Here is a 72,089-nt window from a genome sequence, read left to right on the forward strand (position 1 = left end):
TTATACATTAATTAAAATATATTAATTTTATAAATATTATTTATAATTTATGATATAAAAAATATTAATAATAAAAAAAATGTAAACTCTATAAGAATATATTTATAAAATAAATTATAACATTAATTCAAATATATATTTAGACATTAGACCTTCTTTTAGGGGTTTTAGGTTTGATTCTCCACAAAGTTATATTTATTTTTCTTAATTTTCATAAGAAAGTGATTATATATTTTATCATTTTATTGAATGGTACTAATCTATTTAAAGAATAGTAGCTAATGAAATAATCGAAATGAAAGCGACTTCAATGTTTAGTGATTTTAATATAATTTTTAAAATCTTAATGGCCAAAATGCGTGCTCTCTAAAAGTTCAGAGACCCTGTAATTTATGTGGTAAGGAATGACGTTGGCCCCGTTCTTTAATATGCGGACACGTGGTAGTAGAATCGACGGACTAGATTTGTGATTATCTTATTTTAGATTTTGATTGACAAAGACCTTAAAACCAAGTATTATCCACATCAAGAGAGAATATCTCAGGAAAGGCGGGTTAATATACGACTAATATACAACATTATCAGATACATTAAAATGTATTTAATAAATTCGGTTTAGCGGTACCTATTATGTTGACAACTAATAATGTTTTAGGTAGAAAATATGAAAAACTATTAAAAAATTTGGTAACCGGTAAACTTTGGTTATCGGTAAGTATCTATCCTTTTTATAAAAGTGTCCATACTTTTAACATATCAAGTAAATTTTACCGGTTTTGTCATAATGAATCTGGTTTTGTCATATTTTTACCTGTTATATTGTAAATTATCTATCCTTTTTATAAAAGTGTTCATACTTATTTCACTATGAAAATATATTTATTATTATCTTTAGTTAATATTGTTAAATTTAAAATCTAAATAATATTTTATAAAATATCAAAACAATCAAATAATTTTTTGTGTAAATGAAATTATTAAATTAATATTGTAGGTAGAAAACATGAAACACTATTAAAAAAATTGAAACATAAATTACATAACTTTCAAAAAAGTATATATCATTTTTATAAAAGTGTCCATACTTATTTCACTGTTGAAAACATATTTATTATTATATTTGGTTAATATTGTTAAATTTAAATTCTAAATAATATTTTATAAAATATCAAAACAATCAAATAAAATTTTGTGTAAATTAAATTATTAAATTAATATTGTAGGTGGAAAACATGAAACACTATTAAATAAATTGAAACATAAATTACATAACTTTAAAAGCAGTTTTAAATCCTAAAAAGTGTCGATACTTTTAAAAAATATATCTATCCAAAACGATATACCAGGTAAAAATATGATAAAACCGGTAACAAAAAGATAAAACCGGTAAATTTAAAAGTGTCGATACGTTATATAAGGATCGACACTTTGTGAATTTAAAAGAGAAGCAGTTATAGCGCCTATAATGTGTCGATACTTTAAAAAAATATCGATCCACAACGATATAACATGTAAAAATATGATAAAACCGGTATCAAAATGATAAAACCGGTAAAATGATACCAGATATATTGAAAGTGTCGATACTTTCGTAAGTACGTGTAATAAATTATCGACACTTTCAAAGAAATAGGTAATTATCCTTTCGAAAGTATCGACACCTGACATAAAAGTATCGACACTTTTGTATTTGTATCGATTAAATATAAATAACATATCCGATGAAAATATAAAGGCCATAGCTAAATATCCTCTGAAAAAAGATAGAACGGACGAGTTTTTGAAATCGAAGAGTAATTGTTGCTGCATTTCAGAAGGCGTTTCTAAAGCGAAGTTTGTTTGTTTGTTGCTGCAGTCGAATCGAAAAGTATGTTGTCGAAACCCTAATTTTTTATTATTACAGTAATCGCGATAGGGTTTTTATGTGTTGTTTGGGGTTTTGGAGTAAGGAAGCATTTGGGACCGATTGCAGGTAGAAATAGATATTCAAGGAAAAATATAAATGTCGATACTTTTATTAAATATTATAGGTAGAAAATGATATTATAGGTTGTATAAATGTGCCGACACATTTTGGTGTGGCCATTCAAATTCTTTGAAGAAAACCGTTTTACCACAAGAGTAGTTATCTATATTTGTATATTGAAAAGTGTATGTAACAAAATAATTTGATTTGCGTAAACTGATATATGAAGGAAAAATGGAGTCAATGGGTTGGAAAATTGTTGGTGGAGCAGATGACTTTGAAATTGAGGCCGAGACTCGAAAGCAACCAAAGGGTGGATATATGTACTTCTAGTAAGTATCAATGTCTTTTTGTTATTATTGTTGAAATGGTAATTGGATTAAAGTATCGATAAACTTTAAATTGATTACAAATTTTAAATGTTAACAGTATGGCCGAATGCAAAAGGATGAAGGGAGATGGCACACAGAGCGGTTCGGTATGTAAAATGAAATTGACATTGAGTAGTATTAGTATTTAGTGTTAATGTATTGATTAAGAAACGTTTATGTTTAATATTAGGTGAAAAAAGATGTGAGGTCCAAATGGAATTCAATGAGTGATGCTGAAAAGGAACCTTACATCACACAGTCAAGGAATGATAGTAAAGAATACAAAGAACGGAGGAAAGCACATGAAAATAAGGTATTCATTAAACTTGTAAATACGTTGATACAAAATATATAAAAACTATAACATTATATATTGTTAAAAAATGTAGGAAGTGTCGACAAGATGCAGCATTAAAAGGGTGAATTTATTAATTAAACACCTTAAGGAGAAGGGTCAGTTGAATGTGCTGGGAGAAATAGGTTTTGGATCGTTGATCGAAGTAAGGGATCGACCTATTCGGAGGGAATTGTGTCGATCCTTGATGGCACAATTTGACGTCAGTCAATGTATGGCTAAGTATGGTGATTATTCATTCCCTCTGGGGGTATCGACTGCTGCAGCCGTATTGGGGGTACAAAACAAAGGCAAAAGTGTTATAGAAGTCTGTAGGAGTAAGAACTGGAAAGCACTTGCCTCCAAATATGGTTTGAATCATAAGGTGACATATGCTGAAGTTGAAGAGGATATCAAAAGTGGATCTTATTGGGGGGATGAGCTAAAGGCCCGAGTTCTATTGTACCTTGTCGGGATATTTCTTTGTCCAACGGGTGATACGTCAACGAACAAGGAATATATGAAGCTCATTTGCGATGAAGGCTTGAAGGGTGAATTCAATTGGGCTGAATATATCCATTCGAGATTGATTGAATCAATAATCACCTTTAAAAAGGGCAGCCAGAGATACCTCAAAGGGTGCATAGCAATCTTAGAGGTAAATGAGTTGAATCACTTTTTTGTGTTTTTATATAAAAATATAAATTTTATTATAAATGCAAGTTGCACTGTTCGATTTTTGGTCGGGCTGTGAGGCAGTGCCGGCTTATGAAAGAACCGGAGTGGCACGCATCCGTGCATGGGGGAAGGAAGAGGTGGTTAGAGTGATGGTGAAGTTGAAGTTGGATAGAGGGAAGAAGCAAGAAATGGTAATAAATGTAATTAAATAATATTAAGAATATAATCAATGTCTTAATATTGTAATTTAATTTTGAAGGTTATTGGCAAGGATGTAGAGGAGGCAGTGGAGGCAGAGGAGAAGAAAGGAGGGATGGTTGTATTGGGGGATGACGGTGAGTGGGACGACGGTGAAGCAAAACAGAGTAACTTCGACATTTTGATGTCTGAATTGGCTGATATCAAAAAATTCCAATTTGAAATCATGCAAAGACAATCAAGAGTCGAAGAGAAACTTGATCAAGTCGTAGAGAAACTCGAGAGAGTCGAAGATACACTCGAGAGGCATAAGGGGGTAGTGGAAGGAAAAATTGATGGAGTGGTGAAAGAAGTAGAGGTGTTGAGGGGTGAAGTGGTGAAAGAAGTTGGGGTGTTAAGGGGTGATATTAAGATGGTGACGGGAGAAAAATTTGAGGGAGTGGTGAATGAGGTTGTGGATTTGAGGAGTGAACTTACGGGGGTGAAGGGGGTGGTTGATAAATACTCGGATGAAGGAGCTCAATTGAAGGGTGAAATAAAAGAGATGAAGAGCTATGTAGAAAAAAAGTACGATGAACTGAAAAAATATGAAGAAGAAAAGAGGGAGGAGGAAGAAGAAGAGATGGAAGAAATAAGGAGGAAGGAAGTCGATGTCATTTATACACCGGAGAGTGTTATAGCAGCAGTTTTGGATTCGGAATGTCCTGCACCCCAGAAGAAGAAGCAGAAGGTAAGTTTAATAAAAGAATACTTAATTTGATTTTTATTATGTTGTTGTGACAAAAATTTGTATGCAAAATTGTAGGTTGAAAAAGCGGATATTCCAAGCGGAATTGATGACATCGAAGCTGCAATTTGTGATTATTTATGGAATAGCGAGTTAGAATCGGGGTAAGTGAAATATATTGTTTCGTGAGTGATATTTAAATATTTCATGACAACATATTAATCCTAATGATTCATACAGATATTCTCTAATCTCAATGGGAAATCAATTCGCTACTGTATACGACGTTGCAATGTTGAAGCCTACGGAATGGGTTGGCGGTGTGGTAAGTAGAAAGTAGAAAATGTTAAAACTTATTGAATATGTTCTGATTGTGTAATTAATTTTGTTAGGTTATCGATTTGCTCGCCTGGACCATATGCTACGATTCTCAAAAGTCACTCCGGAGGATTGGCTACCTTCCATACCTCTTAGTGGTGAGTTAAATTAATAAATATTGAAAAGTAGTGTTATAGACGGTAAATTAATAATGTTTGTTGCGTAATTACAGCAACAGGCGTTGGAAGCCAACAACAAAGAAAGTGTTGAGAGTATTTCTACCTTCTGGGGTGTCATATTGGATAACTATGTGAAATTCACCGACTGTGAGAAGGTAAGACACCATACCAATTGCAAATGATGTTTTCGGATATAGAATGTTGAATTTTGTCAAATTGGGTGTGAAATTTGTTCCAGATCATGATCACAATAAACTACCATAATTCACATTGGTATCTGTTGGTGTTGGATATGGTAGATCATGTTGTAACAATATATGATAGTATGTTTACAACTGAAGCAGCTAAACAGAGAGTGAATGATGCTAAGAGATTGGTATGTATGTATGTATGAAATGACATTATGTAAATTATAATGCATAATTTTTTTGGTGCATAACTTCTTCTATTTTAATGCAGATTAAAATATTAGATTCTTATAATAAGAAACGCATTTGGGTTGAGTCCTGTAGATCTCTAGGAAAGTATCCCTTGAAAAATTTCAAATTTGTGGAGCATAAGAAGAATAAGCAATTGAATGGGTATAAGATGTTATCACAAATAGAAAGCTTAATTTATGCAGTATTCATCATAATTGACATGTGTGGTTTTCAAATTTTGTAACAGATATGATTGCGACATGTATGTGATGATGTGGATGGAATCGATCGGTTCTACAGGGGCAACTGGTGATTTTGTAAGTGGATAGAAAAAATCGTTTGTAGTAAAATTGTTAAAAGTCGTAGATTGAATGTTGTAGTTGACAATACTTAACGTTCTGACAATTTGAATATAGGTTGTTGGAGACTGGGATCGATCGCGAGTATTAAACGATCTCGTAAGCCACAATCAAAATGAACGAAGACAGGAGATAACAAAAGCTGCAATATTACATAAGAATAACAAAAGGATGCAATGATGTAAATGTAGGGTTAATTTTGTATAAGATTTATAATTTTGTATACGATTTATATTTTTGTATGTGAATATAATTATGAATGAGATGAGAAAAGTTAGCAGTATGTTGTTGTACATGTTTCTTATACACATTAAGGGTCATGTTGATACTTGGAAGTAAAAGGCAAATTTACAATATGGCCAACAGGGTGCACCCATAAAGTGTCGATCCATATATAAAAAAGTGTCAATCCCAAAAACATCGAAAACCAAAAGTATAATGTAATATGTAATTTTTCAATCTAACCGGTACAATTATACCGGTTTTATGAGAGAATATGTCTAAATAATGTGTCGACACTAATATAGTTTGTGTCGATACTTTTTTTCCAGAATGAATGGAAAACAGGGTGCACCCATAAAGTGTCGATCCATATATAAAAAGTGTCGATCCCAAAATCATCGAACCCAAAAGTATAATGTAATATGTAATTTTTCAATCTAACCGGTACAATTATACCGGTTTTATGAGAGAATATGTATAAATAATGTGTCGACACTAATATAGTTTGTGTTGATATTTTTTTCCAGAATGAATGGAAAACAGGGTGCACCCATAAAGTGTCGATCCATATATAAAAAGTGTCGATCCCAAAATCATCGAACCCAAAAGTATAATGTAATATGTAATTTTTCAATCTAACCGGTACAATTATACCGGTTTTATGAGAGAATATGTCTAAATAATGTGTCGACACTAATATAGTTTGTGTCGATATTTTTTTTCCAGAATGAATGGAAAACAGGGTGCACCCATAAAGTGTCGATCCATATATAAAAAGTGTCGATCCCAAAATCATCGAACCCAAAAGTATAATGTAATATGTAATTTTTCAATCTAACCGGTACAATTATACCGGTTTTATGAGAGAATATGTCTAAATAATGTGTCGACACTAATATAGTTTGTGTCGATATTTTTTTTCCAGAATGAAAGGAAAACAGGGTGCACCCATAAAGTGTCAATCCATATATAAAAAGTGTCGATCCCAAAATCATCGAACCCAAAAGTATAATGTAATATGTAATTTTTCAATCTAACCGGTACAATTATACCGGTTTTATGAGAGAATATGTCTAAATAATGTGTCGACACTAATATAGTTTGTGTCGATATTTTTTTCCAGAATGAATGGAAAACAGGGTGCACCCATAAAGTGTCGATCCATATATAAAAGTGTCGATCCCAAAATCATCGAACCCAAAAGTATAATGTAATATGTAATTTTTCAATCTAACCGGTACAATTATACCGGTTTTATGAGAGAATATGTCTAAATAATGTGTCGACACTAATATAGTTTGTGTCGATATTTTTTTTCCAGAATGAATGGAAAACAGGGTGCACCCATAAAGTGTCGATCCATATATAAAAAGTGTCGATCCCAAAATCATCGAACCCAAAAGTATAATGTAATATGTAATTTTTCAATCTAACCGGTACAATTATACCGGTTTTATGAGAGAATATGTCTAAATAATGTGTCGACACTAATATAGTTTGTGTCGATACTAATTTAAATATCAAGTGTTTTCCACCGTTTACGATATATAGTACTCTTAATCGAGAAACCCTAAACATAAAGGCAAGCAGACAGATCTTCCTCTTTCTTCTACCGTTATCATAAGTGACGATCAGATATTCAGGTAAATTTATCGATATTTTATGGGTTTGATTGATTTCTATATTGGAGTTTTTATCCTGAATGTGTTTGTGTTCCATTGTAATAGGGGTAGCATCCAACCAAAATGGCTCCAAAACGTCAGCGTCAGAAGCGAGGTCTTTCTCAAAGCTCTTCTCAACCCAGTTCTTCTCAACCACCTCCTTCTGTAACAAACGATTCTTCTGAGGAAATCAGGTCCTTCGAAACTCTGAACTTTAGATCCGACATGGAGAAACAAAGATGGCAGACGAGTTTTAAAGTAAGGAAGATTCGTCCCGAACGTGTCATTGACCTGGGTTTCTTGTTTGATGATAAATATGCATTTAGTTTTAAATCCACATTTACATCTTGGGGTTGGCTTGAATTCCTTGGTGTAGAACCAAGATATTATCCCAACCTAGTTAGAGTCTTCTACAACAATGCTTCCTTACAGCACGAGCCTAATAAGACTAATATAATAGGAATTAATACACATGTCATGGGGAAGGATATATATATATCTCCAGAAACTATTGCGGAGGGTTTAGGTGTAGCGAATACAGGGGATTCAGATGAAAATGGTGTAGATTGGTCTACAATTAAACGGGTTACTAGAAATAGCCCAATTCACCTCGATGTAGAGTCGAGAGTGTTTCACAAAATGCTCACATGGTATATCCGGCCTAGTGGGGGAAAACATTCAACGCTTCGAGACAGCGATTATTGGTGGATAGCAAAGTATAAATCCAAAACGGCTCCAAACATTGCAAAACTCATATTTAATACAATTGTATATATGGTCACAAAGGGAGCAACAATTTCAACTACACTACCATATGGATGTGTCATCACCCATCTGTTGAAGAAGAAGGAAGTTGATTTTTCGCATGACGCCCCTGTTCGATTAACCCGCAAGATTGACATGGTATTTATTAAAAAAGCAGGATATGATTTTGTTGAAAAACTCGGTTGGAAGCGTGTCAAGGAGGTCGGATTAGATCAAGAGATGGAGGAAATGGACCCCGTTGGCCATGAAGAAGAGCAACCAAGTGGAGACGCAATGATGGAAGAAGCTCCAGTTGCAGAGGATGTCACAATTAAGACCGTGATGGAATACATGGTCAATTTTCGGGAGCATATTGATTCCCTTGTGAGTGGAATGCGATCCGATATTTCATCATTGCAACGTGAAGTCTCCATGTTGCGTAACGAATTACGTCAACGACATCAAACGAGTTAGGTAATTCATTATCTATGTTTCTTAACATTTACACGTTCTGAACTTTATTTTATTTTCTTTTAACAGATGTGGACAACCAAGCGGTCGCAGAAGATGAAGCTGACGATGAAGATGATGATGATGATGACGATGAAGCTGGCGATGAAGATGATGACGATGATGATGATGATGATGAAGATGATGATCCAAACAAGTATATCGTGTCTGCAACGCCGCCTTCAAGAAAACTTTTAATTTTTGATCTCAATGGTGTCCTTGCCTACATCCCAAGACTGCCGGCATGTTTTAATTCTATTCTTTTGTATCCATTATTTTAACATATAAGCGTAGAACTTTAATCTCATTTTCTTCATGTTGTAGATGTTGTCCTCAGAAGAGGATTATTTGAATTTATGCAATTTTGTGTCGACAATTTTGTTGTTGCCCTTTGGTCTTCAAAGATGAGGTTAGAACATGTTTGAGGCAATTGAATTACTGTAGTCAAAATCGTTAATATACATTTGAATGTTAACATTCAAACTTGATTACAATCTCAGGCATAACGTCGACCGTGTACTTGAGAAACTACCTGTATTTTCCGAGCATTTTCTATTCGTGTGGGTAAGATGAATGTCATTACAGTTTGCTGACTTTTCGTTGTCTATGATTCCTACATATTTATGTTCGACTGTTTGTGAACAGGATCAAAAAAAATGCAAAACATACGATTCTGTTACCTACTGTAAAGATCTCAATGATGTTTGGAACGCGTGTCCAGATTTTAACGAGCTAAATACACTTTTGGTCGATGATTCAGCGGAAAAAATGATTTATAATCCGGTAAGTTGCATTTATGCAATATGTTTTTCCAGTTGAACAGGTGTTCAGACATTGATTATTTTAACAACTTATGTGTTTATATAGAAATACAATTACATATGTCCACATACCTTTGACGCTGCATCCCTTTCGAACGACAAAGCTCTAGGTATGACACAAATTTATTCATGCTTATGCGAATTTAATTTATTGTTAGTAAAATTGCACCTCATTAGTTTGATAATTGAAATTATTTATGTATGTCCTCAGAAAAAGGCGGAAACATACGAGAGTATTTGGAAAATTTGTTGAAGGCCTCTAATGTTCCGGACTTCGTTAGAAACAACCCTTTTTCATCGGATTAATTTTGTTTGTCGGTACATTATTTGAACATTCTTGTGTATTTATATTTTGGTGTGATTATATTGTGTGTATATTTTCATTAATTATTCCATATTTGCTTCTATGTGTACATATACATTTGAGTGTCTATACTTTTTTAATATATTGTAAAGTATCTATCCTTTTTATAAAAGTGTCTATACTTTTTCCACTGTGGAAAACATTAATTTAAGGTTATCTTTTGAGTGAGTTTTAAGATATTAATTTAGTAATTATAGGCGTCTAATGATTTATTTTTTACGTTACGGTATATATTATTATTAAATTAAAATTCTTAATATTATTTTATAAAATATCAAAACAATCAACTAATTTTTTGTGCAAATGAAATTATTAAATTAATATTGTAGGTGGAAAACATGAAACATACTTAAAAAATATTGAAACATAAATTACATATCTTTAAAAAAAGTATCGATCCTTTTTATAAAAAGTATGGACACTTTCAACATATTATAATAAAATAGGTAAATTTGCAATATAACCGGTATAAATATACCGGTTTTATGCGCGAATAGGTCTACAACCTATATCGACACTTTTTAATATTGTGTCGGTACTTTATATCCATATTGGAAGAAAAATGTGTCGATACGATTTAAAAAAGTGTCGACATTTACACATCGGAACCCATAATTATAATGTAATAGATAATTTTGTAATATAACCGGTATAAATATACCGGTTTTATGCGCGAATAGGTCTACAACCTATATCGATACTTTTTAATATTGTGTCGGTACTTTATGTCCATATTGGAAGAAAAATGTGTCGATACGATTTAAAAAAGTGTCGACATTTACACATCGGAACCCATAATTATAATGTAATAGATAATTTTGTAATATAACCGGTATAAATATACCGGTTTTATGCGCGAATAGGTCTACAACCTATATCGACACTTTTTAATATTGTGTCGGTACTTTATGTCCATATTGGAAGAAAAATGTGTCGATACGATTTAAAAAAGTATCGACATTTACACATCGGAACCCAGATTTATAATGTAATAGATAATTTTGTAATATAACCGATATAAATATACCGGTTTTATGAGCGAATAGGTCTACAACCTATATCGACACTTTATAATATTGTGTCGGTACTTTATGTCCAGATTGGAAGAAAAATGTGTCGATACCATTTAAAAAAGTGTCGGTAATTTTAAGTAACGCGGTTTTTCTTCCTTCATTCAAAATATTTATATGTACATACAATATGAGTCATGTTGATACTTACGATATATTATATGGAGATCGTTGTCATTCCATTCCGTCTTCGAAAAAATCAGTTGATGTAGGCTGTGTGCTTGTACTCAAACTGAGCTTGACTTGAGGACATGTTAGTTTGTTATGCCCCTCACCGTTGCAGTACCCACATCGCCTAATTTTCTTCTCGACCTTGTTCTTCGGCACTTCTTTTCGCTTGCGTTGTTTTCGTTGAGGGTCACGAGCATTGTTTACTACAATGCTCTGGTTGACTGAATGATTCAAACCAAACAAGTTTTCTAATTCTTCTATTAGTTTTTTCATCTCATCTCTTGCGGTTTTGAAAGACTCGTCTGTCTTTGATGCAATGTAGCATAACCTACTTGACGTTGAACGTAGAGCAGCGAACCTTGCCATTTGCATCACTTCTGGAGACACATTCAAATCAACATAGCTGGGTGCAGAAGCCTTCGCATCATTAGTCCACCTACTTTGAATCAAAGTCCCGGGCAAATATGTGTAGTCCAATTGCTTCAAAATGTGAAGTTGATGGCGACACGGAAGTCCAACGGTCTCGAATTTTTTGCAGGAGCAAATTAGAGTTTTCGTACGAGAATCAAAACTAATTTCAAATTTCCTATTTTTTTCTGCGTACTTTGACAAAATATAATGTTGACATTCATCTGATAAGGACTTAATCTCTGCCTCAATCCCGTACAATGTCTCCCGTATAAGTTCATCTTGGAACACACGAAAAGATTCGCGGGTAAAAATCGCAGCGGCATGGCTTTCAAGGTCGACCAGTTTTGTGATCTGGAAGGGCTTCGTATGGGAACTTAAGTAATCCGCTTTCAACTCGTTCATACGCATTCTACTAATTCCATCTTCAATTGCACGAACAACATCTAAATATGTCTTCTTGTGTTTCAGTGCAATAGCTAGTGAAGCATTCATAGACTCGCACCTTTGTGTTGAGCGAATATTGGCAAAGAAATGACCGGTTATATATGCTTGTGCCCATAAGTGTCGTGTATTTCCCTTCTCAATCACCCATGGATGCTTTTGGACGTTGAATTCTGAAACAATCGAACGCCATTGAATATCAAATTCCTTGGTTGTCCACCAGGAAGCCATGCATTTTGAGAATGCTGCTGTAAACTTTGGGTCACCAATGTTAGCTTGTGCATTGCGAGAAAGATGCCAAGAACATAATCTGTGCTTAGCATAAGGGATAACAGATTTGATAGCCCTCTGCATTGCCCTATCCCCATCGGTTACAACAGAAATAGATGATTTATTCATCATGGCTTCTAAAAAATTCTGTAGCACCCACTCGAAAGATTGAGACGTCTCGTCAGCGATTATGGCAGTGGCAAACACAATTGTGTTATGGTGATGATTGACACCAACAATAGGCATAATTGGTCGACCATACAAATTATCTTTGTACGTTGTGTCGAACGCAATTACATCACCGAAGCATGTGTAATCCGATCTCGATGTAGAATCCGACCAAATAAGATTATACAATGCCCCCGATTCGTCTACCGAGAATGTCATAAAAAACCCGGGATCATCATGTTTCTTATAATCAAAGTAGGCAATAAGCGCATTCACATCCCCATCGACTATTTCCTTTGCTTTACCTCTTTGAAGTGCATTGTAGAGGTCTTTATGTGTAAATCCAACATTATGATAGCCCCCTGCCTGCTGCGTTAAATAGTTCATTACTTGTGACGTGCCAACACCGACCTCTTTCAATGTTGTTGCCTCATCGATATCAGCCTTACTTACAGCTCTATTAGAACGCATAAATGGTGTCATAGCAGATGTGCACAATGCATGATTATGTTTCTGATCAGACTTACTTATAACCCACTGATCGTTTGTATTTGTTGCTGTAACTACGACTCTAGCCTTACATCCTGTTCTTGTGACTGGCGTATGAGCACGTTGACGATCAACAGTATTGACTTTTGATACTCGAAACCCTTCTTTGGAACAAAAAAATTCTTGTGTCTTCACATTCCCTTCCACGTCAAGCCGTGTTGTTCCCTTACGTGCACTAAACCCATGTTTCCGTGCGAATCCCTTGTAAAAGTGCCAAGCTTGATCACGTGAACATAAGAGCTGACCAACCAATCTGTCAGATTCATCAACATTATGTACTTCATGGCATTCCTCGGTTGGCTTAACATTGTCTACATCAGTATTATCCATGGCAAAAATTTTGTTGTGCAAGTTCAGTGCTCCAGGAGTTGATGGAGATGTAAACAAAGGTTCATTTTGAACATGTTTCTGTCGTGCTGCTTTCAATAGGATGTGGCATTGGTAGTGGTAGTTAAAGGGTGGGTACAACATTAAATTCGCAGTACATATTTAGGTATGTACAATAACTACAAGTATATTATCATTAAATTTAGGTATGTACAATAACTACATATTTAGGTATGTTTGTTAACTACATATTTAAGTATATACATCTTTTGAGTGAGTTTTAAGATATTAATTTAGTAATTATAGGCGTCTAATGATTTATTTTTTACGTTACGGTATATATTATTATTAAATTAAAAACAATAAACATATATATTACATATTTATTATTATCTTTGGTTAATGTTGTTAAATTTAAATTCTAAATAATATTTTATAAAATATCAAAACAATCAAATAATTTTTTGTGTAAATGAAATTATTAAATTAATATTGTAGGTGGAAAACATGAAACACTGTTAAAAAAATTGAAACATAAATTACATAACTTTTAAAAAAAGTATCGATTCTTTTTATAAAAAGTATGGACACTTTCAATATAATAGGTAAACATATGATGTAATAGGTAGCCCTTATACAATGTAATAGGTATCGTTTATATAATGTAATAGGTAGTGGTTATATTATAAAGTGTCTATCATTTTTATAAAAGTGTCCATACTTTTTTCACTGTGGAAAACATTAATTTAATGTTATCTTTTGAGTGAGTTTTAAGATATTAATTTAGTAATTATAGGCGTCTAATGATTTATTTTTTACGTTACGATATATATTATTATTAAATTAAAAATTCTAAATATTATTTTATAAAATATCAAAACAATCAAATAATTTTTTGTGCAAATGAAATTATTAAATCAAATAATTCAAATTGAAAATTAAACAACAAATCAATTAAACATTGTTGTGGGTACATTAATTGAACATTGTTATGGGTACATTATTTGGAAAAATAATGTTCCGGACTTTGTTAGAAATAACTCTTTTTCATTGGATTAATTTCGTTTTTGTGGGTACATTATTTGAACATTGTTATATATAAATTTGTTGTGTAAGTATGTTTTGGTTTGATTATATTGTATGTATATTTTCATTCAGTTGAGATGGATTATGTATAACAAAACAATCTATCTCGCATGTGAGTACTTTATTCCAACCATGTGACAAGTGTGACAACTCCATCAACTCACAACTCAGCTTTGAACTCAATCAATATTGTCTTTTAGCTTGATGGTTCATAAAGCATGTTACTTGAACAGTATGAATCAATTATGCAATTTTCATGTTCAATTTAACACTGCATTTCAAATTCATTTCATATGTAATTGGAGTTTGAATTTAAATTTCAATTTGAGTTTGAATTTCAATATATATTTCGGCTCCACTATAAATATTAGCCCAAGCCAATATGCATGTTATCATTGATTATTCCTAATTTCCATTGTTTTTTTTCCAACGTATAAACGCGAGGGAAATCCCGACCATTTTATTTTTTGGTCAACTTTAAAGCGTCAGAAACGTTTCGGGCGTATGATCTGGGTGGTATACAAGAAATGTAACAAATAGCAACTAAAATCATAAGTTGAGTACCACCCAAATCATAAGTCTGAAATACTTCCGATGCTCATCAAAATCCAAAGCTCATATGGTGCCAAGCAAAAGGAAATCAAAATTCAAATCTCATATGATGCCAAGCAAAAGGAAATCAAAATCTACAACTTGAGTTTGAACATTGATATGATATGTTCAGTTGTTATCATGTTGGAATTTTCTCGTTTTTGATTGCTTGGATAGTTGTTCTCTTGCTTCTTCAAGTGTTCTTAAGGTTATCCTTTGAGTGAGTTTTAAGATATTAATTTAGTAATTATAGGCGTCTAATGATTTATTTTTTACGTTACGATATATATTATTATTAAATTAAAAATTCTAAATAATATTTTATAAAATATCAAAACAATCAAATAATTTTGTGTGTAAATGAAATTATTAAATTAATATTGTAGGTGGAAAACATGAAACACTGTTAAAAAAATTGAAACATAAATTACATAACTTTTAAAAAAAAGTATCGATCATTTTTATAAAAAAGTATGGACACTTTCAATATAATAGGTAAACATATGATGTAATAGGTAGCGCTTATATAATGTAATATGTATCGTTTATATAATGTAATAGGTAGTGGTTATATTGTAAAGTGTCTATCCTTTTTATAAAAGTATCCATACTTTTTTCACTGTGGAAAACATTAATTTAAGGTTATCTTTTGAGTGAGTTTTAAGATATTAATTTAGTAATTATAGGCGTCTAATGATTTATTTTTTTCGTTACGATATATATTATTATTAAATTAAAAATTCTAAATATTATTTTATAAAATATCAAAACAATCAAATAATATTTTGTGCAAATGAAATTATTAAATTAATATTGTAGGTGGAAAACATGAAACACTATTAAAAAAATTGAAACATAAATTACATAACTTTAAAAGAAGTATCGATCCTTTTTATAAAAAGTATGGACACTTTCAATATAATATAATGTAATAGGTAAATTTGCAATGCTCACTGTGGAAAACATTAATTTAAGGTTATCTTTTGAGTGAGTTTTAAGATATTAATTTAGTAATTATAGGCGTCTAATGATTTATTTTTTACGTTACAATATATATTATTATTAAATTAAAAATTCTAAATAATATTTTATAAAATATCAAAACAATCAAATAATTTTTTGTGCAAATGAAATTATTAAATTAATATTGTAGGTGGAAAACATGAAACACTATTAAAAAAAATTGAAACATAAATTACATAACTTTAAAAGAAATATCGATCATTTTTATAAAAAGTATGGACACTTTCAATATAATATAATGTAATAGGTAAATTTGCAATGCTATCGGTATAAATATACCGGTTTACTTATAAAATAGGTAAATATAAGCGCTACCTATTACATTATATAAGCGCTACCTAGTATGTTATTGTACTTTATAATATTTCCGGTTAAATAATATAATATAACCGGTCTAAATTTTAACCGGTCACTTGTTTAACCGGTCACGCCTTATATTAGCCGTTTTTTAGGCGCCGCACCGCAGAACTACCCACATCCAGAAGATGCTATCGGCATGATATTTAGGTAACCATCTATGACTTTCATCTCACCTCAATGTGCTTGGAGCGAGTATGATATACTAAGTTGGCACTTAACGCAACCGTGCCGGTGTTATCACACTAAATCGCAGGCACCTCCTGCAGGCCTAACTTCAAACCATCGAGTAATGCCTGAACCCAAGCAGCCTCAGCAATAGTGTCTGTAACGCTCATATACTCGGCTTCCATCGTCAAACGACATACAATATTTTGCTTTCTCGAATTTCATATCACCAAATTTGTACAAAAAAACATACAATTCTGTAAGATCGAGCACCAGTTAAAACTTGTTTAAATCTCGACGGTTGTTGCATAAACACCTCATTTTCTAATTCACCATTGAGAAAGACATTATTTGTGTCTACATGTCGCAACTACCAATTCTTCTTCACTGCTAAAGCCAACATAACATTCAACGTAGAAAATTTGGTCACATGACTAAAAGTATCACTGAAGTCTTGCCTGGGCACTTAAAAGTATCATTTTGCAACCAACTGTGCCTTGTGCCTAAGAACAGTGCCATTATAATTTTTTTTCAGCTTAAACAATCATTTACAACCTACTACTGACCTTCATTCAGGTAGCTTGACAAGAGACCAAGTTCCATTCTTCCTTAAGGCATCAAACTCCGCATGCACAACCTCTTTCCACTTCTTAGATTTGAAGGCCTCATGCACACTACTAGGCTCAACATCCTCAATTACAGCCATATAGATGTTTGGTTTGAAAATACCAGTTTTTCTCCTTATTGTCATCTCATGGTTGTTTAGACCAGCAACACCTGTACCACCTTGTTGCACGTCTTCATGTACACTCTGATTGTTAGACCCCATGTGTTATCCACTAGGTAAGAACTCTGTAACACCTTGTTGCAAATCTTCATGTACACTGTGATTGCTAGACTCCACGTTTTGTCTACTAGGTAATGACTCTGCACGAGTAGATTGCTCCTCAAAACAAGGCTCACTATTTTAACCACATGCCATCTTAATAGAATCATCATTATGCATCAAAGGTGGCATCTCCTGAATATCGAAGGAGGACTGTCCGCCAGGAACTGTTGAGGAGAAGAAGGCTGCCTCTCTATACTGACACCTCGAGCAACAACAACAGGAAGGCGTAATACCCGATTTTCGGCTAAGCTGATATTTTTTAGAGACCCAAACATTTTTTTAAGTTGATTTTGAAACATGAAATATTAATTGACTCGCAACAAATTTTAAAGCGAGATTGTGTATTTTTAAGGCATGATGTCTTCTTAAAATATAAATGATTTTCAGTTAGCTTTTTAACGTATTTTGAAACGATTCAATCAAACGTTGATAATTCAAGATATGTTTATTTTAACGAAGATAACACGTACAAAAATTATATATAAGTCAAATATGACAATTTTAATTAATTACCAATTTTTAATAATTTTATTAAATATTTGTAATTAAATTCAACTTTATACTTTTTCTAATATATTTAGGGTAATTTAAGATCTTTTTATTAATTTAGATTTTTTTGAATTAATATATCTAGCATTAATAAAAAAAATATTATGATTTTTTTAGAATTTTTGGAAACCTATAAATATAAACTCATCTTAAGTAAATAGACACTTTTTTTTTTTGAGAAAAATAGACTTTTGTTTTTGGGAGAAAAGGGTGAGAAAAAGAGGAGATTTTGCCTTTGTAATTTGAGAATATAAGCAATAAAAGAGAACTTTAGTTTCAAGTATTTCTCTTTTTATTCTTGGCCTTCATTCGTGATTTTTGGATTGGTTATAGCTTTGTTCTTATGTTTTTTTAATTTATTAAAGGAGAAAAACCAAGTAACAAGAAAAATGCTTTCAAATATATATTTTTTAAAATGCAATGAGTTGTTAACTTTTTTTCTAAAATTTTAATGTGTTAAATGATATTGTATTTATTTAACTAAAAATAGATCATTAATTAAATTAAAATTTGAATTCATAAATTCTATTGCAAAGACAATAATTTATTAATTATGTACCGATTTCTAAGCGTTTTGGGGTATTAATCCTTCCATGCACTTAATCGATTCCCGAACTCATTTATTTAAAAAAGTAAAACAAAAATTTGTTTTAATAATTTTTAAAATTACATTTTATTAAAATAAAAAATATTTTTGGGTGATCGAATCATACCCTAAATAAATATTGATAGCGACTCCTTTAAACCACTTTTTTATTTTAAAAGAAAAATCCAATTTTAGTCCAAACAAACCTTTAAATTTTTTATTTTTCTTTTTGAGATGTTACGAAAGGAGAGACCTCGATCTATGTGCACAACGATAAATAGTTAACCCCATGGCTTTTGACGTTAGTTTTGCAAAAGGGAAAACAAATTCATCAAGAATCACTTCCAAACAACACTTCCATAGGAGACATGCCTTGCAACACACGAGTGGGTGACCTATTGATTAGCTAAGCAGTAGTTGTGACTGCAAATGACCAAAATCGAAAGGGCAACGAGGCTTGTGCAAGCATCATAAGAGCCAACTCAATCAAACGCTTATGCTTCCGTTCAACCATCCTATCTTGTTCAGTGTGAGCAGGCAACTCGATGTGAAATGCCATCTCTAAGCAGTATCGAGAACAAATTCCTATACTCACCACCTCAATAGCTTTGCACGACCTTGATACCCACTCTAAATTGATTTTTTACCATTTTTTAAAATAGACAAAACGCTAAAATGACTTGAGACATATCTTTGACAAGGTAAACCCATGAGTAACGAGAACAAGCATCCACAAAAGAGATGTAGTAACGAAACTCATTCAAACTAACGTGTAAGGGTTCCCACATATCTGTATAAACAAGTTGAAATGGAGCCATGTACACAATGCAATTGGTAAATGGCAATTTATGACTCTTGTTCATATGACATGCAACACATGTATTATTTATACTGTTGGGAATATTTACATCAATCGATTTACAAATTTTGACAAGTGTATCCACCAAGTGTCCAATTTTACCACACAACTAGCATTGAACCCGTGATCTACCACGACCACGTCCTCTATTTCGTCCACCAGACTGAGATGATTGCTTGTACTGCTGCTAATCTCTTGCGCCTGAGAATTTGGAGGAGCTTGAGTCTTCCATTTTCGCAATATTAGCACTCAATGGCATGCTATCAAACTGTTCATTAGAGCCAGCCAATTGAGCCTCAACATTAACTAAGACATTGCACACTCTTTCTAACGAGGGTAACCCTTCGCTGGTTATTAAAACAACCAAGAAAGGTTGGTGTTCTCTCTGGGTAACCCTTTTAAAATACTCGTGATCTACTCCATGGAAGATACATGACTCCCACAAGAAGACAACACATCATATACTTCCTTAACACAAGTGAGATACACTCTCATACTATTATTTCCCTTCTTAAGCGACTGTAATTTGTAATGCAAACTTATCCCGACCGTCATTGATCGTTTTGCAAAGAACTACAGTACGGTATGCCAAACAACAACAATTGTTTCTGCTCGAACAAACTAAGGAAATAAGTGTGCACTTACAGCGGACAACAACCAAGAAGCAAACGCAATATCTTGCACCACATATCCGGATATGTGGCTATGCACCGTAGGTAGGACCAGCCTCCGGAGATCGTGGAAGATAGCAGTTTCATTTTCCCAGTCAAAAGACGCTCTAGACAGTGGCTATGCACCGTAAGTAGGACCTGCTGTTTCCACAGGAAGAAGTTCATTTTTTCCGGAAAAATTGTTCACTTTCTTGTTAGTGAATGCTCGAGAATTTCTTGAAGAGAACTCCACCGGCACATCATCGGAATCGACGTTCACGTGGCCCAACTGACTTTGAGACATCTCAATTATGATAATAAACTGTAACAAAAATTGTTCGAATAATAGCGAATCTCAATTATTTATTCAAATAAGACAGATGTTACGGGATACTTGTTGTAAAATTTTGACCAGAAGATGCTCCTATGGTATCTTAAATGCGAAAGAATTATCTAAAAAGTTTATACACGAGATTGATCTTACGAAGTAGATATAATATAATATAAAAAACAATTTTTTTTATTAATTTGGGCTGGACAAGGTACCGTTTAAATATTTTAATCATTTGACATTAATTATACTATTATAGTTTTTTTTTATAATATAGTGATATACTTACGATTGCAAGGCTAGTGTTCTTCAACCTAGGTTGTAAATGAGACGAGACAAATTAAAAGATATTTGAGATTGATTAGATAAAAATTTGATAAATATTCGAATCGAATTAATTCGACTCGAGTTAGAGCTTGACTCAAGTTCTTAATGAGTCGAAATGAACTACTTGATATTTGACTTGAAAAGCTTGCGATCAACTCGAAAATATAATATATTAAGATTTTTTTAAAAAAAATAAATTGTTAATAATATTAACGTTTATGTGTTGATTTTTTTTAAATGTAGTATAAGATTTTCATGTATTTAAGATTCATTTTCGAGTTTGAGTTTAAGACTTCAATCGAGTTAAGTTTAATTTTTTTTTTCATTTCGAGCTTTTACGAGCTTCAATTCATGATTTTAACTTTGATTCGAACATAAAAACTTTTCATTTATGATTTTTTAAATCAAATCAAATTCTATTTTAGAATTTTCAAATCAAATCGAACACGGTAATACTCGTATTTTGCTGGATACTTCAACCTATGTTCACATCGACATGGACGATGCCACGCTAGAATCTACGGTTAAAAAGGAGAGTGATTTTGGTATTATTTGGAAACTATAGGGGTAAAAATGTCATAAGGTAGTCAAAGTGAAACGAGTTTTTCTGGAGGGTACAGCGTTGTAAGAGGACGAGAAACTTAATTTTTTCCTTATTCTTCTGTCCCGCGGTGATGGAGGAATCGCAGGAATTACCGGAGTGTCCGGTCTGCTTGCAAACGTACGACGGCGCGTGCACGATACCGCGTGTGCTCGCGTGTGGCCACACGGTGTGCGAGTCTTGCCTCGTGAACCTCCCCAAGAAACTCCCCGGAGCAATCCGATGCCCCGCCTGTACGGTTCTAGTCAAGTACCCGCCGGAAGGTCCGACGACTCTCCCAAAAAACATCGACCTCCTTAGACTCATCCCCTCCTCTGAAAATCTCCGAAAACCCAACAACAAACCGAAAAATGTCTCCCGTGTCCCTTTCCTCCCCCGATCTTGGTCCGACGAGTTTTACTCCAACTGGAAAAACTACCTCCTCCGTGACGACGCCGTTGAGAGAAACAAAGTGAGTCTTTATCCCGTTGGGTATTTTTCAACTGGTGGGGAGGATGGCTCTGTGTTTAATGCTGGGTATCTCGTTAAAGTTATGGATTGTTTGCGTGAAATGGAAGAGGATGAAAGAGAAGAATTGGGTTTAGTTTTAAGAGCATTTACTAAGCAAAGTTGTAGAATTTGTAGAATTTTGGGTCTGTGGGGTGATCTTGGGGATGGAGTTTTGTATTTAGTAAGTGAGAAGCAGAAATGGGGAAGTTTTTTGGATAAGAACTTGTGTAGTTTTGAAAAAGATGGGGTTTTTAATTTCGCAATGATCGGCATGGAAATATGCGAGGCCGTAGTTTCTTTACATCGAGAAGGGTTGATTGCTGGTTGTTTAAGCTTTGCTTGTCTTCAGTTCGATGATTTTGGGCATATATATATTGATTTGAATGAGGTGTTATTGACTGGAAGGAGAATTCAAGATTTTGTGAATGTTGGTTTTAGTGGTAAAAAGTTTGGTGATGAAGAAATTGGTATGTTGTTTAAAGATTTGTTGAAAAGGGATGTATTTGTTAGCCCTGAGGTGTTGCTTAAGCTTTTAGATAAAAAGGGTATCGGGTTAGAGCGTGGTAGCTCAAGATATTCGATAAGATATAGCTCAGATGCTTGGTGGTTAAGTTGTATTCTGCTTAGGATTGTCAATGGGGAAGTTTTTAGTGATGAGTTGGTTGATTATATGTGCCATATTATTGTGAAAGGAAGTGAGAATAGTGAAATAGATTGTTTGAGTGTCTATACAAGTTTCATGGAGAAAGTGAGTTCTCTGTTCGGAACTAAATTCGGATCCGAATGTGTGCCTTTGCAACAGGTTCTATGTAAATGCTTGGATCTTGATCCCAAGCATCGTTCACTTGTGAGAGATGTATGGAAATGTATTAGAGAGCTAGTTATTAAACCACAATTCGATAAATTGGTGAAATTGCATGGAGCAAGTTATGATGAGAACGGATATCAATGTTTGGTTGTGGGAAAATTGTGTCTGATGTCTGGAGAAAGACCTGTAAAACAGGAAAAAGAGGAGACACAAGGAAATGAAACAAACCGTGCAACGGATATGGTTAACGGTCTCGCTGAGGGAAGCATTAAATCAAAAGATTTGCAAGGCCATCTTGATTGTGTTTCCGGATTAGCTGTAGGAGGTACAATTTCTTCTCCGTCTTCAATATATGCTTTTTCAAGTTCAGTACATTTGACTGCTACCTAAATTTTGTTATAGAAGAAACTGCAAGGCATTGCGGAAAGTTAAATGCATCTTTTTTATTAGTTCTATCTTTATTAATTTTTTAGCATCAAGGCCTAATTGTTTCAGTGCCAAGCAATGGTTAAAGGGGAAATCCCCTTGCTACCGATGAAACCTAAAGGAATATCTCCTGGCCAAATGGTGGAAAAGGTTCTTGTTGTGTTATGGCTTCTGTATTTAGGAATATCATTAACATTACAAGGTTTACTTTTGTTAATGGGGTGGTTAGTTCAAGGCCTGGGTGGCAAGTGTTGATTTTGTTTTTTGATAATTGAAACAGTTTCTTCCATTGCACAATTGCTATGCGCATGATACTTTATGCATCATATCTGGTTAAACTATGTTGTTTACCTTTTCTCTTTTCTTTTTAATGTTAATGCTATGCTTGATCTTCTTTTTCTTCACATACTGTCTTAAATTTTTTGTTCAAAACATATATAGTCTTAAATGATTTTATGAATCTTAGATAATGTAGGAGTTGTATTCAGATTTTCTTTTTTCTGTTCTAGGGGGTTATCTGTTTAGCTCTTCGTTCGATAAATCAGTCAAAGTATGGTCTCTGCAGGTATGCTCTCCGAAATTATCATTTACTCAAGTGGCTCTACTTGTACAATTTAATTCCAAGCATATTAATTTTTGTATGAGTAATTTAATTTGGATTATTGATTCCTTTTTTGAATCAGTTTCGTATGGCATTTAATTGCAGGACTACTCTCATTTGCATACGTTTAGAGGTCACGAGCACAAGGTAATGGCTGTTGTCTGTGTTGATGAAGAACAGCCATTATGCATTAGTGGTGATAGTGGAGGCGGCATATTTTTATGGAGTACTACTACCCCTTTCAGACAAGAACCGCTAAGCAAATGGTACGAGGAAAAGGATTGGCGCTACAGCGGAATTCATGCTTTGGCAGTTTCAGAGAACGGCTATTTATACACAGGAAGTGGAGATAAATTGATTAAAGAATGGTCATTGCAGGTATATTTCTTTAATTTATCATTACATGTGTGCTGCTTATTTATTAACCTTTTGAAATGCTAGATGATGATAATTTGGAGCCTCGCATTCTTTTTCTTTCAGGATGGCACCCTGTCAGGCACTATGACTGGCCATAAATCGGTAGTTTCTTCCATAGCAGTGAGTAATGGAGTTCTTTACAGCGGGAGTTGGGATGGAACTGTTCGATTGTGGAGTCTAAGTGATCATAGTCTTTTGACTGTTTTAGGGGAAGACATGCCGAGAACCGTGTCCACTGTCTTGTCTCTTGCAGCGGACCAGCATACACTTATTGCTACTTACGAAAATGGCTCTGTAAAGGTTCTTGTTCTTCAAACATTTCTCGAGTTTTTCTTCTATTTATTGTATTCTTTCCTGTGCGTTTACATTTTTCATTGAAATGAATTGATGACACACTATCTGAATGATAGCTTATCATTACATGGTATAAACGTTTTTTTTGATAAGGAGGCCTCGTTAAAAACCCCCTTCATGATTAATGGAGCGCCAAAAGGTGCTCCTTAATCAGCGGAAGGAGGAAAAGAGTGCCTCAGAATTCATGGTATAAACTTTGTTTTTTTGAGGTTAATGAATTCCTAGGGCACTCTTTTCCTCCTTCCGCTGATTAAGAAACTATTTTCAAGTTCCGTTAATCATGAAGGGGGTTTTTAGTGAGGCCTACTATTCCTATAAAAAAAATACATAAAGCTTAAAAACAGCCAGAATAAACCCCCTTACAATGAACAACCCGAAAACAAAATAAAAAATTCCCATACATCAACCACCTAATTAGCCAATACCAGCCTTGGCTAAGCCATCTGCTTCAATATTTGCTGTCCTAGCTACCCATCGAATAACACCCTCCAAATCTTTTAACCTATCGGCAATGTCCTTGACAATTGAAACATACACATCTGGACATCTATCAATATTCTTCACCCATTCCACTGCCAAGTTACTACCACTTTCAATATTCAAACGTTTCTTAATACACCCTCGAATAGAATCAAAGAAAGTTAAGCCCTTCTTAATTGCCTTGAGCTCCATCAAAGCAGGCGGACCCGAGCCAGAAGCCTCATAGAAAGCACCTAGCATCGAACCAACCTCTTCTCTTAAGATTCCACCTATTCTACTTTTCTTCCAGTCACCACTGATTGCCGCATCTACATTCATTTTGAGGAAGCCCTTGGGAGGAGGGGACCAAGGCCACTGAGTGACAATCAGAGATCTGAAAGACAAACATAAATCCCCAAGGGATGGATCACTGATGAGAGAATCCTTAGGAATAGAAACCTCATTGAACTTAGCTAAGAACCAAGAAGTAAGCCTAAATCTTGCCGTGAAAAATAAATCGACCTGGTCTAACACTCCCCCTTCAAACACAATGACATTCCTGAATTTCCAAATTGTCCATAGAACGACACCCGGAATAAAGGGCCAAATAAAGGAATTAGACACCAAATCTTCCCAAGCTAAAAGAAAACTTTGAGCATTTTCATGAAAAACCGAAGTGATTCTCCAAAACTTCAGGAACCTATTCCATAAAGTCCACGCGACAGAGCAGGAGAAGAATAAATGTGAGGAAGATTCCTCCTCCGACTTGCATAATGGGCATAAAACATCCACAATTCCTGAAACCCCTCTCTTAATTAATTCTGTCTTTACTGCCAATTTCTGAAGCACAACCTGCCACATAAAAGATTCCACTCTTGGAGGCACCAATCCCCTCCAAAGGATGTTCTTCCAAAATGGAACAGCCTCCGAACCAGAAGAGCACGACTTAAAACACGAGTTGACTGAGTAGACACCTACCCCATTACCTCTCCATATCAGTCCATCTCTCGACATTTCCGATAGACTAAATTTAGAGATGATAGACAACAAATCTTGCAATGGTATAAACTTGCAATGTCATGTTGCTATTAGCTTCTCCTGTCCATTTGAAAAGGCCGGATGCCAATAAGCTGTTCTTTTCACCCCCCTCCTTTTATTCTCTCGAGTTTGGTATTTAGATCATTTCCATTCTTCATGCTTCTTTCCAGATTTGGAGGGACGATGTGCTTCGGAAATCAATGCAAATACATAATGGTGCCATTTTCACTGTTAGCTTGGACGGGAAATGGCTTTTTACAGGAAGTTGGGACCGAACCATCAAGGCACAGGTTTGAACACAGGCTTACTAATTAGTCTTTGTTTGCCTGAGAAGTAGGCTCTGCTAAGATGGAGAAACCGTTAAACACACTTTATTCTAAAATTCTATCCATTTGTAGGAGCATTTTTCCTATGCCATTCGTATAACTGATTTGCAGGAACTAGCCGGAGACGATGTTGAAGTAGATGTTCGACAGATTGGATCAATTCCTTGTGATTCTGTCATAACCGCTTTATCATACTCCGAGGGGAAGCTTTTTGTCGGGTTTGGTGATCGGACCGTTAAGGTATGTTCCTTTTATGTCATTTCTCATGATAACAATCCAATTTGTATTTTACACAAATAATCACTTTATTCTTTTCAAGCCTGGCATTTGTTATGGTTGCTATCACCTGCACTTCTTTTCCATTTTTTGAACCATAACAGTTCTTTATTTCGATCCTTTCAATTCGACAGACTTCCGCATTTCTGTTTCTAGGCTTTTAGACCTATGCATGTAGATGATAACCAACAACAGGAGATGAAAATTGCTCGTGGTTATTGTTTGTTTTTCGGTTTTATTTTCAGTTTCATACAAGCCATGGATGAAATGCTGAATCAGTTAACACTGATCTCAACTTGCAGGTATACTATCATGGGAGGTGATCAAGGTTTCTCGTCACCCTGACTGTTTTGTGTCTGGGATTTAGCTGTTAGCAAACCTTGTAAACTGGGTTCCGATAGACGACGGTGCGGATGACCTTTGTACAGAAAATTACACCAATACATGTATACAGTGGGCAGCTCATGTTGAAGTTCTTCTCTAGCCAAGTAAAATGACAGTAAATATATGGACTATGTTAACCGGATTCTGGAGTGAATACCATATATCGGTACATGTCAAACACGTATGCTAAATACCAATATTTTAAGAAAAATAAACACTTCAGGTAATGTGTCTAATTTGAGTCATTTAAATACAATATATATATATATATATATATATATATATATATATTACTTTTTCATCAATAAAATGATAGGATAACTAATATTGTCATCTTGTTAGATGGTATTAATTATTAAATAAAAAACATATACTGATCGTGAATTAACTGATGATTTATAAATATATAATTTTTCTTATAAATTAAAACAAAAATTCATCTAAAAAAATAAATATACAAAAGAAATTAAATTTCTTAATAGTACCCATCAAATTATTTAGAGATCATTTTTCTAAAATATAATCTACGAGATCATTTTTTTGTGTACAAAAAAGTTTCGGTCAAGGGTGGTTTTTTAGTCCAGAGTCAGAGCATACTTAAGACCTAATTAATATTTACATAGGAATTTATAGATTGTCCACCAAGAGTGACGGTAGTAAGATTTAAACTTAGTCTTATAAGCTCAAATTTATGAATCCAACTGCTCTTGTAACGAGATCATCATATTAACTAGCATATATTCAGTACATTTATAATATTAATATAAATATTATTTGAGTAACCATGAGTTATAACTTTTAAGTTCACAAATCATTTAAATTAAATAGATTCAAAATACTTTTAAATAACAAAATATATTTTTAAATAAACTTTATCATTAAAAATAGAAAGCGGAAAACATAGACCAGAAAACCAACTCTATGAAAGAAGAATCAGTTTTCTCCACTTCTAAACTACGAAAAGAAATAAAATAAAGAAATGGAACTATGGTATATAAATCTAAATTTAGGGTTTGTTTGTTTTACGTAAAACGTTTTCAAGAAAATATTTTTTTTTATTTTTCAGTGTTTGGTTGGAGAAAAATTAGTTGGTCAACGTAAAATATTTTACTGGTCAACAAAATTTCTTTTGAGTTTTCTGGATAACGACTTACGGTCTCATTTTCCCTAAGTCATTTTTCGAACTTTTCACTTCAAATAATAAATACTTAAAATAATTTTATTTTATGAATTTAATATTAATAAAGTATTTTAATATCATTTTAATCAAAATATTAATTATTAAAATATTTAAAATATATTTATTAATATTTCGAATAATATAATATAATATTATATTTTTAATATTATAATAAAATAATCAATTATTATAATAATATAAGATATTATATTTTTTATTTTAATAATATATAGTAAATTATTATTAAAATTTATATTATTTATTAATTTCATAGAAATAATATTATTAAATTATTAACAATGAATAATATTATTTATATATTTAATATTAATATAATAATCTAATAATATTTTAATAAATATATGTAAAATATACTAATTAATATTTTTAAAATATAATATAAACACTATTACTTTAATAAATAATTAATATAATTTATAATATTTTTATTTCAATAAAATATAACAATATTAATATTTTTATTAATAAAATTATAAAAATAATATTTTAATAATAAATAAATTATTTTAATATTTTAAAAATAATAATATTAAGTTTTATGATAAATAGTAGTATTTATTGTATTAAATATTTGTAATAAATAATTTTTAAAAAAATTCATCAACTAGTGGAAAAAGAGTTTAAACAACATCTTCCAAACATCGTAAAACGTTTTCCAAATTTTTTTTTTCAAAAAATGTAATTCATTTTTTGGAAAACGTTTTCAGTGAAACAAACGGATCCTAAGGATATGAATCCATATGTTTTCCTCTTGTCCCAGTTGGTTAAGTCTTTGTCAATTAAATAGATAATGGTTAAACTGATGGGTTCAATAATAGTATAAATACATATATAAAATCTTGCACTTTAAGAATTTCTTTACAAATTATAAATGAAATGATAATTGATTTATATATAAAAGTTTCATGTTCGATTAAATAATGATGTATAATTATTTTATTTATAAAAAATTAGAAATATTTATAAAAATATTAATTATTATTTAAAAATTATTTGGTACCAATTAACCGTGACATAATTCAAATAATTCTTTATTTCAAATGAAAATAGTTCTGTTGTTAAAAAATTTGGAACTTATTTAATACAAATTAAAATTTTGTTTAATGGGAAATTAAATATGGGTGTAATAAAAAAATAAAAATTTAAATCAATAAAAGTTACAAACTTTTTATCATTAAAATCATAAAATTAGCAGCAATTAATTGATTTAATAAGATGAAATATTAAATCTCCTAAGTATAGTCAGAGATATGAATCTTAACATTATAAAAAAATTAGATAGAAAAGATATCCTCGTAAATTACTACAATACTTGATCGGAATTAATCCGACAATTGATCATATATAGGTGGTTAAAATAACTAAAATTGTTCAAACTGAAAGAACCCTATGCCTAGAAAATTATACTTGCCGTACAAACCTTTCGCTATCTCCTATTCAGCACGAGTTATTGAAGAACATTTATTTACAAAAATGGAACTCACAATGTAAAACATAAAAACTAAAAACCTGAGAATCAAGTGTTTATGGTGTTAGCTTTAGTGCTCGGAACTTACAGCGGTTGTCGGAACCTTTAATTTCAAAGGAAGATTCATCGCTGTTTGACGGACTTGTGCTGGTCATTGATGCCCTGTTGCGGAGCTAACTTTTCGGGCGGAAATGAGATTCATCCAACTCATGCATTTCCGGCTTCCTTTTTACCTTTTTCTTTGGCAGTGAGGCATCCGCCATCTTGATTTCATCATCCATGGCACTGCTTGAGATACCCTTTAACTTATCCTGCTTTAGTCCGTCGAAACTGGAATAATTTGTCGAGGGACTCGTAACCCAGAGGGCAGCTGCTGTTATGTTTGAAAGTGACTTGTTAGTTGAAAGTAAAGCTTGAGTACCGGGATCACTAGCCGACCTCTCCTGCGTGTGCTGTGACTGTGCACTTGAGGCAGACTCCACTCGAGCGCTCTCCTCCACCCCTGGTTCCAATGCCTTTTTCCTCTTGATTTGCTCTTGATCCTTTTAAATATGATAAAGAACACAAATAAGCAAGCATCAATCAACCTGATGAGAATAAATCGGAGATCAATTGAAAAATGGCAATCAAAACTTCTGGTTCATCTGAAGCTGAAACACTAAGAATAATTGCAAATGTGGGCTAGGTTGAGCTAAATGTTTGGAAAAGAAAGATTTTCAATAGCCAAGCCTAAACTCTGAAGCTAAAATTTTTGGAGATGGATTGCATTCAGTCTGCATAAGACTTGCCACTTGATTTGAAAACATATAAACATCGGTAAAATGTGGTATTACAACAATGGCGAAATGCTGAGAAGAGTACATACCTTACATCTATTGTACCTTGCTCTCCGTCTTTCCTTTGCCCTACAAATTGAACGCTTAATCTCATGGTTGTCCATCATACCATTTGGCCACAGTTGTGCAAGCTGTTCAAAGATGTACTCCGAATGTAAGATGATATAATATATCAGACAATGTAGAACCATAACCAAGCATAAAGAACAATAACCAATAGCTTTATCACCAACAAACTAAAAGCAAAAGGAAAATGATCAAATCAAATAACAAGATATCCATTTAAGGTTAACACAGGAAATGTGTTGAAGAACTTCACAAGATTGATTCAAATTATTTGAAAAAGAACAATAGTGACTATGTAGGATAAAATCTATGAATTCTGTTGAGCAACAAGAAATTGAAGGCATCTTTTAGGTATGCGATCGAAGGGGAAGATGGTGTAGTCGTTCAAGTGAAGGGTACAAAAGAAAAAAAAGGGAAATAGGGAAAGAAAGAAGAATAAGAATTCATTACGAATTTTGTCTTTCATTATGAATTGAAGGCATCTTTTACAAGTTTGTAGAGAAATAATTGATTAGTGCCTGACCTCTACATATAGCTTTCTGATTTGTGGACCAGCATCTTCATCTAATCCCTGCAGCAAATAAACGATAGAAAAGTGAAGATAAGATTCATTACGAATAATATTTTCCCAACAAAGATGAATTTGTAAATATGGGACATGCGATTACATCAACATAGAGGTCATAAAGTTCACAAATCTCGTTCTCCAATGGTGCGTCCATGCTAATTTTTTTTCTAAAAACTCTTTCTTCAGAACCAATTTCTTGAAAATCATCTGAAGCTCTGGATTGCTGTTCCAACATCTGGGGAAAAAATGCATTTTTTCATAAAAAAATATACCAACTTCCATCGATAATATAGAGAAGAATAGTCATGGAATCTACAATGAAGTATCTAACGAAAATTCACATGGAAATAAGGATACAAAATGAAGTACAATAGCATAGGGTGAGAATGTGGGTAATGTTGCAGGCTCTATGTGGAACAGTGTAGAGAATTCTTTTTTCTGCTTTTGATCTTAAGCAAAGCTGAGTAAAAGCTATATTTCATCACAGTGAGGAGGCAAAAAGATAAAGGATTGTTGAATTAGGAAAAACTAAGAGAAAGTAAAAAAAAAACAGAATAACAAGGGGTGAGGGGGGGTGAGAGAGTAAAAAAAACCTTTGTCTCAAAAGAAGGAAGTCTCGCTTTTATCATCTCAGTGACTTCCTTCTTGATCTGTTGAAATCTAGCAGCTTTTTCTTGCTTTGCTGTTGGTGACACATCCATATTAATCATGATTTTGAGGTTCCTCTGCACCCAAAATATTGTCCCAAATTCGTAAATGAGTAATTGAGAAAGATGGCACAAATTGATTTAACAAATATATTGGAAATGAATATTGAGAACAAAAAAGAGCTCTAATCTTTCATAAACAAAACATATTAGAAAAGTAATGCACAAAATGTTTACACAGTCCCTGTTCATTAATTCTTTTACTAGTGCTGCATTTCAAAGCATGGGAACTCTTCCAAAAGCCAGAAAACTTCGTCATATATTTGATAGTCTCTCAAGCAGTATTGTACTATTGTTCTAAAATAGGATCCGTACAGAACTTGGATTCTAACCACAAACAAAAACTGCATGATTCAAGAACCAAAATATATGCACAAACATTACAGAGCCACCATAATTGCAGTTCCAAAGGTCACAAGTGGTCCAATACAAGGAAAAGTTTCTTCACCGAAACAAAAGAAACTACATTGCATGAATTAAAAGCAAAAGCTATGTCAGTAGAAAGGGAAATTTAACAGAAAATATTCTAGATTTGAGTGTTATTGGTATGTTGACATGCAACAAATGATAATATTCCAAGCCCTTTATGAATTTGATTAAGCGCAAAATTCTGTGTCTGAAAAATTGTAGGTGTCTGATACCTTAAGGGTTCTTAGCTGTATTAAATGACCAAGGATGCTCATCAGGCGATTCAGTAACTCCTTGGAAACTTTCCCCTGGCTTGCCTGCCAAAAATATTAAAATGAAATTGGTAAAACTTAAATCTGTCCTGAAGGCATCATGCCTTTGGAAAAATTGACAATCTGAAAATGAGTTACTTTGCAGGCCATAACAATGTGAATAACAGTTCCATACCGCTAATCTAGCAACTTTAGAAAGCTTGAGCTTTATTTCTTTAGGCAATCTCCTCTTAATCGCATCAGCCTCTTGATTTTCCACAGAAGGCGGCCTAGCTGTGAAATTTTAGACAGGAAGGAAAAACAATATTACTTTAGAAGGAATTATTCATTGTTATATTGTACAAGACTCGTATACACTTACATTCTGCAACTATCTTCTCAAGCTCTCTAATGGCCTTTTCAAGAACGGAACTTTTGGGCCTGAGAGTAGAACCATCCTTTTTCACCATATTTGAATATTTCTGCAAGGCATAGAGCACATAAAGCCAAGTTCAATATGAAAACGTTAATATCTAATGCAAAACTAGTTTCTCAAATCTGTCTGATGGAAAATAATTTGGACAAAGCATGTAGCTTCTACTTCGGTTTCTTGCAAAACACACAGATGTGCACTCACTCACAAAGAGAAGTTTAAGGCATCTCTGAACGTCCCATGGTGTTTCCAGTAGTCCACACACATTAAAATGAAATTTGAGGGACTAGAACAAATTAACTCAGAACTGTTTCTATTGTCTCTGTATCTATGGCTAATATATTTCAATTGAATAGATCTCATGTAGTCTATATTAGAGCTTTCTATTACTGTAGTACATACACACAAAGCCAATGGAAAGATTGAGAAATGGAACAAATGATTAAAATAGAAGTTTAAGATTAAAGAGAATAACTTACTGCTGTACGCATAGCATGTATGCCATCAGAAACATTAATGTCTGGCAATTCATGAATGCCATTGTTTTCTCTTGTTCTAACTGATTGTTCAAGCTTATCAACATTGCTGCTTAGTTTTCCATGTTGAGGTTTGGATTGAGTGAGCGCACTTTTATCATGGTATTTCTTATGCAAAACATCAGAGGATCCAGTTGCATCTTTCAAGTTGTTACCAACAACACTTCCTGACTGCAGAAATCCCATCTTTGAGCTTTCAATATCCATGACATCAACCAAAGGTACAGACGTTCTACCATTTGGATCATTCAAATATGAAGAAGTATCCAATGCTAGTCTTGTCTCAGAAGATTTCTTTTTGGAAGGAACACCAGAGACTGATGATTGATTCTGACCTTTTACATCCCTGTATTGTTCATCTAATGCAGTCAAATTCTGAGGAGATTTAGAATTATTCTTTACAGGAGATGGCTCAGCCCTCCCTGACATCATCTTTGCTGCCTTCACATGTTTATTTGACAAATGACCATCATGGCTCTCATTGGGAAGTTTTGCAGCATCTTTTCTTTGCCTTTTCTTGGGCTGTTGGTTAGTTACTACAGGAGGTTCATTTCTTGTAAAAAGTAAGGAAAAGAAACAAAAGAAATCAGGGAAGGAAACTTAGAAGAAATCCACTAAGAATGAACTTTCAAAAGTAAAAGGCTAGAATTTGGTAAGGTAAAATAGCGCTTCACCTATATTGCAATTATAGAGAAACAAAATAAATATGATATAAAAGGGGCAAGGGGTCCTTGACAACGACTAAAATGGTAACAATCATGATATCAGGAACCAAAGTTGAAAACCTAACTGTGAATCCCATTTTATTTTGATCTTCAGCCCAAATTTCTGCCTATTTAAGAGAAAATAATTCATTAAATAACCTAACATTAACCAATAAGAGATGTATGATGTATGGTTGTTCCAGGTATGCCATAGGATGCATATTTATAGGAATCTAAACAGGATAATTACTAAAGGTATCACCAATCAGTGAAGAAGATGCCGAACGAAAACAGTTAAAAGAAACTCACATTCTTTCCAACTTTTCCCTATTAACAAAGAACCCATCATGTTTCATAGCTGAATTATCGACTTCAAAATACTCATCCTGCATAACGACCAACAAATCAAAGTTATACACCAATAAAAATAAATTCCGCTCTCGTTGTTATGATAAGAATAGCACAAACTACAGTTGCGTGAAACCAATAAGACGGACTAAAAATAGAAGTAACAGTTACCAGCTCTGCATCATCGATAAAAGAGTCTTCTGTATCATACTGATCATCGTCTGGAGTTTCATCCAGTTCTTCCTCATCACTGCTATCTTTACCCTGGAAAAGAATTTCACATTAAAATATTAAAAGTGCAACTCACAATTCTAGAAAACACAATAGAACATGTAAATACCATATAAAGACGTTCAATCTTCTCAATAACAGCACTGAAACGATTTGGGGGTGGCTCATCTTTCGCTTGTTGTTCAGTTGTTTGTCCCTGAATAATGTCAAACATGATTAAGAAGAGGTAAAAAGGGACAAAAAAGCAATTACCAGATTTTCTTCCAGTTTCCCATACTTTTCTAGGCAGGCAAGCAATACTAAAAGCAATTACCAGGTTTTTTTCCAGTTTCCAATGATTTCTAGGCAGACAAGCAATACAATCGCATTCAAATATACCATAAAATTCAAGCACAATTTATTAAATAATTTACCACAAAACTACTAAGTCAAATTTAGAGTAATGATGCCTGTTACGAACATAAAAAATAAAGAAAATAAATTTGAAAGTAAAAATTGAGGTTGAAATAGGCGACTCTTACAGGAGCGACGCGAGAATGGAGGTTAGGGTGGGCATTCGGAGGCGGCTCAGGTGCTGGCGCCGCCACCAGAGATGCAGTAGCGGGAGCGGGAGAAGATCCATGGGCTCGGTTGGCGTCTTTGGCAAGCTTCCTCCACGAAACTAACGTTGTCTCTCCTGGCCGGAGCTCAACCGTGAAAACCTGGCGATCACCAGTTTTCACCACCCTCGCCGCCACCGCCAACGGCACAATTATCTTCCATCAAGAATTTCGGGTCGGGTAAAATTTAACGGGTTTATTTATTTGGGAGCAGAGACGCTGGCCTAGTTTAAGATTGCTCACATTGCATTCGAATTCGTAATATTAACAGGTAGGTTCGGAACTTGACCGAGTCTAAGGTGAAAAATCACTTATCCGAGCCGACCATGTTTACATATTTATATATAAATAAAAGATTTTAAATATTTTATTTTTAATGTTAAAGTATATTATTTAATTATTAAAAATATAATAAATTATTATGATTATATTATTATTTTAATAATTTTAAAAATGATAAATGATTATAAATATATTATTATAAAATATATTAAATTCAATTGTTTTAAAATATTAATATATTTGGATTGGGTTGAGGTTTTAGTTTAAAAATTGAGACAGGTTCGAGAGAGGAAAAAAGAAAAAAATTATCGGGACGGGACGAAACCAGATATAAACAATAGATTTTTGGGTCGAGGTTAGAGCGATCGAAAAACTAGGTCGCCTCGTAACGTGCCCATCCCTGATTCCTCCTAAAAAAATCATGGGTAATATATATATATAATCCTTCAATTATGTAGTACATTTATTCAATGCGGATTCAGAAATTTAAAAATAGGAATAAAAAATAAATATTATAATATTCATTAAGAAAAATGTTACGTAATATAAAATAACAATCCATTCAAAAAGCACAAAAAAATATTAATTCTAAAAATAATTACAATTGTTTTCGACGACTTTTCATTCCTTGAAATCGTTTCATGATTTATTTATCAACAATTTAGAGAAAAACATCTCTTTCTATATAAGTAACCAAATAATCATTTAGAAATTGACCACCAATACTATTTTGATGCCATTAAGCTCACCCTTCATATTACTAGCTCAATCATACTCTTACCCACGAACTCTTGAAAAAGTCAAAGAATGCTTATTAAGCAAAGAAAAGATAGCTTATTTAAGAGACAAAGTTGTGGTATCTCCAACGTGAACGATTCCAAGAAACCATTCCTTTATCATTTCCTTTTTATCAACATAACTCACACACAAAGTCATTTGTTTTTTTTTTAGATACATCACCAGTATTCCAAAATAATCTTTACCAAGATCTTCTTCAATTACCTTAGTAGTTTCTTTTGCACAACAATTAGTAAGTTCTTTTTGGATTGAAGGTGCAATCATTTGATTGTTTTAGGTGCATTTTTCATAACAACATTCCTTACATCATCATTCTTTTCTGGAATCCAATTCAAAAGTTCAAGGAAGTTTCCTTTGTTATTTGGTTCATCACATTCATCGTGACCAAGAAATGTCAATCCTTGAAGCAAAAGAAATCTCAAACGGATTCGGTAGTCACTTTTAAATTACTTAGTTTGTTGGTTTAAAGAAACTTTGAATGATGACTTAAAGTTCTTTAAATTCATAAACTTTTGAAAAGTTTGATTATGAGCACTATTAATTCCACCAAACATGTTTTCTAAACTGAGTTGGCCTATTCCAACCTCTAAACCCATTAACAAAATATGCATCCCCTCTTGTAGTTTTAGTAGTTTCGTTCTTAAACAAGTAACAAACAAAACAAAATGCATCATTTTTTGAAACACTGTACTCAAGCCAAGAATACTTCTTAAATCAAGATTTATTAAAGCGACGTAATATACCGCCCCCAAAGCCCGTTCGAGGAAATTTGTGCTTCTTTGGTTGACAAGCACCAATTTGTATGTATTCTTTCCTCACTGCTTCTCGATCTATGAGATGATAGTTCACAATTTTTTCTTTTAACTGGATCGTGTGGCATAGAACTAGCATCAACTTGACTCCATCTCCCTTGATGAAAATATTGTACTATCATCATGTGCAATACATGTTGATCCCACCTCATATTATGCAAAGAAAAAAGAAAATTCTTGTTCGGATTGAGTTGTTGAAGGTTGAGTTGGTGATGAGACGTAAGTCTGAACTTAGGAAAAACTTGCATCATTTGTTAAGACTTTTGAACAAACCAATCCAAATTTCCATTCTTCTTTCGTAAAGGGTTAATTTTATCACCATTCATCTTCTCACCATTGTAATTACAAAATTTAAAAATTACAATAATTATTAATTGGAATTCACAAATTAATAATTTAATAGTAATATTTGTTATCCAAGAAGTAAAATCCTAATTACTAAGTAAATATTTTAATTGCTTCAACTTTTCAATTAAAATATCCAAAATGCTTCAACTTAAACTATATAAATTTAACATAAAATTGTTTCTTATTCCAAAAAATTTATATTCATAATTTTATATATTTCAATTTAACATTAAAATATTCTTCACAAAATATTCGTAATTTTAACTCACAAAATCACTTAAATCTATTAAATTGAAAATTTTAAATTTAATCTTTTAACTTTAACTCACTAAAATTTAAAAATAAATTTTAAAAATTTAAAAATAAATTTTAAACATTTAAATTTATAAGTAAATAACCTAAGGAAATAGAAGGAACAACACTTTGTAAGCAGTTTGGCCGGAGAAATTCATCGAAAAATCCTGGTTGATTGGCGTACAACAACTAGTTTGGTAATAAAGAAAGGAATAACAACATTTGTGTGTGAAAAATAAAATAGATGAATGAGAAATAACGAAGCAAATGGAAAAGCAACGATATATTAAAGAAAGGGATTGTACTATTGTAGTTAGGGATGGACATGGATCCCGAATCTGAAGGGTTTTGATTTGACTCGATTCGATTTGATTGGGTTGGATTTTAAAAAAATGGGGTTCGGGTCGGGTTGAGTTTTTTTTAATATGATGTTCGGGTTGGGTCGAGTTCAGGTTTAGAGTGAAAAATATCCGACCCGACCCGAAACAAATATATAATTTTACCTTATATATTTAGGAATAATTATAATAATACCCTCTATATATTATTTTTTTTTCAATTAAGTCATTGTTTTTATTGAATAAAAATAATTTTTTATTTTTTCGGGTCGAATTTTAAGTTATATATCTAGTCGGGTTCGGGTAGGGTGAAAATTTGTTTTGGTCAGATCGGATCGGGTCTTGGGTGGATGACTCTTTGTTTTCGGGTCAGGTGGACCAAAAACCCGACCCATACCTATCCCTAATTATAGTAACAATTTTTTTTTGTTATTTTAATTAATATTTTAAATATTAAATAAAAATAGGTTTAACTTATCATTTAATTTATCTAACAGGAGGCCCAATAATATATATTCCAAGAAAATTTAACTTAACAGTTTTCCAAGAAAAATAGGTTTGCAACTACTACCTAATGAGCTTTAAAGATCTGTCGTTGCGTATATTGAATATCTTAACTATAAAATAATCGAATAATTTAAAATTTAACTTTCATCTTTTTTTATAAATTTAAAAAATAACTCTCAACATTTTTCATAAATAAATAATGTCAAAATTAAACTTTAATATTTATTAAAATAATCATTTTTATTTTTATTTTTTAAAATGTTTTCTTATAATGTTTTAATTTTTGATCAAAATGCTCTCTGTTGGATAGAAACCGTTAATTAATTAACAATCAACAATATTATTGACCTGATATTTTACATGTATTTAATTGTTGACATCATTATATGTTATCACTTTAGTAATATGACACATATCACATTATCACATGTAATAATGTGGTATATGTCATGTCATCATGTTAAGTGATGTGATATAAATATTATCATCATTTTAAGTGATGTGACACATGTCATATCATTATATTAGATGATGTAGTATGTATCATGTCATCATCTTAAGTGACAGATCAATAATTTAGTATATATATCACACCAATCAGGTGCATTGACTATTAGTCAACTGATAATTTTCATCTAATATTATTTATTTTGATAAAAAATTAAAACATTAAGGATTAAAGTGTTAAAAAAAATATGAATTAAAGTATCCATTTTAATAAATATTAGAGTAATTTTGATATTATACTTTTAACAAAATAACCACCAATTTAACCATCAACTCCTAAAATTAAGATGTGTAATAAAACTAATATAATAATAAATTTAATCATCACCTTCTTTTAATTTAATTTTAATTTTATTAAAAATTAACTCTCAACGTCCATGCCCATCCCTATTTACGCATACCTTATGAACTTAAGACATCCGTCGCCATCTTATTTTAGTATTGTAAATCAAGGAAGAACTTATCACAAGTCTTAAACAAATAATTGTATAAAGCAAACATAGAAATTAAACTAACCTCAAAATTAAGCTTTAAAATACAAAATTAAACAATACGAGCTAAAAAATCTCGATGGGAAAAATTTATCTTATTCCTTAAAGTCTTGAACTCTTTAAACACATGACACCTTATATTTACCCTAAATTAATAAAAAAAACACAAAATTAAACCTTCAAGGTTTCAATATATGAGTTTTCATTTTCCTTTAAAACCCCACCTTCAATATCTTCCTTGGAAGCTTTAATTACACAATAAAAACACAAATAAAACATATGTTAATGTTATTATTACATCTAGCGTATAATTCAAAAATATTTCTAAATTGGGTACATATTAACAATACATTTTTTAATGGGTTGAGCATAGGGATGGGCATAAGACTCGAACCCGATTGGTTTCGACCCAATTTGATCATATTGGGCCATATTTTTTTTATAAAAAATCATGACTGGGTCGGATCGGGTTCGAGTTTAGGGTGAAAAATATAATACCCAACCCGACCCAAAAAAATTGTAATTTTACCTTATATTTAGGTATACTTGCAATAAGACCATTAAATATATATATATATATATATATATATATATATATATATATATTTCAATTAAATCCCTATTTTTTATTGAAAAAAAGTAGTATTTTTTAAATATATTATTTTGAGATGGTCGAGTTGGATTCGAGTTTTATCTCAAAAGGGAAAGTCGAGTTTAGGACAGGTGGAGGGAGTGTAAAGTTCGGGTCGAGTGAGTGTATAATTTTTGGGTCGAATCGAGTTAACAAAAAAAAACTCAATACGACCTGAACCATGCTCATTCCTAAGTGGGCACAAATAAAATTTTAGGATAAACACTAAACTAGATAACTAATAAAAAAATCAGATTATAAAATTAGTACATGCCCACCTTAGGAAAGTTGTCCATCCACCACTGAATATATCACATTAAAACTTCTAAATTATTAGAAATATATCATAAATTTAACTTATATTTTAAGATTTTTCACCATTTTACTTTGAAACCAAAACCCTAGTTAGTAATTTCTTAGTAACTGTTGAGAAACTCAATGAGTAACGTTTGGCAAATTTCATTCAGATACTCAAACTGCATTACAACCAGCTTATATATAGAAGTTGTGCCTTCAAGCTTACTCTACCTCTATAACAAATTCATAACATACTCCAACATTCCTTAACAACCATAACAACTCACACACACACACAATGCCCATATTCGGAGCACATGCACACATTGCATATTCTAAAATACAATCGTGTATTCTAGATACTCTAATATTCTCCCTACTCTTTTCCTTCTCCTTGATGAAAAATAAACAATTGAATCGAAAGTGCTTATGCTTCCTTCCGTTCACTTGAATCGAAAGTGCCGATGCTTCCTTTCGTTCTTCTTGAATCGAAAGTGCCGATGCTTCCTTCCGTTCACTCGAATCGAAAGTGTCGATGCTTCCTTTCGTTATTCTTCTTATTCACCTTCATTTCTTTATTCTTCATCCTCTTTTACAAGGTTCCTTGACATATATTTTTTTATGGACACTTGGTTGCATTCATGTTTGCTAATTGCCATTTGGTTGATGAAGCTAAAATTACACTGTCGAGATGCTGGAATTTGTTAACAAAATACCCCTACCGAATAGACGTCAAATGCCTGCTCTTATTGATCTAACTCTAACCTGTCCTAACAACTTCAAGAAGATAAGCTACAACACTCACCTTGACCTAGGATTTTTCTTCATCATATGGGGATCATGGCTGTCCAGGGATAGAATCAACAAAAAATTCTTCCACTATATCCTCTTGCTCCGAAGAATCAAGCAACATTTCTGAATCATAAGGAAGAAAAGGAGAACCAGGGTAGTTTCCAAGGGATCATAAATCTCCCAAGTTTGACAAATCTGTTGTCATATCTGTGAGATTGAAATTCCACTGAATCTGATCGAGTGATCTAAGGGAATCTCTAGAATTCCCAGCTCCATTATCAGGTCCCAGCTGCAATCCTATTGAACTTGCCACATCTTTTGTGAAGGCTGAATCAAGTGTTGATGTGTCTACTCCCATCCCTGGCATATCTGATGCAGTGAAGGGAAAATTCCCACTGGACGCCACTGAAGTCATGCTCACAGGCATCTCATAGGTCTTCTCAACAGAAGAGCTACTCTTGGCAGTCTCAATGGAGCCAACGGACTCCATGCAGCGGAAGAAAAAATAAAAACAAAGTCAGGAACGTTTGGCGAATGATACCATGTTGAGAAACTCAATGAATAATGTTTGGTAAATTTCATTCAGATACTCAAACTGCATTACAACCAGCTTATATATAGAAGATGTGCCTTCAGCTTACTCTACCTCTATAACAAATTCATAACATACTTCAACATTCCTTAACAGATTCCAACATTCCTTAACAGCCATAACAACTCACACACACACACAATGCCCATATTAGGAGCACATGCACACATTGCATATTCTAGAATACAATCGTGTATTCTAGATACTCTAATTGTAACACTTTGGGTTTGGAAAAAGTTCACAGAAACCTCTCCTCAATTTAAAAAAATTTAATTTCATTCTTTAATTCTCACTCTTATATCAACTATTGTTAATGAACGTTTAATTATCCCTTAAGGTCCCTCCATTTAACAAACTTTTCGATTATTAGTTATTCGTTTGATATCATTACGATAAAAGTTATAAACGAGGTAACTCATTGAATGAATTGATCCAATATATTCATTTATTCAATGTATTTACTATATAATATCAATTATTTAAATATTGAAATGATTTAAATTGCGACATCATAGAACAAATCAAGCTACCTCAATGGCTAAAAGGATAATTGTTATCTCTAAAAATCTCGGGTTCGAGCATTATCAACTACAAGGTATTAGAATGTTCACTATTAAATATTTGAGTTTCTAAAACATATACTTACATTTTTAATCACCCTAGGTTAATAAAAAATTATGAAATCGTAAAGTTTTAATTTATTGTAATAATATATTTATAGCAAAATCAATAATCAACGGAATGTGTCACAAACTAAATCTCTCCACATATATTTTCATGCTTAACTAGAAATTTAGAGACATTGGTGAAGTGTTCTAGAATATAAAAGAAAGTTCTAGAACACAGTAGAAAGATCTAGAGCCTTATGAAAGGTCCTATAATACTTTGGAAGGTTTTAGAATACTTTAGAATATTTTGGAACACCCTAAAATGTTCTAGAACATTGTGAAATGTTTTGGAACATCAAAGAATATTTTATAACATCATAGAATATTTTGGAACTATGAAGATGATTCTAGAATATTAAGGAGACTCGTGGAAGATTCTAGAAGTTTATGGAGAATTATTCGTTGTATAGAAAGTTCTGATGTAAAATGTAGATTTTAGGATCAAATTAATCTCCATCGTCCATTAAAAAGGTGGAAGACTATATAAATGAGCCTTGACCATTTGCTAAATGCATTCATCCATTGAAGCGAACTTTGTAAAGCATTCTCCAAAGCTAATAAAATTTTCTTTCAAGTATTCAATATCAAGATTTTTGAAAGGTTTATGCTGACTTAACCACTAAAAATGAAGTGTCTAAATGTTGCACGAATTAAAGAAAAATTAGTTCATGATAAATGACATCAACTTTTTGATATCATTAACATTCATCCTACTTTACTCCCATCCCAAAACACTTATATGATTTAGAGAAATGAAGCTTTAATTTTTCTATCAACAAATTGATAAGAATTGATTGCTATAACATAGTTTATCTCAAATTTGATTACCCAATACCTTTTTTCTTACTAAATGTAAGTCTAGATTGACAAATATGATACATGCATGCAACATCAAGTTTATTGCCATGATAATGAGCCATGATAATGATGTTTGTCTTATCACATCATTTTTTATTATTGTGTTATCACATAAAATGGTTGGAAAATATTTTTTTTAATAATTATAAAAAATCAGAAAGGAAAATGAAAAAGAATCATCGGTGGTGATGGGGTGGTTTACAGGTTTGGTGGTGATAGGGTGGTTTATGGGTTTGGTGATGTGAACGTGAAGTACTTTTTAGGGTAATCTATGTCAAATACCACTTATCTTTATACTCGGGATCGAAAATGCCACTGACATTTCAATTTTGCCAATTTTAGCATGGAAATTTATGTTTCACTGCAATTTTGCCACTCCGCCGTTAATCCGTTAACGGGACGATGACATGGCAATTTTATTCCGTGACGGCGATGACATGGCACCCTCATAAAACGACATCGTTTTGGCACGACCGTTTTGATGCTCAAAAAGCTCAAAACGACGTCGTTTTGTAGATGAAATTTTATTCCTACCCGAAAACACTAAACACGAAATTTACCATTTTCACACTACTGAAACACAAAATAGAAAGAAAAAGAAGTCTCTCCTGGTGTTTATCTGCTGGAAATTTTCACTTTGCAAGCCAACACTCATCGTATTGTTGTTCCTCCACCATCGTTATCGGATAATCATTCGACGCTAAATTCTCACATCTCCAAGACCCATCTTCAGACAAACTCGGTGATAGCTAGTCGTTGCTTAAACTGTCACTCAAAATCGTCTGCGATAACGATGAAGACGACAAACACGGTTCACTTAACTTCAGGGGAGGAAGTAGCATCAGCAACAGGGTTATTGGAGTTGACCTTCTTGGAATTATTTTTAGCTCTCTCTTTTCAGCTTTTCATAAATGGCATGAATCTTAGAATCCACAGCGTTCTTCAGCGTATTCAACCGAACACCGTCCCTACCTATATAAGCTTATAAGCAGCTTTTCAAAATCCATTTTACTTGGATCCTTGAGGTTTTGAAAATTTAACCTCGCGTATTCCCCTCTAAGCTTATAAATAGCACGATCGTACGCATAAGCGGTGACTTCAGCTCTTTCGTAAGTCTCTACCCACACCCGCATTCTGTTCTACGGGAGTCTAATTTCGGCCACTCATTTCCCCCACTGTCTTTACCTCACCCCTCTGTATTGCTTCTTCTTTTGAGGAGTTGAGTAGTTGCTCGTTGACACCGGAGAAGGAAAAGGAAGTGAGTTGCAGGAAAATGAATTGTTATGTTTGTTCTATTGGCTGAACTTTTGAAACAGGTCTCTCTTGCGGAGATAGACTGAAGAGCCTAATGGCTCGGTGGTGATGGTCGTGGATGGTGCGCAATGAGAGAAGATTGAATCTAGATAATGAGGGTGACGGTGGTGGTGATGAACATTTATAATAGTTTTGTCAAGATTATACCAAGTTCTTAAGTTAGTTGGGTGGTTGGGTATTTAGTTTTGTGGTTTAAAGGTCTACGATTCGAATCCCATGAAAAGCATTTTTGTCATCAACAAAACGACGTCGTTCTGAGCTTTTTGAGCATCAAAACGGTTGTGCTAAAACGGCGTCGTTTTGATAAGGGTGCCATGTCATTGCCGTCACGGAATAAATTGCCATGGCATCGTCCCGTTAACGGATTAACAACGGAGTGGCAAAATTATAGTGAAACATAAACGTTCGTGCTAAAATTGGAAAAATTGAAATGTCAGTGGCATTTTCGATCCCGAGTATAAAGATGAGTGGTATTTGACATAGATTACCCTACTTTTTATTGTCAAATTTTTGTTAATTATCATATTGATATTTGAACTATATTTTAGAGATCAAATTAATAATTGATTTTGTCATGTCATATCATAAATACAACGATAGTTACCATTTGAGGGACATTTTATTGATAACTTTAATGATTAAAATGCAAGTTTTAAAATATTTGTGACTGAAATAAAATGTTATATAAAATTAAATGGCCATGAGTGTAGTTTGACCTAAAATACAAAATAGAAAATCCAAAATATTTTTGGATAAAGTACACAAATAGTCCCTGATTATATAGCACTACTTTGTTGAATCTCTCAACTATTAAAAGTTACAAAATAGCCCCTCAATTGTAAGACACTACTTTTTAGAGTCCTCATACTATTAAAAGTTACAAAATAGTCATCCGACTACTCATAGGATTCAAACTCGTTCTTCTTCTGTTAAAAAATTAGTGGTCGTCTGAGTTGGACGTTAACATGTTGATTAAGATATGATAAAATCATATCCTAGAACCATTTAAATTATATTTTTTGGATTAACTCTTCGCTTACATTATGTCGTCGAGCCAATGCTTGAAATATTATGATACCAAGCTAGTGCTTAAAAGCAACGGCAGTGAATGTAGACATTATTAAAAATATGATTTTATTATATCATAGTCAACATGTTAACGTCTAATGTAGACACCCGACAATCTTCGTAAAGGAAAAAGGCAAGTTTGATACATATGAGTAGTCGAGTGACTATTTTATCTTTTAATAGTCGGGGACTCAATAAAACAACACCCTATAGTTGGGGACCATTTTTATACTTTACCCAAGATTTTTAAGATGTATGTCTTGATGCAAAAATCTAGGATAAACTATGCATTTAATACTTAAACTACCAGTGCTAGTCCGTTTTAGTACCTAAACTTTAAAAAAAATCAAAATCGTTTAGTTTTTATTTTGTTTTAGTACCTCGACTTTAAAAATTTAGCCATTGATTTGTATGTGACACTTTTGTTATGGATAAATTTCATCATTCATTACTCAACTATCTTCTCACTCTTATTTTGGTCACTTTAATTTTTTTTAAATTTAATTACTTAACTTTCAATTTATTCCTAATTTAATCACTCTAACTTTCAAATTTATTTTTTATTTTTACTTATATATTAATAAAATAATAATAAAAATGTCATGTCACAAAAATTATTAATAAAATAAATTAGTGATTAAAATAGGAGTAATTTAAAAGTTGAGTTGTTAAATTGAAATTTTTTAAACTTTAGTACCAAAATAGGAGAAAGAAGATAGTTGAGTGATTAATGGTATAATTTACACATAAAAATGCAATTTCATTAAGTATTAACGGCGAGGTATTAAAATGAAACAAAAACTAAACGTTATGTATGATTTTGAGAAAAATGAAAGCTTAGGTACTAAAACGGACCAAAACTGATAGTTTATGTACTAAACACGTAATTTACCAATGCAAACACTCGTCAATTTTTTAAAGAAAAATGATGAGTTTAGAACATATGAATAGTCGAGTGGCACGAACCGAGCGACTTTAATGGTAAAAGATTCTTGTTGTTATTCCTTGAAGTCATGAGGTTCTAACAATATGAATGTTAGGGGTGTGAGTGTTTAATGTCAAATGGTTGAGAGTTATCATTGAACAAATATTGTCTTGTACTTACCCTAGATTAATAAAAAAAATAGTCGAGTGACCATTTTATAACTTTTAATAATCGATAACTTAATAAAATAACACCCTATAATCTGGTGACTATTCCGTAAGTTTTAATAGTCAGGGGACTCAATAAAATAATACCCCATAATTTGGGATCATTTGTGTACTTTACCCAAGATTTTTAAGATATATTTCTTGATGCAAAAATCTAATCCAAACTCGGAACTCTTCTCCCCCGCTCTCCCGCTACTATGGCCACCACCACCGCCACCCTATACTTATCCTCGCTGTTGGTCACCGCAAAATACTCCTCCTCCCTCCACCACCTCAATCACTCCCTCCTTCCCTTCCCTTCTCTCAGACCCAAACCTCTCCGCTCCCCCTTAACCCCATCTCTTAAACCCTCCTTCCTCGTCCGGGTCGACGACGGCGACGCCGATGCCGGAGGACCCGATGACTACGACATGGACGAAGAAGAAGTCGAAGAACTTGACAACAAGAAAGACTTCGACGTCGAATACGATCCTTTAGCCGCCACCTCTGTTGCCACCGCTTCTTCTGCTACGATTGACGTCGACATTGAAATTACTGAGAGCAAGAGCTTTGTGTCGACTCAAGGGTGGGACTCGGAAATGGTGATGGATTATAGGATAAATGAGGAGGAGTTCCATAAGATTAGCTTGATGGATTGTGATTTTTTTATTCGGAAGCCACCTGACCCGGATAATGATGTTTATGATTTCAGGGAGGTTAGTCATTTTTGATCATTTTGTGTTACTTTTGATTGTTTTTTGGATTTTGGTCTTGCTTAAATTTTGTATTGAATTGTTATTTCTGGAATTTTTTTGATGTGTTTCTTATTTTTTTATCACTCTAAACTACAATAGGTTAATATAAAGTTAAAAAATGGTAGAAATAGATTGTATCTAAAACTTTGTTAGAATATAACTATTTAGATTAATTTAGTTAATATTTTAGGTTGAAAAAAAATATTACAATTTATCGTGTAAATTACATAACTATTTCGATTGCAATCTAAAAAATTATGGTCAAGGCATTCTAGGTTGCAACCGAAATTATTATTAATGGTCTAATTTTTTAGAGTAGAAAAGTAACATTTTAGGTTTAAATATACCACAATGTATATTCTTGGTTGTAATCAAAATTATATTGTACAACTTTTTAGGTTGAACAGATTAACATTTTAGGTTAAAACCCGTCGCAAATTAACCTTAGGTTAGGTCGCCGCACAGTAGAACTAGCCTATTTTTGGTTACCCTTTATGTAAAGGATGATAATATGTAGAGATAGATGTATGATTTTATGTTAAGGTCCAAACTTTGTAAGTTAATATTATAAATTTAGAAGCATAAAATTATAAAATTTTAGGTTGCGAAATTAGATAGAAAATATATAAAAAAATACTTAAATTATATGAAAATTGAAATTTTTAGATCGCACCCCACTGTCCATCCATGATAGTATGAGTTTATAATGGAACATAATTAATCGGTACATTATTGAATCCGAAATATGTGAGAGCTTCATTTACTGGAGCCCTGTGCGTGAAAATCCTGCATAACTGGAATAGCTGTTTTCTGCAAGGCTTCCCACATTTAGGTTCCCATAGATGAAAGATTTTTCTTTGTCTCATTGTTGTGTATGTGCTCTCATTTGCTTCGTTCTCGTTGGAATCGCTTTCATCCCTTTGGTTGAAACTAGTAAGCAGTCTTTATCCGCTCCTCAGTATATAAACCCTTCTTTTTGTAGTGCTGTACTCTCACATATGGAAGACCAACTTAGTCTATTGATTGATTGATGTGAACATCTCTTGTAGTTTTACTTATCGCGCAAATGGTCTTAGCTTCATGTTCTGTGAATTTTCTCCCAATACTTGCTATATCATGTATTCTATTAGTTGATTGACTTGAGGATCTTCCTCCATGCTACTTTTGGTGTTTAACTTTGATCTGATTCCTATTTCTATTTTTTTGTATGGTTTTCCTTAGATGTATGTCACTCCACCGGATACAGATGTGTATTCTATTCCCAAAGTTCTGGCTCCAATGCCTCAAAAGGTAGCCTAATTGTTTAATACTAGTGCATCTACAATGTTACTCGATTTGAATCGTGTATCATTCTCACAGTCTCATTATATTTTGTTAATCATTCGACTTTTTTGGCAATGTCTGGTTAAAATCGACATCCTTTGAATTGTTAATTTTGATTTGTTTTCAATAACGGGCCTACTCTGTTCATGTCAAACTTGCAGTATATCCGCTGTGCAATGAGTGATTATGGTTGCTACAACGTTACAGAACCACCCATTGATGCACCTCGAGACCCTCTTTATAAATCCGAGAGGGAGGTTATGAAGGTTTGACTTATCTATTTCTGATTCGCATACCATCTATTTAGCATGTGCATCCGAATCCGATGGCCTTTTAGTTTTTTCTCTGCCTGAATACATTCCTTATCCAGCAAGTCTGACTCTTCCAAGATTGTTTAAATGCAATTGTCAGGTTGTTAACTCTATTAGAAAAAAGTAGTGATATCTGCCTTTTCTGTTCTCTAAATGCATGATTCAATATCATTTTTTGGTGATTTTTTCTCTGCAAATCCTGAACCATTATGTGAGGTTCAAACAGTTTAGATTTTTTATCTAAAGAGAGCTAAAATCCTAATTATTTCCCTCTTTTGTATTTGTCAATTGGAGTGTACTTTCTTGTTTGCAAATGCCAATGATCTTAATTTAGCTTTGTCGTGATTGAAAAACAAGGATGTGTAGGGCTGTAAATGAGACGATACAGATCGCAAGCTATTTGAGTTTGAGTCGGTCAACACTCGATTCGAATGAACTCGACTCGAGTTCTTAATGAGCTGAAGTGAACTACTTGATACCCAACTCGAAAAGCTCGCGAGCCACTCGGAAAAAATAACATATTGAAAATTTATTTTTTTAGATTAAATTATTGATAATATTAACATTTATATGTTGTTTTTTAAAATGAACTATAAGGTTTTTTTTATGTACTTAAGGTTCATGTTTGAGCTTGAGTTCAAGATTGAATTGAACTCGAGTTCGAGCTTCAATCGAGCTAAGTATGAGAATGTTTCGATCTCGAGTCTAGCATCAATTTTTTATTTCAAGTTCGAATCGAGCTTGACAATTTTCCAGCTTGCAAGCTTTGAAGTCGAGTCGAGCTCAGCTTTGAACTTTTCGAGTTGAACTGAGCTCAGTAATACTCGAGCTCGACTTATGTTGTTTATAGCCCTATGCATGTGATCAACAAATTACAGAATTTTCGGAATTCAGAACAAATCAAAACCTTCCTCCCATTTACAATATTTTAGAAATGTGTTTGTCATCTCAACCTGAGGGGTCAAGGATCATCAGTTGTCTTTGAGCAGTATTACGAGCTGGCTTCTTTCTTATTGCAGGTTTTTTTGACAAAACATTACAGAAACCGGAGGTTAGGTGACCCGGAATTTGTGCTAGACTTTGAGGAGATATATGTGATTGATTCCAAGACCAAGTCAATTACCAGAGCAAAAGTTTTGGTAAGGAACTTTGTAGTTAAATCCTACATTGAATGTCCTGTTACAAACGAGTCTACAAGGTGACTTGTATGGTCCATTCCCTTCTCGGTATCCTTGAGCTTGCTCTGAAACTTATTTCAAGGCAACTCGATACTCAAAGCATCAATTGCTTTCGTGACTCTTCACGGTAATAAAATGAAGTTGAGTTAATCAGTCACCAAGGGATCTTCCTCATTCTTTGCGTTGTTGATGCATTGAAGTTAACTATCCAAACCTTATTGGACATTTGCTGCTCATTCTGTGATTCGCCATGTTATTGATTCTTTCTGTAGGTCTCGGTTCAAGGAGGAAGAAACCGGGATAGAAAGAGCGACCTACTCGTTATACGTGAGAACGGAAACTCCTTCAAAATAATCCACGCGGTCGGTGATTATCCCTCCTCTGGATCACCTTCTGTCATATTCCCAGTTTTTTCCTTTCCTAATTTACTTTTATTTTCCCGAGCTTTCAGAGTGAAAGAGATGACCCAACAACCGTAATCGAAAGGGAAGAATGGGATAAAACCAGACAAGACATGGAAAGACATCTCAGAAAGCTACGAGATTTCAGCATTTCGAACTGGTTCTGATTGTCTGGATTTATCAGCCTGGTAAGAAAATGAAGGTTGAACTTGCAAAATCAAAACTTGAGAATTAAGATTAAAATACTCACTTTCTTCACCACTAGTTCCCTGCTGAAGCTGAAAATCCTTGATGTTCTTGGCATTATCCTGGCAGCCTGCTCAATTTTGTTGTTTGTTGTTTTTTAGAACTTGTAATTTACTCTTTCCTGTTGTATAATTAGCCTTTCTTTGGAGCAATTGGATGTAGTGATTGACTTATTTGTTGTCTCATTTTTTAGTTAGTCTCAAGCTCTAATTATTGAGCAATTCAAATTTGAAGACAGGCTTTAAGCAGCTAGTGATTTAGCTGAGCTTTCTCTTTGGGTAAACATACATTTTGGTATCTAAACTTGGTTTCAAAGTTCAATTCGGTACCTATTAATTTTTTGTGTGCGATTAGGTGCTTTGAACTTGATTTTTTTAGTTTAACTTGGCAATTAAACTTGACCTTTTGGTAAAAATTAGATTGTTTCAGATTTAAATCTGTTTCAGTTGAGTGGACTTAGATGAAATCAAATGATTTAAATTTTTTATAAAATATAATAATTAAATGAATAGAAATATTAAGTATTAATTTGAGTCAAAAAGTTGAGTTTAAATTTAAAAATTAAGTTTATATAATTGAATTAATATTGAATAGAATTCATTCAAACAAAGAAATGAAGCTTTCTTGATTAACCAGAGAGGCGTTTACATTTTTAAGGTAAATGTTGAGGTTTAAACTCACACAAAGTAAAGCTTCAGATTTGGATTAAGAATTTTATCAATTTTAACGGTTTGAAAAACGAGAACCTTTAATGGAAATTTTCTCTACAAGCCCTAATGGAGTCGTGAACCTTATACTGTAAGAGAATCCTGGTGGCCGGCTGCCGGAGGGATCAAGCCTTATCAATACAACGCCGATACTAGAAAGACCGGGTTCCTCATCAATGCTGACAGAACAAAGAGATGCAAAAAAAAAAGGACGGAACATTGACGGACGTGTTGTTTATGATAATCCGCTAGGGTCTATGAGTGTGGGATCGGATGGTTGTTTAAACTCATCAAATGAGGATACCCTTAATGAGGATGTTATGATGGATGAAACGTCCGAAATCTCCAGGCACAAGAAAATCATCCAATCAACAAAATGTTGAAAAGGTCTCGTATGCCAGAATGATTGCAGGCAAGTCAACGGAGTCTAAAGGTACGCTTCCTACAAATGGATATGTTGTTGATGATATAATGGAGATCAATGAAGATGTTATTGTAGATCGCTCGGATTCGATTCCTATGGTTAGGTTTTCAGATAGATTACATGGTCAAATAGACCGGAGTATGCATAATGTCCTAATTGTCAGATTGCTTGGAAGGGTGATAGGTTATAAGGCTTTGTTGACTCGTATTCAAGCCATTTGGAAGCCGATTGGGGAGATACGGTTGATTGATCTGGATAATGGTTACTTCCTGATTAGATTTGAAAAGGAGAGTGACTATGTTAAAGCTCTGACCGAAGGCCCTTGGACAATTTTTGGGAGCTATTTGACTGTCCAACCATGGAGTCGATCCTTTCCGATAGCTGAGAAACACCCGTCTCATGTTATGGTGTGGATAAGACTGTCAGCTCTCTCGTTCAGGTATTATTCGGAAACGTTGTTTTGGCACATTGCCTCGGCAATTGGGGGAGTTATCAAAATTGATTACAATTAATACACAAATTGTAAATCGAGGGAAGTTTGCTAGAGTGGTTGTTCTTGTTGATCTATATAAGTTGCTTCTGCTGTATATTGGTATCGATGGAGTCTACCAAAAATTAGAATATGAGGGGTTACATCAAATTTGTTTCGGTTGTGGTGTGTACGGGCATGCCAAGGAAAATTGCCCATCTAAGATGGCTGATGAGAATGTCACTATAGTTGCAAATGAGAATGTCACTATAGTTGCAAATGAGAATGATGGTAAAGAGAAAGTTGATGCTGCTGATGTTCATCCTTATATGGCCCGTGGATGGTGGTGGATAACAAAAGGAAGAGGAACAGTTCCAACCCTAGCTCGAGCAAGTCTAATGAAAAAGGAAAGGACAATAAGAAAGGATCTAGATTTGTTGTTCTTAGCACGGACACTCCAGACCAAGGTACAACTCCATTACCAATGATAGCCAAGCTCCTGTGGTTGTAAAGGAAAATGTAGAAGAATCTTCTGGCAAATCTACTTTAAAAGAAACACCCAGCGAACCAAATGTCGTGGTTGCTTCACGTGCAATGATCCCTACTGAGCAAGCGAAAAATGTTCAGCGCAATCCTACTTACATGGCTTTGAACCCAGATAAACGTACCAAAGCTCCAAAAGCTGTTTCAAATGATATAAACGTAGTTCCAATGGTGGTTGGCCAAGAGGTGATTGTTGTGGAGCATAGGACATGAAACACGACTGGAAACCACAAAGCACTTTCGATTAATGAACCAAGTGTTGGGGTGAATAATCACAAGGGTGTTAAAATTGTGAAGAGAAAAGGAGTGATTGATAAACCATTGAAGGAGAATAGTAAGAGGGGATTGAAGATCCGTAAACTTCCTCTAGTCCGCTTATTACAGATTGGGTCCATAATGTCTCTAACCAAATTATGACAGAAGGTTTGATGGTGAATCCGATTGATTCTAAGGGTATTCCTTCGGCAAGACAATGTTCGAATGAGAATACTATTGCTAATATGGCAATGAACATTCCTATGGATGTCACGATAGAAGTCGAGAATCATAATGCACAAGGACCGCCTTTTTATTTCATATTCTAATGACTAGTTTTCTGTTATGGAATTGCCAGGGAGCCACTAGCCCATCGTTTCGGAGATGTTTTAGAGCTTTTGTTCGTGAACATAGACAGAGTATGATTGCTTTGTTTGAACCTCGTTTGAGTGGTAGTGTCGTAACCGGCTTTCGTCCGGGCACGAAATATTATGATTGGCGGGGAAATTAATGTTAATAAATGGTTTTGAAAATAATTCGGGAGTCGCCATCGACCTTTTGGGTCAGGTAGGTCGAATACCTAAAAATTATTTTTTTAAAAGAGTTTTAAGAAAACATCAATTAAAAAAATGAACTGATCTGCGTTTATAACCAAAAATTCGTTCTTTTTAATAATAAAAAGGGATTCGTGGTCGGTTACGTTTAGGGAAGGATTAGCACCCCTACAACGCCCAAAATTGGTACTTTTTAATTATAAATTGTCTCTATTATTAAAATTTTAAAAATTCAAAAAAAAAATTTTAATTTATAATTCTATTATTTTAAAATTTTAAAGAAAATATATTAATATACATAAATAATATATTTACTTATTTAGAAATATCAGAAAAGTGCTTCTAGGTGCTTTAAGACAGCTCTTTTCTTTAATATTTAAAAATAAATAAAAAAACATTTTATTTTAATATAATAAGATATTTATTTATTCAAAAAAATATCAGAAAAGAGCTTCTAGGTATCTTAAGACAACTTTTTTCTTTGATATTAAAAATAAATATCAAAATATAATTATTTTTCTTAAAAGTAATTTATAAAATTAAATTTATAAATAGGAAAATAGAATAAATAAATAAATATTATATATATTCATAAGACTATATATATTGACATAATTAATAAAGAATAATAATAATAGTAATGATAATTAAATATGTATGAACATAAATATATAAAGGTAACATATGATTAAATAATATTTAAAATACAATTAAAACATTGTATAAAAAAATAATAAAGCTCGTAAAATAAATGAAAATATTTAACTTAGGGACTAAATTATAATCTAATAAAATTAAATACCTAATTTATAATTAATTATTTAAAATTATAGGGATTAAAAATGCTATTTTCCTTATTTATTAATTTGGTGACTAAAATAAAAATAAAAAAAAATTTCAATATCAGATTTAAAATAAATTAAATATATATACTCGGGATTAAAATATTATTTATTAAAACTAAAGGACTAAATATGTATTTATCCTAAATATATTATTTAATAGAAAGGACTAAAATAAATAAATCTAAAATTAAAGGACCGAATTAAAAGTATTATGAATTCAATTTAGTGACTAGAATGTAAGAGTTACAAATTTGGATGGCTACGGAAAGGGTTTAACCTTTAGTTAATTACACAGATACCCCTCCCCCTTAAACGACGTCGTATGGAAGAGGGTTTATAAACCCTAAACCGGCTGGCCCTTCGGGCCAACCATTCATTTCTTCATTTCTCTTCTTCTCTCTAACAGAGAGAAGAAGATTTCTCTCTGGCTTCTCTCTAAAATTAGAGAGAAGCCGGCCCGGACAGCCACCGCTGTCGGGCTCCGATTGCTGCCGCCGGCCACCGTTAGCGGTGGCCGGAAATTACAAAAACCACCCCAAATCAAAGCCCCTGTTTTTCTATATCTAGATCTAAGGTTATTTTTAGCTTAAAACCTTACCAATCGTCGTAGATCTAGGATATTTCTCTTCGACGTTTCGGTTCTCTGATGACTTGTGGAGGCTCTCACGACGGCGATTTTCTCGGTAAGTCTCTTTTTCTCTTCTTTTGGTTTGTATTTCCTGGGATCGTTGGTGTAGTTCTTGCTTTGTTGATTGCTGTGTTCTCTTTCTCTGTTTTTTTCTGTTTTTTTTTCTTGTCGTTCTCTGCCGTCTGTGGCTGTCTTCTTCTCTTCTTGCAGGTGGGGTGGCTTTTATAGCCACCACCGAGGCTCTGTTTGGACCGGTCCCGAGAGGGATGTCTAGGTGAGTCACCATAGCTGTGCTGGTGACTCACCATGGAGCTCGATTTGGGCTGCAATCTGGTGTTCTGGAATCTACGGCGGCGAGGTGGCGTGGCAAAAGCAGCGTCGGCATCGACTGGTTGGACCATCTGGCAGTGGAGGCGTCGGCAGCAGCGTCTGGAAGCTGGAGAGGCAGCTTCAGCCTTCTGGAAGCGGCGGCTGGGAGCTAGATACAAACCCTAAATGGGTTTAGGGTTATATATTTGGGCTTTTGGGTTGGGCCGGATTTGGCCCGTTTGTAATAATAATTAATAATAATATTAGTAATAAATAATAAAATTAGTAATTATAATTATAATAATAATAATTATAATAATAATAATAATAATAATAATATTTAAATGAAAAAATGAGTATCTTCAGGTAGGAATGTTGATCGTGTGACTACGAAGCTAGGTTATTCTAACTCCTATCGGGTGGAGGCCCACAGATTTAATGGTGGAATTTGGTTGCTTTGGGATGATGATATTAGCTTCGAAGCTACGCATGTTTCCAATCAATCTATTAATGGGAAAGTGCGGATTCCTGAGCAAGTGAACTGGATTCAAGTTACTTTGGTGTACGCAAGTCCCCATAGTTCCAAACATAAATACCTTTGGGACCATCTTGCGAATTTAGACCCGGGAGACGCGGTTCTATGGATGTTTGGGGTGATTTTAACATGATTTTAATCCCTGACGGAGGGACTGGGGCTCCAATCATCATGTTAGTGGTAGCAGAATCTTTTCTGAATTTATTCATACAGTTGGGTTAATTGATTTAGGATTTCATGGACATCACTTGGTCTAGAGGAACCTGTATCAAAGATTGGACGCTTGTACTTCTTAAAGTTGCAGCTCTTGAATGGATAATTCAGTTTCATCCGATTAGCCTATGCACGGTAACTTATAAATTGGTCACCAAGGTTATCGTAAATAGGTTGAAATCGTTTCTTCTGATATGGATCTCTGAGAATCAAACGAGCTTTGTTCCGAGAAGGAATATCACTGATAATATTATCAATGCTCAGGATATTATTCATTCATGAGAAGGAAACTTGGGATCTGTGGGTGATGGCCATTAAGATCGATTTGGATATTGGTATTCATGATGCTATCCGTACTCTTATCATGCAATGTGTCTCTTCAGTTTCGATGCAAATTCTTTGAAATGGGTTAATGTCAGATTCCTTCATACCTTCCAGAGGTATTCTTCAAGGCGATCCGATTCCACCGTATCTCTTTGTCTTGTGCATGGAACGTCTTGCTCAAAGAACCCATGTTGAAGTTAATTGAAACCGATGGATTCCCTTTCGAACTTCAAAAAGGTACCCGACGACTTCCCATCTGTCTTTTTACAGATGATATGACCTTGTTTGCAAGGGCTTCGATTGATCAACTGTATCTTATTGGTGATGTTCTTAACAATTTTTGCTCAGCTTCGGGATTAAAAGTGAGTATTGCCAAGGCCACTATATTTTTGTCCAAGAATGTCTCCCTTGATTGACGTTCATATATAAGATCTACCTTTGGTTTTGTTGAAGTCTCGGATCTAGAAAAATACTTGGGTGTTCCTTACTTCACTCTAGGGTTTCAAATCACAGTCCGAAAACATGATAGCCCCCGTAAAATAACGATTTTGCCGTCGTCCGAGTTACCCGCTCCGCAATAGCATCCAATAACACCCGTAACGGTTACAATCACAGTAAACTCAAAATAACTAAAAACACAACGCAACCGCGATTTAAGACTCTGTTCCAGAGTTAACACCGCTTCCTATGAGTATCTGCTACAAACGGTTCAGAAGAAATTAAATGGCTGGAAAGTGAAAACGCTCTAACTTCTGGGGAGAATTACTCTCGTCAAGGTTGTTTTATTTGTAATTCCTACTTATACGCTGCAAACAACAGTGCTAGCAAAACAATTTTTATTGAGTTGGAAAAATTAAGTTTGACTTTAGAAATAAATTTTGCAAGTGGAAATTTTCATTCTTATATATAAATAGTACGAGGTGATTATAAAATAATATTTATTTAGAAAATTTTTTAAGTATTGATAACGTTTGTATATCCTACAAATATAGTTGCTCGAACCTAAGACTTCTAAGGAAAACAACACTCCCTTCAACCATTAAAATCGCTTAATGAGTTTTTATTCTCATACGTTTAATATCAATATAATTATAATTGTTAAGGGTTAATTACACGGACGATGACTTATGTTTGTGTTTTGTCCACTTTTGTTCATTGATTTTAAAAAACATAAGATATATTCACTTTTGTTTTTATTTATTTAGGATATAGGCATCACGAGTTAACTGACGTTAACAATTAATAGAATACGTGATGTGATATTTGATATAATCACACATTTGGTCATTGTCATTTACATATTCTCTCAATTTAGTCATACTTTTAAAAAATTTAACATAATATATATTTTAAATAAAAATAAAATATTTTTAAATTAAGTTAATAATAAAATATATTTAATAAGTTAATATAAAAATATTTTTTAAGTTAATATATATAAAATATTATGAATTTAAGTATTTATACACTAAGATACAAAATATATACATCAAGTTGTTTACTTTAGACCAAGCAATAGTCTTGACTTAATGGTTCGATAAGTATTTAGTTTCTTAATTGACTAATATTTGAATTTTTCATGTTTTCTTTCAATTAGAGAGTGACACATGTCACTATTTGATTGGTGAAAATAAATATATTAAATTAAAATAAAGTTAGTTCTCCAACCGAATAGTCACACGTGGAATGACATGTGGCATCATTTAATTGAAGGATTAAATTTATTTTAATTTATTAAAATTAGAATTAAATTGAGAGAGTATGTAAATAACATGGACCAAATGTGTGATTATATCAAAATATTTAAATGATGTTAGCGATAGTTAACTCGAGGTTACCACATATTAATTAAATAAGAACTAAAATGATTATATCTTATATTTTTTGAAATTATATATTAAAAATAAATAAAACATAAACATAAGTTATCATTCAGGTAGATAATCTTAATTTTTATATTTAATGATGTATGTGTCATTAATAAACAATTAAAATAGGATAGTCGTGTAATATAAATATTGTTGAATCAAAATAGAGTAAAAACTCTAATTGGTCGAAAAGAAAAAAAAATCTCTTTAGAATAATCTGACAAAATTGCAAAAGGGAATAACTCTTAAAAAATCTTTCAAATGCTTATAATTAAACTTTGATTGTTAGATTATAAAACTCAAATACAGGTAGGATATTTATAGGTTACAAGAAACAATCTAAACTATTCATTAAAATAATCACTAAATAATCTAAACCGTTGAAATTAAAACATGAGAAAAATACTTAATTTTCACTTAACTAAATTGATGTAAGCAATGGCATCAAATTAATTTAGGTGTGAACTTATTTAAGTTAATATTAAATATTTAACAAATATATGAATATATTAAAATATTAAAATTCATTTAAAAATGCTTTAAAAAAAAAGATGGCACAAAGTACACAAAATCTATTCCTTGCTCAATCTCACAAGGTTCCCATGCCGGCCTTTAACGTCTTGTCCGAATTTCGACATCGGAAACCCTAATGGTCTAACCCTAAACCCTAACCCACTAAGGCTAAACCATCTCCTTGGTTTTCTACATTTAGTATTTATAAATCATCGATGGGAACCAATTGGTTAAGGGGGTGAAGCCTAAACAGAGATTAAACCCAGAAAACAATGGCTGTCACTTGTCCATAACCCTCAAACAAACATGTCCCCCTTACTGTCTCTTTCAAACTTTGCTTTACTTTTAACCTTAAATGGAATGCTCTCCTCTAACCAGAACTTGTCTGCTGTTTCTGGGAAAACATGCGTATCAAAACTCTTCTAGACTTGAAACATCCGGGGGAACTCTAAGGGTCGACGCTAAAAAATGGAAGTCTTGAGTGCAATCGAAAATACGATAAAAAAACATAATATTTTAGATTGAGCGCAATCTAAAATATTATTTTATTCCTAATATTTTTGATTCAACCGAAAATGTTATATTCTTTATAATATTTTCGGTTGTCAATCGAAAACACTACATTTTTCGTAACATTTTAGATTCAATCAAAAATGTTAAAAAGACTATAATATTTTAAGTTACACTCAACTTAAAATATAATGATTTTTATCATATATTTTATTGTGTCTCAAAATCGTGACTTTTTAATCTTATATTAAATTATCATACAGCAGAATCACTTGGAACATCTAAGTTTCCCTTATTTTTCTCAAACCCCCCATTTTAACTTCACACCAATTTTTTAGTGCTATTTTAAATATGATTTTATTTTTAGATAGATCAAATATTGAGGACATTGAGATTTTTAAAATAATCATCTTTATTTTATTTTCTGATTTATTATTATTATTAGCCTTTACAAACATGAAGTTCAAACTCATTATTATATAAAAAAAAACATCACTATTATTCACTTTTTTCTTTTCAAAATTCTTTCTTTAAAAGAGAACAACATTCATAAGTTTCACTTCTTCAATTTGAATATACAATGTTTAAAAGATTATGTTAACCTTAAGAATAGCATCACTCACCCACATATATTTTCAACATAACTTATTTATATAGGGTGAACACAAATAAAATTTTAGGGTGGTGTCGGAACCGTCTTTCGGGTGGGTCCGAAATTGGGCTTCGACTTAAATGAAATGGTTTGAGTCGCCACCGATCATTTATTTTATGAATAAAACGGGTTGATCGGAAACCCTAATTTCTTATCTGATCTGCATCTTACCAACGATATGTCGGATTCGAGAGTCGGTTACAGTCAAGGAAGGGTTAATACCCTTGAACTGCCCTTTCGGTACTAATTAATTTCCAGTTGTCTTTAATTAAGAAAATTGTAATTTAAATTGAAAGATAAAAGTTTGATCCGAATTACTTACCTTTAATTGATTTAAAAGCATATCCTTAAGAAGTCAGAAAAAAAATGTTGGATAAAGTAAAATGCAAAATAAAAAAGACAATAGCTATGAAAATGTCCCAAAAAAGAAAAAAGAAAATAAATACAAAATAAATAAATAATCAAATAAGTTAACTAAATTAAGGAAACAATTCAAATAAAATAAAAAATAATAGAAACAATGCAAAAAACGAAGAAAAATAATATATATATATATATATATATATATATATATATATATATATATATATATATATATAAATGTTAGGTAAAAAATAGAATAATATAAACAAAACAAAACAAAAATAATAATAATAAAAAACACCTAATACCCACCTTACTTAACGAGGAGGAAAATTTTGGGTAAGGAGAAGAAAAAGTGAGAGGAGGAGGCCTAGCAAATAATAATAATGAATGTGGGGTAATATATATATATAATATAATATTTAATAAATAAAATAAATAAACAAAAAAGTTATGATAATATATATATATATATATATATACACACACGAATGTTTTTTTAAAACAAATAAAATAAAACAAATATGTAAAAATAAAACGAAATAAAAAACAAAGAAAAAAGTAATGGAATAAAAAAACATAACCAAAAATAAATAAAAAAAGTAAAAGAAAATAAAAAAGAATAACAATAATATATATATATATAATATTGTGCTTGATAAAACAAGTAAAATAATAATAATAAAATAATAAATATATGTACATATAAAACACTAGGTAAAAACAAATAAAGAATAAAGAATAAATATATATATATATAAATATTAGATAAAAATAATAAGAAATAAAATAAAAAATAAAATAAAATAATAAAATAAATAAAAAGGACTAAAATGAAAGAAAATAAAACTAGGGGTGAATTTAAAAGGAAATTCGGGACGAAATTGAATTGAAGGAGGCCAAAATACATGTGTAGGAAAAACGAGGGACTAAAGTTGCAATTACCCCACTCCCAAGCAAAAACAGGATCCACGGGTCGGGTCGATGGGGTTCCACAGGTCCAATATATAAGTCAAAAAACAAAAAACATGTTTCATTTTCTTCCCCCCACACAAATGGATCAAACGAGCCCTTCTAAAACTCTCTAAAATGTTCATGTATTCTTCGTGAAAACGAAGAACACTCAACTGAAACCCAGAAATTCGATCGGTCATCGCCTCACCGGACGCCGACCGTCATTCATCGGCTGTGGTTGGATTTTTTTTGCATTTTAAAAAAGATTTTTTCACCCTCGTCACGAAAAAACAAACATTTTTTAAAAACTAGCGTTGGGGAGGGCTAGATCTGAGTTTGAAACTCTCGAACCCTCCCCTAGTTCCTCGGCTATTCGAAGCGAAATAGAGAAAAAAATAAATGAAACTACATGCTAAGGTCCAACACGAACAAGGTAAGATTTTCACCTTTTATTTCTCTTTCGAAGTGTTTACAAAGTGTCGATTTTTCTCTTGCAACTGCTTCATTTTTTTGTGCGTTTCGTATGTAATATCTATTTCGTGTGTTTCCCCTCTGTTTTTACATTAATTTATAGTATAATATTTATTATTTTTAGCCCCGATTATTTTGAGTCCTACGAAGACTAAACTCCTGCTTGGTTGTTGCTTGTTGGTGCCAAGAGAATCGGTGTCAGTTGCGGCTGCGTGGTGAGGAGTCTTCGGCTGGGATGGATCTCCCCTGTTACGACGCTGAGACGAGAAAAGGCTAGGGTTCTGGAAACCCTAGCTTATTGGTTAGGGTCGTGGGTTTGGAGCTGGTTCGGGTCTGCTCCAATGGACCCGATTTGCTTATTTTGTAAATGGGCTGGATGTTTTGTAATGGGCCTTGGGCTGCACAAATTAAAAAAAGTGTTAGTTTAATAATAATATATATATATATATATATATAACCGGTCCAAAAAGTGTGTCTACATGTGGATACAATCAATACAAGTATTAACTAACGAAAAATCAGATTTCAAGATCAGTATGTATCCACCCTAACAAAAAATACATTCGCCACTGGGTAATGTACATTATTATGATTCCACCAAACCAAACAAAATTATTTCTAAGATATTTGATTTTACTATGACACAATAACTATATTATTTTCTCTTTATTATTACTATTTAGGTAAACTATACATTTAATACTTAAATCATTAATTTTAGTCAATTATAGTACTTAAACTTTCTTTTTTTTCAAAACCATACCTAACGTTTAGTTTTTGTTTTATCTTACTACCCCGCCATTTAAAGCTTAACGGGCCAATTGATGTGGCATAGCTTAAGTGGACGGACGACCAATTTAAATGGTAACCAAGTCTACAAGTATTATCCCGCTATACGTGTTCCTTCAAAACATGCAAAGCCTCTAAGTCATCCGTCTACACTTCTACTTTACGGTAACCAAGTCTTCAAGCATGTTGTAAAGCATCGTGTATCGCTCAATAAAGTTGTAAATGAGACGAAACATATTGTAAGTTATTCGAGATTGACTCGATAATGAAATTACTATAAAAAATTTCGAACAAAATAATAGTACAAAACTAGCTATGGTAACCACACAAATAAAAGCAAAGATACTGTAAACAAGCTAACCCAACACATTAACTTAATATTTAATCAACACAATCATCAATTAAAAATTGTAGTTATTTGAGTATCTATACACATGACTCATATTTTATATAATCACTGAAGTCCGATTAATCTTAACGATATTAGATAACTTTAATATGAACTGACCATTTTATTATAATAAATAAGATACACCTTTTATTTATTGTGTATGTTATGTTCATACAATTCAACAATCTCTCCCTTGAAGTGCATATATACTAATCACGTTATGATTGTATATTATCATAATCTTATGAGCCCAAAATTTTATTACCACAATTGAAAGATATATCAAATAGTCTCGTTCATTAATAATGTTAACATAGAATCAATGCAATTTTCACTACATCTATTATAGTTAAACCATCTTTGATAACATGTATTAACATAACCAAATGACATAGATCAATTACATATGTGTAACACGTAAATTACATACAATATGATCGTAACATGTCTATTTTTTAATAAATCCTCTTTAAATTCAAATAAAATTAAATTTTATTAAACTTGATACGATTTAATAAAAAAATCCTTCCTATAGAAATAAATTTGAAAGGAAGTATTTAAAATTGTGTACCCTATACTAAAATTAAACGAAATTAAATGATATTCGAACTACAATTAAAATTAAATAAAACCCTAAACTATAATATGAAGAAATCTTTGATCTCAAGAGATAAGACCAATGTTGGAAATTGATAAGATGCATATTAGACATATATTCTATGATATTTTCCTCATATTTGAATAACTAAAATTTCTTAAATCATGGATTTTGATTATATTTCGTATTTTGTGGATTAGGTTGAAATTTTGGATTAAACAAGTTCAAAATCTAATGATTAGCAAAATCTTCACAAAATCCCCAAATTAAGGAGGAAAAATCAGAATTCAAGAAGTTTGCAAGACCAGAAGAGGTCTTCGCATAAGGCGTGGGCACGACTTATTCATCCTGAGCTATCGCAGAAGAAGTCTACAATTAAGGCGTGGGCACGCCTTATCAGTCCGTACAACCCTAAATTAGGGTTATAAATTTACAAGGGAAAATGAGTTTAATGACGGCTAGAAGACTCTTTTGAATTATTCTTATCTTTAGAAAAAGATGAGGGTATTTAAAACTCCTATTTTTGTGGGATTTACTTTTAATAAACTTCCTTATCTAGAATAAGGAAGTCCTTATAAAAAGGGAGCTAGGGCTTTCATAGGAGGCATCAATTTTACATCAAGTTTTTCATTAAGTTTTCTTTAAGTTTTTCTTTTTGTGTTCTTTCAATTATGAGTGGCTAAATACTTTTGTTCCAGCTTAAGGATAATTAAAGTTTTGGTTCTTCAAGGATTGTGAGATCTAAATAATTTTCATTGTTCTTTTACTTCTTTGCTATTTATATATCTTCTGTTTTATTAAGAATTATTGTTTTGATCTATTGTGCAAAGGGTCCGTTGTTCTATTATCAGATTTATAAATTTCCATTTAGAACTTTAAATCCGTAATTATTTAAATGTTCTAATATTAGTGGTAAAGTAACATAGTTGATTTTGATTATGTTATGAAGGTATACAACCTAGTCTAAATGAATCGAGCTTGTGTATTCGTTGGCTAGAATTAGTGGTCCCTTTAGTGGTTAATGCTGTTGGTGGATTAAATCTTAATAGCTTGTCTAGGGTTATTCATTAACAAGGGAAATAATCAAAGAGCTTCTCTTGATTATCAAGAAACTAAGGAGAGACATGTTGTTAGAGCTTCTCAATAACCATAACCAATTTAGTGAAAAATAGAAGATTTTATCATCGCATCTATGATTAATTCTCTGAACCAATTATGAAATTATACCTTTAGTTGGATATTTGCTTGATATTGATTTCTCTAAATTCTTAGTTAATTATAATTTCTTTTTCTTTTGATTTTTTCTCAAATTAAAAACCCCTTTATTCGCTTTAATTTTCATTAAGATAAGTTTACTTAATCCCTATGGATTCGACCTTACTTATCACTACTACAATTTATATTTCTAAAAGCAAGTATTATTATTTGTTGGATTCGACACCTACCAAATTTTTGGCGTTGTTACTGGGGATTGGTGTCATTTAGACGTATTTTGATGCTCCGTTCTTCTCGTACAGGTGAACTCCAATACGATCATGAGATCGATAAGACCGCTCGCAGGTTAAGAAAAGTAACTAACTTGCGCAACAGACAAACTTCTTATTCTTCATCATCTGAATCGGAATCTACACTCAACTTGGTTTATTCATCCAGGGATTCTGAAATAGAAGGAACAATGACCAATGAAGAAAGAATTCTAAGAGAATTGGTTGCACCAAATGAGAATCAACAACCGCTATGCATTGACTACCTAGCTTTGGAGGTAGCTTTTGAACTAAAATCTGGTTTCATTCATTTGGTGCCTAATTTCCATGGACTTGAGAATGAAGATCCTCATAAGCATTTGAAGGAATTCCATGTGGTATGTTCAAGTATGAGACCACAAGGAGTGACTGAAGAGCAAATCAAATTACATGTTTTTCCGTTCTCGCTAACCGATAGAGCTAAAGATTGGCTCTTCTATTTACCCCATAGTTCTGTAACTACTTGGGTAGAGATGGTGAGGATGTTTCTTGATAATTTTTTCCCTGCTTCACGAGTTGCTGGCATTCGAAATGAGATATGTGGAATAAAACAAAAAGATACTGAGACCCTTCACGAGTATTGGGAACGATTCAAATGACTGTGTGCCAACTGCCCTCAACATGGGATTTCTGAGCAACTTCTCATCCAATATTTCTATGAGGGACTTCTACCAATGGAGAGGAAGATGATGGATACAGCTAGTGGAGGTGCCATAGTGAATAAGACTCCTTGCGATGCTAGGGAATTGATCTCCATCATGGCCGCCAATTCACAATAATTTGGCTTTAGGCAAGACACATCTTCAAGAAGGGTGAATGAGGTAGGTTCATCCTCCATTGAACGTCAATTATCGTATTTCACCTCTCTTGTTCAACAACTAGTTATAGGAAACATGCAGCAAGTGAAAGCTTGTGGGATATCTGCTGCGATTGGCCACCCAACTGACATGTGCCCTACACTTCAAGATGATTCTCATGAGTACGCCAATGCAGTTGGAAGGTTTCCCGATCCACCACAAAGAAAGTATGATCCTTACTTAAATACCTATAATCTAGGATAGAGAGATCATCCTAACCTTAGCTATGGACCAAGACCATCGCAATTCCAACGTTTTCCACCTGAGCAGTCTTCTTCAAAGCCAGGTATATCCCTAGAAGAAATTTTCAAATCACTTGCAACTAATACACAACAATTTCAGCAAGCGATAAGAACAAGCATACAAAATTTGGAGAATCAAATGAGTCAATTGGCATCCTCCGTGAGTCGGTTAGAATCCCAAGGTAAGATACCTTCACAAACCATTATTAATCCAAAGCAAAATGTTAGTGTAATCACATTGAGAAGTGGGAAGGAGTTGAAGGAATCTAGTCCATTGGTATATAGGAGAGCCTTAGAGGAAGAAACTGAAAAGGAAGTTGTTGCTCCCCAGACTCAGAAAAACCAACCCAAAGGACTCAAAAGTGAATAACCAAAGGAATTTATCATAAAACCTCTTTTTCCTACTAGATTTGCTAAGTCCAAGAAAGAAGCAGAAGAGAAAGAAATTCTTGAGACATTTTGCGAGATCAAGACTCAAAACAACCAACCCAAAGAACTTAAAAGCGAACGACCGAAGAAATTTGTCATAAAACCTCATTTTCCCGTTAGATTCGCTAAGTCCAAGAAAGAAGTAGAATAGAAACAAATTCTTGAGATATTTCGCAAGATTGAGGTAAATATTCCTTTACTTGATGCAATTAAACAAGTACCTTGATATGTTAAAGTTCTTAAAGAATTATGCACCAACAAGAGAAAGCTCAAGGGTAATAAAAAGGTAAGTATGGGGGAGAATGTTTCAACTGACCTCCAGAAAAAACTACCCCCAAAGTGCAAAGATCCAGGTATGTTTATTATCCCTTGTAAACTCGGTAATTTTAGGATTGAGAGAGCAATGTTAGATCTATGAGCCTCAATAAATATCATGCCTCTTTCTATTTACTCATCTCTGAATATGTTTTTGTAACCCTTGGGTGCGCCTTACAAAAGTAGAATTATTCCTAAAGTCTCTCACTATCCAGAATATGTTTTTGTATAAGACGTGCCCACGTCTAAACTCAACACCACTTCTGGTTCAGGAAATAAGATTCAAAGAAACTTTTTAATATATCAATGTGTCTCATCTTCTCTTTATTTTCTATGCTCCTTCAGAAGAATGCGCGCCACCAGCCGTCCTTCCCGCTCCACCCGACCCACGTTTCCACTCAAACCGAGAATCAACCCAGCCTGCACACATCGCCTTCACCCCCAGCTCGTGACAGATATCATGGATGATGCTCAACATTTTCAGGGGAGTTTTATACTCTTATTCTTTTATGGTTTTGGGCATCTACTTTTGATACATTGAGGACAATGTATGGATTAAGTGTGGAGGAGAGTATTTCATATATGGTTTTGCTTTGAACATAATTTTACTTCAATTTTTGAGAAAAAAAACAAGTATGCTTTAGTTATAATAAGTATGCTTTAGTTATTGTTTGTGATTTTCCTCTTCAAAATTTCAGATTCTTTCGATGTTTGTCCTTACATGATTTGGATTGTTTTGAATTATCGAATTAAATTGAAGCATAATAGGGGATTAGCTTGAGTAATTGAATTTTTATTTGCTACACACTGGTTGATTACTCTTGATGACTGGTTGAATGAAAAATGTGTGGGATTTGATACATGTTTACCCTTTTTGTGAGTTTTTAGGCCAATGAGCACTCATTTTTCAGCATGCTCCATTTCTTGATTGAGTGATTGCCATACATAGTTAATTTTTCTAGAACTTGCTTTGATATACATGTCGAATACCATATTTTAGAATTGGTGCATCAAGAACGATAAGGGCATTTAGGTGAAACCATTTTTAGCTTTCGTAAAGAGCCCACCCTAATTATCATCCTTAGAAAGCTAATTTTGAGCCTGAGCCTTTTTGTTCGAAATTAACCATGGTACAAGCAAATATCAAATCCTTTTTGTTAATTTCCCCTCTTTTAAACCTTGAATTGGAGGATTGTATGAGCTTCTTCACATGAGAATTCAAACTATCTTGAGAAAATCAGAAGCTGTTGGAATATAGTGATATTGTACAATGAAAAAAAGTTATGTGGCTTGAAGAGAACATTTGAGATTGAGTTCCATGTGGATAAGTTTGTATGACTCATTCGATAAAACAACTCAAATTCATTTCCTGCAAAAACCCCACCTAAGCCCCATTACACTCTGTTTAAGACCCTGAGGTTTTTATGCATTCAATTCATTAATTAGTGGTGGGGATATGATAGGTTAGCAAGCTTATGGTAAAAATCTTTCTATATTTTGGCTTGAGAGTTTATTGACACCCTAAACACTTCGAGCGTATTGAGTGAATCCAATGTGAGGGTATTAGATCCCACTGCATTTTGATTTCGAAAAGATTGATAAAGTGATTATTCATGTGTGTTGGTTTATGAGAATTTATTCTATGAATTGCTCGTTCCTTACTTGTGCCTAGATTTGAGTCTTTAAGGCATGACAATTTTGATTTTGGAATGAGGAGCAAATGAGGAAGAAGGATTGATGTCGAGAAGAGTTATGAATTTGAACTATTGTATGCTTGAGGACAAGCATTGGTTTAAGTGTGGGGGAATTTGATAAGATGCATATTAGACATATATTCTATGATATTTTCCTCATATTTGAATAACTAAAATTGCTTAAATCATGGATTTTGATTATATTTCATATTTTGTGGATTAGGTTGAAGATTTGGATTAAACAAGTTCAAAATCTAATGATTAGCATGATCTCCACAAAATCCCAAATTAAGGAGGAAAAATCGAAATTCAAGAAGTTAGAAAGACCAGAAGAGGTTTTCGCATAAGGCGTGGGCACGGTTTATTCATTCTGAACTATCGCAGAAGAAGTCTATAGTTAAGGCGTGGGCGCGCCGTACCAGTCCGTACAACCCTAAATTAGGGTTATAAATTTACAAGGGAAAAGGAGTTTAATGACGGCTGGAAGACTCTTTTGAATTATTCTTATCTTTAGAAAAAGATGAGGGTATTTAAAACTCCTATTTTTGTGTGATTTACTTTTAATAAACTTCCTTATCTAGAATAAGGAAGTCCTTATAAAAGGGGAGCTAGGGCTTTCATAGGAGGCATCAGTTTTACATCAAGTTTTTCATTAAGTTTTCTTTAAGTTTTTCTTTTTTGTGTTCTTTCAATTATGAGTGGCTAAATACTTTTGTTCCAACTGAAGGATAATTAAAGTTTTGGTTCTTCAAGGATTGTGAGATCTAAATAATTTTCATTGTTTTTTTACTTCTTTGCTATTTATATATCTTCTGTTTTTATTAAGAACTATTGTCTTGATCTATTGTGCAAAAGGCCCGTTGTTCAATTATCAGGTTGATAAATTTCCATTTAGAACTTTAAATCCGTAATTGTTTAAACATTCTAATATTAGTGGTAAAGTAACATAGTTGATTTTGATTATGTTATTAAGGTATAGAACCTAGTTTAAATGAATCGAGCTTGTGTATTCGTTGGATAGAATTGGTGGTCCCTCTAGTGGTTAATGCTATTGGTGGATTAAATCTTAATAGCTTGTCTAGGGTTGTTCATTAACAAGGGAAATAATCAAAGAGCTTCTCTTGATTATCAAGAAACTAAGGAGAGACAGGTTGTTAGAGCTTCTCAATAACCATAACCAATTTAGTGAAAAGTAGAAGATTTTATCATTGCATCTATGATCAATTCTCTGAACCAATTTTGAAATTATATCTTTAGTTGGATATTTGCTTGATATTGATTTCTCTAAATTCTTAGTTGATTGTAATTGTTTTTTCTTTTGATTTTTTCTCAATTTCAAAACCCCTTTATTCGCTTTAATTTTCATTAAAATAAGTCTACTCAATCCCTGTGGATTCGACCTTGCTTATCACTACTACAATTTATATTTCTAAAAACAAGTATTATTATTTGTTGGATTCGACACCCATAAAAAATATACACTTTCAATTTCTACTTTTATGTTTTGTTTAGATTTGATGGTTGAATAATTTAGACTTAACATGTTTAGTTCAATCACTTACCCCTAGACAAAACTATCGTATATCTTTTTATTAGATTTCAATGGCTTTATATCATGACACGTGTCCTTCATAATATTCATCTATTTTCTTATTTTAGTTTTCTTTTCAACGTATCATAAGTTTTCCCAAGTTTTGTCCTATTTCCCGTTTTAAAAAGACCTAACCCTACAAACCTCCCACTCAATTAATAATATTCCCCTACTAGATATTATGAACTAGAGATGGGCTTAAGATTAGTATTTGTCAATTTTTTTAACACACCCACATACATCTTGCTTACATTGATAGACATAAGTGTTATTCAAGGTAGGCATGTGCACATCTTAAAATTCAAATTTTTTATATTAGTTATTTATTTTACTAATTATGCTCACCTTAAAATTTTATTTGTGTCTGTCTCATATAAATTTTTTTGTTATTAATATATATACTCACACTAAACAATATTTTTAGATCTGTCACTACCTATAAATATAATTACTTGACCTTGAATCATTGAAAATAACATTTCCACAATTTCATTATTCAAATGCATTTTGTAGAGTGCAATACCGATAACCCTAAACAAATACGTCCGTACCATGACACTTAGAAAGTAGGCTAATCTCCAAACCTGAAATAGGGTGTTTCAACGTGTTACTTTTCCTTCTCTTTTACCTTTCTCGTCTATAACCTCATTTTCTGCTCCGTTCTTCATCACTTTACAAGCAAAAAAAGGAAGAAGAAGATCAAAGAGAGAAAATCCAAGATGGGAAGAGGAAAAATCGAGATCAAGAGGATTGAGAACTCAACTAACAGGCATGTGACTTACTCAAAGAGAAGGAACGGTATCATGAAGAAAGCTAAAGAGATTACTGTTCTTTGTGATGCCAAAGTTTCTCTCATCATCTTTGCTAGTTCCGGGAAGATGCATGAATATTGCAGCCCTTCAACCGAGTATGAACCCCTTGTTTTCGTTTTTCTTCTTCTTTTTTCCATGGTGATTTTTAAAAAAAGAAAAAGTTAATGTTCTTTGTGTTGAAGGTTGATTAGTATTCTGGACGAATATCATAGAACTTCTGGGAAAAAGCTGTGGGATGCTAAACATGAGGTAGGTTGAATTTTCTTTCATTTTCTTGGTAAAAATGGTGAAAAAACAGATGAACTGTGAAATATACGAGTAGATCTACAAATGGGATGTTATGAAACTTTGATACAATTATGCTTTTAGCTATTTTTCCCCTTTTTTTTTATCATGTTTGGTGAAAAAGAAAACTAAAAGGTTTGAAACTATCTGAGAATCTGAAAGGTAAACATCGTCTATGAACAGATCTGGTAACAAAAATGTCATTCTTAACTTTCCTTTTCCTTGCAAAAATTGAAGATCCATTAAAATAACAAT

At 32.8% G+C, this 72,089-nt stretch overlaps 4 protein-coding genes, 1 non-coding gene and 1 pseudogene across 6 annotated transcripts in view; 3 read left to right on the forward strand and 3 right to left on the reverse strand.

The window, feature by feature from the left end:
* The first annotated feature begins 21,353 nt into the window (after nucleotides 1-21,353).
* On the forward strand, nucleotides 21,354-27,017 carry LOC120191107. The gene is made up of 7 exons (XM_039194103.1): nucleotides 21,354-22,917; nucleotides 23,528-23,583; nucleotides 23,725-23,997; nucleotides 24,100-24,336; nucleotides 26,058-26,177; nucleotides 26,325-26,453; nucleotides 26,792-27,017. The coding sequence occupies exons 1-7, from the start codon at nucleotides 21,369-21,371 to the stop codon at nucleotides 26,810-26,812; spliced, it is 2,385 nt and encodes a 794-aa protein (XP_039050034.1). The 5' UTR covers nucleotides 21,354-21,368; the 3' UTR covers nucleotides 26,813-27,017.
* A 2,400-nt stretch (nucleotides 27,018-29,417) lies between these two features.
* On the reverse strand, nucleotides 29,418-36,573 carry LOC120191139 (ubinuclein-1-like). Its single transcript, XM_039194130.1, has 14 exons — nucleotides 36,514-36,573; nucleotides 35,152-35,385; nucleotides 34,740-34,826; nucleotides 34,571-34,663; nucleotides 34,361-34,437; nucleotides 33,291-33,900; nucleotides 32,761-32,860; nucleotides 32,575-32,672; nucleotides 32,361-32,444; nucleotides 31,606-31,737; nucleotides 31,113-31,247; nucleotides 30,968-31,015; nucleotides 30,408-30,509; nucleotides 29,418-30,084 (listed from the first exon to the last, which is right to left on the reverse strand). Exons 1-14 carry the CDS (start codon nucleotides 36,571-36,573, stop codon nucleotides 29,716-29,718), a joined length of 2,229 nt encoding a protein of 742 aa, XP_039050061.1. The 3' UTR covers nucleotides 29,418-29,715.
* Nucleotides 36,574-44,076: 7,503 nt separating this feature from the next.
* LOC120191140 lies at nucleotides 44,077-45,103 on the reverse strand (annotated as a pseudogene).
* Nucleotides 45,104-47,106: 2,003 nt separating this feature from the next.
* LOC120191108 lies at nucleotides 47,107-51,168 on the forward strand. 2 transcript variants are annotated; one of them, XM_039194104.1, is made up of 6 exons: nucleotides 47,107-47,673; nucleotides 48,934-49,002; nucleotides 49,197-49,301; nucleotides 50,366-50,485; nucleotides 50,797-50,886; nucleotides 50,976-51,168. In XM_039194104.1, exons 1-6 carry the CDS (start codon nucleotides 47,176-47,178, stop codon nucleotides 51,090-51,092), a joined length of 999 nt encoding a protein of 332 aa, XP_039050035.1. In that variant the 5' UTR covers nucleotides 47,107-47,175; the 3' UTR covers nucleotides 51,093-51,168. The 2 variants fall into 2 exon arrangements, with proteins under 2 accessions (XP_039050035.1, XP_039050036.1); XM_039194105.1 differs by having other exon boundaries at nucleotides 47,108-47,673; nucleotides 50,797-50,851; nucleotides 50,976-51,066.
* A 14,962-nt stretch (nucleotides 51,169-66,130) lies between these two features.
* Nucleotides 66,131-66,237, reverse strand: LOC120191345. Its single transcript, XR_005522686.1, has one exon. It is a non-coding gene; the product is annotated as a small nucleolar RNA R71 (small nucleolar RNA).
* A 5,140-nt stretch (nucleotides 66,238-71,377) lies between these two features.
* Nucleotides 71,378-72,089, forward strand: part of LOC120191264 (agamous-like MADS-box protein MADS9) — a 2,489-nt gene continuing 1,777 nt past the window's right edge. Inside the window, exons 1-2 of the mRNA XM_039194246.1 lie at nucleotides 71,378-71,644; nucleotides 71,732-71,798. Of these exons, the coding sequence (XP_039050177.1) occupies nucleotides 71,457-71,644; nucleotides 71,732-71,798 (255 nt within the window). The 5' untranslated portion in view covers nucleotides 71,378-71,456. The remainder of the gene's footprint in view (nucleotides 71,645-71,731; nucleotides 71,799-72,089) is intronic.

The sequence above is a fragment of the Hibiscus syriacus genome, unplaced genomic scaffold, assembly GCF_006381635.1.
Source record: "Hibiscus syriacus cultivar Baekdansim isolate YM2019G1 unplaced genomic scaffold, ASM638163v2 tig00116965_pilon, whole genome shotgun sequence".
Lineage (NCBI taxonomy): Eukaryota > Viridiplantae > Streptophyta > Magnoliopsida > Malvales > Malvaceae > Hibiscus > Hibiscus syriacus.

Excerpts from the sequence above, each read along its gene's own strand:
- LOC120191107 (XM_039194103.1), top strand. The coding sequence starts at position 21,369 with ATGGAGGAATCGCAGGAATTACCGGAGTGTCCGGTCTGCTTGCAAACG. Across the intron at positions 22,918-23,527 it reads TTCCGGATTAGCTGTAGGAG|GGGGTTATCTGTTTAGCTCT; the intron begins GTACAATTTCTT and ends TTTCTGTTCTAG. Across the intron at positions 24,337-26,057 it reads ACGAAAATGGCTCTGTAAAG|ATTTGGAGGGACGATGTGCT; the intron begins GTTCTTGTTCTT and ends GCTTCTTTCCAG.
- LOC120191108 (XM_039194104.1), top strand. The coding sequence starts at position 47,176 with ATGGCCACCACCACCGCCACCCTATACTTATCCTCGCTGTTGGTCACC. Across the intron at positions 50,486-50,796 it reads TTACCAGAGCAAAAGTTTTG|GTCTCGGTTCAAGGAGGAAG; the intron begins GTAAGGAACTTT and ends TTCTTTCTGTAG. Across the intron at positions 50,887-50,975 it reads CCTTCAAAATAATCCACGCG|AGTGAAAGAGATGACCCAAC; the intron begins GTCGGTGATTAT and ends CCGAGCTTTCAG.
- LOC120191139 (XM_039194130.1), bottom strand. The coding sequence starts at position 36,573 with ATGATTGCACCTTCAATCCAAAAAGAACTTACTAATTGTTGTGCAAAA. Across the intron at positions 35,386-36,513 it reads GTGCAAAAGAAACTACTAAG|ATAATTGTGCCGTTGGCGGT; the intron begins GTAATTGAAGAA and ends TCTTGATGGAAG. Across the intron at positions 31,016-31,112 it reads TTTATGACCTCTATGTTGAT|GGATTAGATGAAGATGCTGG; the intron begins GTAATCGCATGT and ends TATTTGCTGCAG.